Raw genomic sequence first — 60,903 nt, 5'->3', positions numbered from 1 at the left:
GCAAAGTGTAAGACGAAGCGAATGTATCATGCGGTTTATTTACATTTTTGAACAATTGAACTTCTATACTGCGATGTGCTTCTGAATTTCGCGATCGAACATTTAGGTTCGCAAGGCATCTAAATGCGAATATGTATGCGAAACAATACGCGAGCTGTATTGTTTATGTTCAGAAGCTCTATATTGAAGACTGGCACGTGCGCCGGAGTTAACGCCAGAACGGCGTCTTGTTGTTCTAAGAACTGACTTAATTTAAATTCAATCACAAAAATACAAATGAGTATATGTCTGACAATCAACTTAGAATGCTACAATCTATTTCTATAACTTTGTGAAAATCTTATAGTTCATTTCAATTGTTCATAATATGTTCAAAGTTTTCACTTAATACCTTACACATTGTTCACACAACAACAGCAGTGTGCCACAATCTTGCTTTAGACATTTCTGGAAGTTCTTCCCAAGAATACCTTTCAAAGTTTAAACCTTCAACTGACTTTAGCTCTCGTCGCTCACCCCACCCTCCCAGGACTACAATGTTGTTTTCAATAACAACTGCAGTACATCCCCTCCTCTTATATCTCATTGATGGCAGCATGTGACTATGTTCTGTCTTGACATTGTAAATGATAACTGTATCTAATGTCTTGCCATGTTTGTCAATGCCACCAATAACAAGAATGTTGTCTCCCCATCTCACAGTTGCCATATCACTCACTTCATATGGCAGTGGTGACAACTGTTTCAGCTCATTCTTCTTTATATCGTACAGTACGACACTGCTGAGATTGTCTTTGTGTCTGTGAGTTGTACTTCCACCAACTATCAACAAATTATCATCAAATATTTCCATGCTGTGATATTGTCTTGGTTCTGGCATTCTTGATAAGGTCTCCACAGTATAGGGAGGAACAAGCTGGACTGCTCTGATCAAGTCAGATGAAACATTCCCATTATCACCTCCAGAGACTATCAACTGATCATTATACAGCACACTGCTGTGGTAGCTCAACTTCGTATCAGGTAGTTTAGCAGGACAGTCACTCCAGTGTGTTGAGAGATCAGGGTTTGGGTGAATATTCATTCTAATCATATCATCAACCATGCCAGACACACCACACCAACCCCCAGCTATAGTCATATGATTGTTATAAATAAATGAAGTCGCTCCCCAACGATCTATTGGCATTGATTGTAATGGCGACCATGTTCTTTGACGCCAGTTAAACATTTCTGCAGAGTTAGACCAACGACCTCCAGCAACAATTATATTTTCCTTATCACCACTTGGTCTATTTATTACTTTTCTTGTGTTTTCTTCTATTTTTCCCTCCATCGTGATAAGAACGTCCTTCATTTCATCAAAAGCTCTGACCAAAGCTGTTTTCAATCCATCGACTTTGTTGTTAACCGCTTCGAGTTTTCCTTCCATATCTGCTTTTATATCTACTTTTAAATCCGCGGTATTTTTGTCTATTTTTCTCTCTAAATTTGTTATTTTAGTTTCAATTCTTACACTATTCTTCCCCATGTTCTTCTCCATATTCGCCATTCTTTCCTCCATATCTGCCAAAGTTTTCGTTATTTCTCCGCACGAGTGACACTTCAACTTTCGGAATTCACAGACTTCACTTTCATGGTGAATAAGATCACGCTTGTTGACAATTAAACCACAGCCTTGGTTTGTACAAACGGCTGGTGTATATCCACATGTATCTTCATGGCGGTCAAGATGCTGTAATTCTACAACTTCTTGACAACCTCTGCCGATGTAAACGCAACGAATTTTCGATTCGTCCAAAAAATATTTTACCATTCGCGGTGCTTCGGCCAAAGTCTCTACGGTCAGTTCATCAGCACACGTTGGACATGTTTGGGAATTTTCCAGATGTTTCGTAATACAACAACGGCAAAAAGAATGCTGGTTTCTCGAACACATAACCGGCTCTTTCAAGACGTTGAAGCAAATTTGACAATGAAAATTTCGATCGATTTGGTTCACAAACCTTTCTTCATCGTAGCCTTGTATATATGAAGCCATATTTCACGTCGTTCTTGTGTCGTAATAATAAAGCAAGTTCTGTGTTGTTTGTCGCTCTGTAGTATAAACCTCACTGTATAGACTGAATATAGATACAGTGTTCGTTCTTGGAGAAGTCTGTCAGTCTGTGTTGGTATTTTCTCGAAATCTTCTCCCAAATGACCAGTTTATGAAGACAAATAGCTCTTCCTTATAAAGTGTTATAAAATGCATCATTTGCTGTCAGGAATTCTTGGAATTTGCTGCGGTGTTTCCACAAATAAATTAAAAAATATCGCGAGCTGAGAGAGAGAACTGGGACTGGAGTATAACGCACTGAGCTATGTATGCTAAGTGAATGGGTCAAAATGCATGGTCCAGCATTATGAACCTAGATTTTTCCTAAACGTGTCAGATGATTTTACTCATCAGTGGAAGAATACTGTCAGTTAATAAGTTAACAAAACTATCTGTCAGTGTCTCTTGTTAACCCATTAGCTTGCAATGCACCCAGATGTGACCTACTTTAGTATTTTACTCTGTCTAATGTCAGATGATTTTACTCATCAGTGGAAGAGTACTGTCAGTTAATAAGTTAACAAAACTATCTGTCAGTGTCTCTTGTTAACCCATTAGCTTGCAATGCACCCAGATGTGACCTACTTTAGTATTTTACTCTGTCTAAGTCAAGTTGAATATTTTCGCGGTGCAATAATATTTCAATCTAAATGAGTTTTCATCAACACACAAATGGTTCAGGATATCTTGTGGATTGATCTACAGCTGTGGTGAATAAGAAAAACGCAACTTCAAAGTGTTTATGAAATTCACTTTCGTTTTGATCACAAAAGATCGTATAGCGTATCAAAATATTCATGAATATTAAGTGTTGCGTTTTTTAAACATCCTGTATAAGTGCGGTCATTATATCGATGAAAAGCCATTTCAAGCTAGAAGATTAAATTTTAGCAGATCAAAGATGTTTGGAGTTGTTAAGATCGTTGTTATATTCCTAGTCTTTGCAGGTACTGGAATACATATTGTGATATATATCTTTGTTCATAGAATTCTCAAGTATCACTTCGTTATTCTTCATCGTATTTTTCTGTATTTATTTTTCTAGATAATGCGGTTGAATGTTTTAAACTTGGTCAGCTTTGCAGCTCAAATGGTAGAAATTAAATCCGTGAATGTGACAGTCAGGGTTGTGGTGATTTCGGAACACGAAGGTAAGACCAGATGTAACCTTGTAGCAGCACAGCGAATCGATAATATTCTTATAATCTTACAAAACAATTAAATTAACGTGAATTTATCATTATACAGAGGTTCTCGTACACACAATGGTGTCGACATAATTTGCAAACCAGGGAGTTCTGTCATGACACCATTTGCTGCGAAGATCTGACGAAAATCACGTTCTTATTCAAACAACAACAAACCATATAACAATGGATTGTATATTCAAGGAAGCGGAGAAGCCGAAGGTATCATCTCTCTCACATTAACAACCAAATTCATATTAGGCACGGGAAATTCATCTTAGACAGGAAAGTTGATTGTAAAAACCCGTCTTAATATGACTTGGAATGGATATAAAATTTACACGTGTAATGGGTCGGGTAATGCTAAAAACGGTATCGTGATTATTACGATAATAATTTTGTTTATTTTCTCAGTTAAGCGCGCCTCACACGAGAGCTGGTAGCTGAGGTAAAGACCTCGCGAGGCTGTTAGCTCAGGAAGTTACTGTCGTGTGCGGATAGTTTTTCGTGTCGAATTCGCCTCGAGAGGCAACTTTCTATCGTGTGCGGATAGTTTTCAGGCTGAGTTAACTGCCTCGCGAGATCGTTAGCTCAGCTGATAGCTCTCGTGTGCGGTGGGCTTTACCCTTGTTCCGTCCTTGACCGTGTTGATATTTCAGAAACTCGTCTGATTTATCCGTCTAAATGCGAATTTAAGACGAGTTTCTCGTCCAGAAGGGATTCCCGTTCAAATTAACCGTTTGTTTAGACGGGAAAGTTAGGCGGGAAAATTCTGACGAGAAACCCGTCTGTGGCCTGATTCACATCAGACGAGTTTCCCGTCTAAGATGAGTTTCCAAGAGGAGTTTCCCCTGTTAGACGAGTTTCCTGTTTTCCTTGATCTTGTAAGACGAGTTTCCCGCCTCTAATATGAATTCGGCTAAACTAAATTTTGAACTATAATGCATTTCTCGAAACAGAATGAGTAATGAATTTGGTCATTGACTCCCTTCACCCCCCGGGTTAGGTCTAAATGGTAATTTCATGTCGTGCTTTCAAGTAAAGATAAAAATACAATAAAAATAAAAGAAAGTGTAGGCACAGAATACCTATCAGAAGAACAACTCCATAGTTTTTTGCATAAGTGGTTCCGTCACTCAGTAAGTACCGTAAATGGAGGCAATCACCCCCCTGCCAACCGTCCCATTTTCAATAGGCGCAAGGGGGGGTGTGATTGCTCCATTAACGGTACTTGCTGAATGATAAATTTGGAAGAAGTACCCCCCTGCCATCAGCCCATTTTAAGACTTGCAGGGGGTGATTCATAGAGGCCCAGTAAAAAGGAAGTGTTAAAATTGAATGATCAATTTCTTTTTCAGATATAAAATGGATATTTCAGGTGGTCTTGGAAGATCTCCTGGAAAGGTATCCATATTCACAATTTTGTTCTCCATATTCGCAGATATTCCCTGCATAATCGTAAATTTTTTCCCCTGTGAAAAACCTTACATTTTGTGGTGAAATTTTTCAGATATGGCGTGTTGGTCTGATGGGGTTGAACAGTACAAAAGATAATGTAAATCTTGTACTAAAAGCCTTCAAGGACGCGATGGAAAACGTGAAATTACAAAACAATCTGTGAGCAAACTTGAAACAAGAATTTTACTTTAGTTGACAAACCAATTTATATTAGTTAATCAGGGTTTTGTTTTAATAAAGAGTAAAACTATCTCTCCAAATCTTGTTAATTGTTAAATTTTAAAATGTGACTTGGTTTGTGGCCGTCTGACAGACACAGACATCATTTACAGACAGGCTGATATTTAAAATAGGTAACTGAGCTATTTCTTGAGCCAGAGGCTCAGTTAGGATTCTTGGTCTGGGGACCGGGGCAGAAGAACCCAGGTGGGGAGGCATTGGGTTGTGGCTGAAAAAACGTAGTGGTAGGAGGGGTGAAAAAACCTTTGGGAGGGTAGGGGTGAAAAAAACTAGGTGGAGTGGGTGCAGAAAATTTTATTTCAAATGTTTTATTTTGTGTTTCATTTTAAACCTTCTTCAATGAAAATATCTATTTCAGAGATTTGTCATTGTTCTTTAATATATAATTCTAAGAACTGACTCAATTTTAATTCAATCATAAAAAAATATAAATCAGTACATATATGTCTCACAATCAACTTAGAATGCTACAATCTATTTCTATAACTTTTTGAATATCTTATAGTTCATTTCAATTGTTCATAATATGTTAGGAATTTTCACTTAATACCTTACATATTGTTCACACAACAACAGCAGTGTGCCAGCATCTTGCTTGAGACATCTCTGGAAGTTCTTCCCAAGAATACCTTTCAAAGTTGAAACTTTCAACTGACTTCAGCTCTCCTTGTTCACCACGCCCTCCCAGGACTACAATGTTGTTTTCAATAACAACTGCAGTACATCCCCTCCTCTTACATCTCATTGATGGGAGCATGTGACTTTGTCCTGTCTTGACATTGTAAATGATAACTGTATCTAATGTCTTGCCATGTTTGTCAGTGCCACCAATAACAACAACGTTGTCTCCCCATCTCACCGTTGCCATAGCACTCACTTCATACAGCAGTGGTGACAACTGTTTCAGCTCATTCTTCTTTATATCGTACAGTACGACACTGCTGAGGCTGTCTTTGGAGTTGCCAGTTGTTCTTCCACCAACTATCAACAAATTATCATCAAATATTTCCATGCTGTGACCTTGTCTTGGTTCTGGCATTCTTGATAAGTTCTTCACAGTATAGGGAGGAACAAGCTGGACTGCTCTGATCAAGTCAGATGAAACATTTCCATTATCCCCTCCAGAGACTATCAACTGATCATTATACAGCACACTGCTGTGGTTCCACAACTTATCAGGTAGTTTAACAGGACAGTCACTCCAGTGTGTCGAGAGATCAGGGTTTGGGTCAATATTCATTCTAATCATATCATCAACATTTTCAGACAAACTACACCAACCCCCAGCTATAGTCATATGATTGTTATAAATGAATGAAGTCGCTGCCCAACGACCCTTTGGCATTAATTGTAATGGCGACCATGTTCTTTGATGCCAGTTAAACATCTCTACAGAGTTAGTCAAAAAACCTCCAGCAACAATAATATTTTCCTTATCACCACTTGGTCTATTTATTACTTTTCTTGTGTTTTCTTCTTTCTTGCCCTTCATCGTGATAAGAACGTCCTTCATCTCATCAAAAGCTCTGACGAAAGCTGTTTTCAATCCATCGACTTTGTTGTTAACCGCTTCGTGTTTTCCCTCCATATCTGCTTTTATATCTGCCGTGTTTTTGTCTATTTTTCTGTCTAAATTTGTTATTATAATTTCAACTGTTGTATTATTCTTCTCGATATTATTCTCGATTTTCGCTATTCTTTCCTCCATATCTGCCAAAGTTTTGGTCATTTCTCCGCACGAGTGACACTTCAACTTTCGGAATTCACAGACTTCACTTTCATGATGAATAAGATCACGCTTGTTGACAATTAAACCACAGCCTTGGTTTGTACAAACGGCTGGTGTATATCCACATGTATCTTCATGGCGGTCAAGATGCTGTAATTCTACAACTTCTTGACAACCTCTGTCGATGTAAATGCAACGAATTTTTAACTCATTTATAAGATCTTTTACCATTCTATTTGGTTCGGTCAAAGTCTCTACGGTCAGTTCATCAGCACACGTTGGACATGTTTGGGAATTTTCCAGATGTTTCGTAATACAACAACGGCAAAAACAATGTTGGTTTTTCGGACACAGGACAGGCTCTTTCAAGATATTGAAGCAAATCTGACAGAGGAAATTTTTACTGACTTTGGCCTCGAAGCGTTCTTCATCGTAGCCTTGTATATATGAAGCCATATTTCACGTCGTTCTTGTGTCGTAATAATAAAGCAAGTTCTGTGTTGTTTGTCGCTCTGTAGTATAAGCCTCGCTGTATAGACTGAATATAGATACAGTGTTCGTTCTTGGAGAAGTCTGTGTTTGTATTTTCTCGAAATCTTCTCCAAAATGATCAGTTTATGAAGACAAATATCGCTTGCTTAGGTATTTGCATAAGACGCGTCCTTTCCTGTCAGGACTCAGGAATTTCTGGAATTTGCTGCGGTGTTTCCAAAAATTAATTTGGAAATTTTACGAGCTGACGGAGAGAGCTGGAGCCGAATGAAACGTTTTTCTGATATTTTCAGTAGATTTTAGAGAAATGTTATTTTGCAGTAATTAAAGTCGACTCTAAAAGCTTTAACTTGTTCTATTAAAATGCGAATCTACACTTTCAAAAGTGCTGACGATGCTGCGATAGTTTTTAATATAAAACTCCATCTTCACTAAATCCTAAATACACGAATTTAATCTTTGGGATTATTTTAGGAATTAGGTTAAGATTATATTTTAGGTTTGTAGTTTAATACGGTTAAACTTAATTCTTAATTAAACCCTAATCCTAACCTAATCTCAAGGATTAAATGGAATTATATATATTGCCAACATAGAAAACGCTAAACATTCCAGTGTATCCAGAGATCAGTAAACTGTCAGGGAGCGAAATTTCAAGGCAAAAGGAAGTTTGTTTTGGCATTTAATGAGTTAAAAAAAGTATCCGTCAGACTTATTTATTATTTGAGATTATATTACGATTTGGGTTAAGATTAGGTTTTAGGTTTATTGTAAAATAGGGTTAAACATAATCCTAAATTTAACCATAATCCTAACCTAATCTCAAGGATTAAATGGAATTATATTGCCAAGATAGAAAACGCTAAACATTCCAGTGTATCGAGAGTTCAGAAAACTGGCAGGGAGTGAAATTTCAAGGCAAAGAGGAAGTTTGTTTTGGCAGTTAATGAGTTAAAAAAACTATCCGTCAGACTTATTTATTATTTGAGATTATGTTACGATTTGGGTTAAGATTAGGTTTTAGGTTTATTCTTAAATAGGGTTAAACCTAATCCTAAATTTAACCTGAATCTTAACCTAATCTCTGGAATTATATTGATTGCCAAGATAGAAAACGCTGAACATTCCAGTGTTCCAAGAGATCAGAAAACTGCCAGGGAGTGAAGTTTCAAGGAAAAAAGAGGAAGTTTGTTTTGGTAAGTGGAAGCAATCGTCGTTTTAAACTTTCAACTTTCAAACATTTCTTTTCCAAACTTTCGTTTTGAAGCAAAATATTTTGAATTATTTTCTCTCAATTGCAAGGAAATACACGAGCTTTTCTAGCGAAATATGTCGCACGACGTGACCGTAAACTTCAACGGCAAATCATTTAACCTTCGTTTTCAACCATCCTGGACAATCGCTCGACTAAAACACGAAATTGCTCGCAAGAAAAATGTCAAAACTGCTGGAATTAAAATCATTTTTGCCGGTCGAGAATCACCCGATGAATTAACACTCGGGGTGAGTGATTTTTAGGAAAATATCAAGCTTTTAATGTGATTTATATAACAATTTTCAAAGAAATAACGAAAGCTTTACTGTGAAATGTTGAAATGATTTCATAAATGAGGTTTTTTTTAGTTCGGGATTTTGATGTTTAAAGCGACCATCTTCGTTATAGTAAATCTGAGATAGATTATGATACAGCTTGTCTTGCTTGAGTCACTCCATCTCAGAATATCACAGTGTCTGAATCTTGATAAAATGATATTTTAAAACATTTTTCAAAGCCATCTTTCTCCACTAAAACCTGACCCAAACTTATGTGAATTCTCACTCATGGACAATTTCCAGGATTTTTCAGATGATTCTCAAAATTCTCAGTCTTTAAATTGCCATCAGTCGACAATGAGTCTGACATTCAGAGATCTGAAACTTTTTTTCTAGAATGCAGAGATGAACCACAGCGTCATTCATGCTGTTCAGAAATCTGGTCAGATCTCAGTTGACGCAACTTACAATGCGAATGATAGTTTGACGAAAGTGAAACTGACACAGGATGACGAAGATGAAGATGGTGAATCTCAACAATCAGGTGGTGACGAGATCTTTCATAAACCTCTCAATGATGTGACCACTCTCTTTTTAGTGTCCTTCCTGGTTTAATAAACATCCTTAATAAATACCTCCAATCCATCCCCACTGTTGTAACCATTTCTTTATACCTTTCCATAGTATATCCCTCACAAATACACCTCAATCTTCTTTAAAAATCTTCTTCTCCAATTGTCTGACTCTAAACCTTTCTGTACCTCCCTCCCACCCTCTCTCCAACTAACTCTCCATATATAACAATTCCTTCCACATACCCCTGCCTTGTAGGATTCCTCTCTTACCCAATCACCCTCTCTCTCTAATTAACCCCCTAACAACTCCCTCTTCATGCCCCTTCCAATTAATGTGCCCTTACACCTATTCTCTAATACCCTTCTCCAATTAACACTCCAAAATAACCCCCTCTTTATACCTCTCCCTATAATTATACCCCTCTTTAATTTACTTCTCTAATACTCCAGTCTCTAAATAATACTCTAAAATAACCCCCTCTTTATACCCCTACCTAGTAGAATGTCGCTTATGACTGTAATACGTACACCTCTTCTCTACCTAATATCCCCTCTCTAAATAACTCTCTAAAATAACCCCTGCCCCATACTCCCTCCCTAATATAACCTTCCCTTTATACCTCTTCTCTAATAGACCCTCTATCAATTTAACCTTCTGTACTCCCCCCTTTAATTTCCATACACCCCTCCCTACATGACTTTTAATATATCTAACGCTCCTAATCTTATATTATACTCCATCAATACAAAACCCTGCTTTTTCTAACACCAGGGTTCGTTTAATAATCCATATTTTTCATACTCTCTCATCTCAGGCAAGCAAAGTTTCTTCTTTGTTTATTGTAAAACTTGCAAGAAACTAACACAAGGAAAATTGCGATGTCGATGTTCAAATTGCAAGGAAGGAAGCTTTGTTCTATCACAGGTATTTACTGTTTCCTTATAAACAACTTGTAAAAAATCTGCAGCAGATTTATATTTAAACTTTAGAAAATGTTGACATTGTTACAACTTGTTTACAAGCTTGCTGTTAAAGCTTTTGAATGTCAACAAACATCTTGTTTACACAATATTTATGGTTTCTTGCAAGGGTCCAAATGGTTGGGACGATGTATTGATCAAAGGCCGAATGCAGGGACAATGTGAATCCAATACAAACTGTCAGGGAAAAACAGCTGTAAGTTATCCACCTATTAGACCTAAAATACAATAGTGGGTCACATCTAGGTGCATTGCAAGCTAATGGGTTAACAAGAGACACTGACAGATAGTTTTGTTAACTTATTAACTGACAGTACTCTTCCACTGATGAGTAAAATTATCTGACATTATACAGGGTAAAATACTAAAGTAGGTCGATCACAAACTTCTTGTTCTTTCATAGGAATTTTATTTCAAATGTGGGAAACGTCATGGTAGATATGAACAAGCGCCGTTATCAATGTTGAAATCTAACATCAGAAATATCCCCTGCATCACATGCGCTGAAACATCGTAAGTTTACCCTTTCATTTTATGTCTCCTCTCAGAAATATTTATGCTTCTAGGAAAGTTGAATTTTTTAATCCAAACCGCAGTTAATAGAAACTAATAACTTTGATCCAACATGGTCAATATTTAATCAAATTTTTTTCACTCATGCACCTACCTATTGTTTGAACTGTTTTCTTTGGTGTTTCATTTTAAACCTTCCTGAATGGAAATATCTGTTTCATACATTTGTCATTGTTCTTTAATATATATAATTCCAAGAACTGACTCAATTTAAATTCAATCACAAAAATACAAATCAGTATATGTCTGACAATCAACTTAGAATGCTACAATCTATTTCTATAACTTTGTAAAAATCTTATAGTTCATTTCAATTGTTCATAATATGTTAGGAGTTTTCACTTAATACCTTACATATTGTTCACACAACAACAGCAGTGGGCCACAATCTTGCTTTAGACATTTCTGGAAGTTCTTCCCAAGAATACCTTTCAAAGTTGAAACCTTCAACTGAATTCAGGTCTCCTTGCTCACCACACCCTCCCAGGACTACAATGTTGTTTTCAATAACAACTGCAGTACATCCATACCTCTTACAACTCATTGATGGCAGCATGTGACTTTGTTCTGTCTTGACATTGTAAATGATAACTGTATCTAATGGCTTGCCATGTTTGTCTTTCCCACCAATAACAACAATGTTGTCTCCCCATCTCACAGTTGCCATGAGACTCACTTCATACGGCAGTGGTGACAACTGTTTCAGCTCATTCTTCTTTATGTCGTACCGTACAACACTGCTGAGGTTCTCTTTGGGATAACCAGTTCGACTTCCACCAACTATCAACAAATTATCATCAAATATTTCCATGCTGTGATATTGTCCTGGTTCTGGCATTCTTGATAAGGTCTTCACAGTATAGGGAGGAACAACCTGGACTGCTCTGATCAAGTCAGATAAACCATTTCCATCATAACCTCCAGAGACCATCAACTGATCATTATACAGCACACTGCTGTGGTATGACAACTTTTCAGGTAGTTTAGCAGGACAGTCACTCCAGTGTGTTGAGAGATCAGGGTTTGGGTCAATATTCATTGTAATCATATCATCAACAATGCCAGGCCAACCACCACAGTCACCCCCAGCTATAGTCATATGATTGTTATAAATGAATGAAGTCGTTGCCCAACGTTTCTTTGGCATTGATTGTAATGGCGACCATGTTCTTTCACGCCAGTTAAACATCTCTACAGAGTTAGTTCCAAGACCTCCAGCAACAATTATATTTTCCTTATCACCACTTGGTCTATTTATTCCTTTTCTTGTGTTTTCTTCTTTCTTGCCCTCCATCGTGATAAAAACGTCCTTCATTTCATCAAAAGCTCTGACCAAAGCTGTTTGCAATCCTTTCACTTCGTTGTTAACGGCTTCAAATTTTTCCTCCATATTTGCAGTATTTTTGTCTATTTTTCTGTCAAAATTTGTCATTTTAGTTTCAATTTTTACATTATTCTTCTCGATATTCGCCATTCTTTCCTCCATATCTGCCAAAGTTTTCATCATTTCTCCGCACGAGTGACACTTCAACTTTCGGAATTCACAGACTTCACTTTCATGGTGAATAAGATCACGCTTGTTGACAATTGAACCACAGCCTTGGTTTGTACAAACGGCTGGTGTATATCCACATGTATCTTCATGGCGGTCAAGATGCTGTAATTCTACAACTTCTTGACAACCTCTGTCGATGTAAACGCAACGAATTTTTAACTCATTTATAAGATCTTTTACCATTCTATTTGGTTCGGTCAAAGTCTCTACGGTCAGTTCATCAGCACACGTTGGACATGTTTGAGAATTTTCCAGATGTTTCGTAATACAACAACGGCAAAAAGAATGCTGGTTTCTCGAACACATAACCGGCTCTTTCAAGACGTTGAAGCAAATTTGACAATGAAAATTTTGATTGATTTTGTCCACAAACCTTTCTTCATCGTAGCCTTGTATATATGAAGCCATATTTCACGTCGTTCTTGTGTCGTAATAATAAAGCAAGTTCTGTGTTGTTTGTCGCTCTGTAGTATAAACCTCGCTGTATAGACTGAATATAGATACAGTGTTCGTTCTTGAAGAAGTCTGTGTTTGTATTTTCTCGAAATCTTCTCCAAAATGATTAGTTTATGAAGACAAATATCTCTTCCTTATAAAGTGTTTGCATAAAATGCATCATTTGCTGTCAGGAATTCTTGGAATTTGCTGCGGTGTTTGCACAAATAAATTGAAAAATATCGCGAGCTGTGAGAAAGAGAACTGGGACTGGAGTATAACGCACTGAGCTATGTATGCGAAGTGAATGGGTCAAACTGCATGGTCCAGTATTATGAACCTAGATTTTTCCTAATCGTGTCAGATGATTTTACTCATCAGTGGAAGAGTACTGTCAGTTAATAAGTTAACAAAACTATCTGTCAGTGTCTCTTGTTAACCCATTAGCTTGCAATGCACCCAGATGTGACCTACTTTAGTATTTTACTCTGTCTAAGTCAAGTCAGAATATTTTCGCGGTGCAATAATATTCCAATCTAAATGAGTTTTCATCAACACACAAATGGTTCAGGATATCTTGTGGATTGATCTACAGCTGTGGTGAATAAGAAAAACGCATCTTCAAAGTGTTTATAAAATTCACTTTCGTTTTGATCGCAAAAGATCGTATAGCGTATCAAAATATTCATAAATATTAAGTGTTGCGTTTTTTAAACATCCTGTATAAGTGCGGTCATTATATCGATGAAAAGCCATTTCAAGCTAGAAGATTAAATTTTAGCAGATCAAAGATGTTTGAAGTTGTTAAGATCGTTGTTATATTCCTAGTCTTTGCAGGTACTGGAATACATATTGTGATATATATCTTTGTTCATAGAATTCTCAAGTATCACTTCGTTATTCTTCATCGTATTTTTCTGGATTTATTTTTCTAGATAATGCGGTTGAATGTTTTAAACTTGGTCAGCTTTGCAGCTCAAATGGTAGAAATTTAATCCGTGAATGTGACAGTCAGGGTTGTGGTGATTTCGGAACACCAAGGTAAGACCAGATGTAACCTTGTAACAACACAGCGAATCGATAATATTCTTATCTTACAAAACAATTAAATTAACGTGAATTTATCATTATACAGAGTCTCTGGTACACACAATGGTGTCGACATAATTTGCAAACCAGGGAATTCTGTCTTGACACCATTTGCTGCGAAGATCTGACGAAAATCACGTTCTTATTCAAACAACAACAAACCATATAACAATGGATTGTATATTCAAGGAAGCGGAGAAGCCGAAGGTATTATCTCTCTCACATTAATAACCAAATTCATATTAGGCACGAGAAATTCATCTTAGACAGGAAAGTTTATTGTAAAAACTCGTCTTAATATGACTTGGGATGGATATAAAATTTACACGTGTGATGGCTCGGGTAATGCTAAAAAGGGTATCGTGATTATTACGATAATAATTTTGTTTATTTTCTCAGTTAAGCGCGCCTCACACGAGAGCTGGTAGCTGAGGTAAAGACTTTGCGAGGCTGTTAGCTCAGCAAGTTACTCTCGTGTGCGGATAGTTTTTCGTGAGAAATTCGCCTCGAGAGGCAAGTTTCTATCGTGTGCGGATAGTTTTCAGGCTGAGTTAACTGCCTCGCGAGGTCGTTAGCTCAGCTGATAGCTCTCTTGTGCGGCGGGCTTTACCCTTGTTCCGTCCTTGACCGTGTCGATATTTCAGAAACTCGTCTGATTTATCCGTTTAAATGCGAATTTAAGACGAGTTTCTCGTCCAGAAGGGATTCCAGTTCAAATTAACCGTTTGTTTAGACGGGAAAGTTAGGCGGGAAAATTCTGACGAGAAACCCGTCTGTGGCCTGATTCACATCAGACGAGTTTCCCGTCTAAGATGAGTTTCCACGAGGAGTTTCCCCTGTAAGACGAGTTTCCTGTTTTCCTTGACCTTGTAAGACGAGTTTCCCGCCTCTAATATGAATTCGACTAAAGTAAATTTTAAACTATAATGCATTTCTCGAAACAAAATGAGTAATGAGTTTGGTCATTGACTCCTGTCACCCCCCGGGTTAGGTCTAAATGGTAATTTCATGTCGTGCTTTCAAGTAAAGTTAAAAATACAATAAAAATAAAAGAAAATGTAGGCACAGAATACTTAGCAGAAGAACAACTCTACATTTTTTTGCATAAGTGGTTCATTCACTCAGCAAGCACTGTAAATGAAGGCAAACACCCCCCCCCTGCCAACTACGATATTTTTAATGTGGACAGGGGGGTGAATCCTTCCATTTGCGGTACTTGCTGAGTGATAAAATTTGGAATAAGTCACCCCCCTGCCAACAGCTCCATTTTTAATTCTTGCAGGGGGGTGATTCATAGAGGTCCAGTAAAGAGGGAGAGTGTTAAAATTGAATAATCAATTTCTTTTTCAGATATAAAATGGATATTTCAGGTGGTCTTGGAAGATCTGCTGCAAAGGTATCCATATTCACTATTTTCTTCTCCATATTCGCAGATATTGCCTCCATAATCGTAAATTTTTTTCCCTGTGAAAAACCTTACTTTTTGTGGTGAAATTTTTCAGATATGGCGTGTTGGTCTGATGGGGTTGAACAGTACAAAAGATAATGTAAATCTTGTACTAAAAGCCTTCAAGGACTGAAGGACGCGATGGAAAACGTGAAATTACAAAAAAATCTGTGAGCAAACTTAGTTAATCAAGGTTTTCTTTTAATAAAGAGTAAAACTATCTCTCCAAATCTTGTTAATTGTTAAATTTTAAAATATGACTTGGTCTCTGGCAGTCTGACAGACACAAACATCATTTACAGACAGGCTGATATTTAAAATAGGTAACTGAGCTATTTCTTGAGCCAGCATAGGAAGCCCAGACAAATCTATGACGTAACTTACTATATTATTGGGAAAGAAGGAAACTCTTGCCTCATTTTTCAACATATTCGCAAATTAAAACACAAATTACTATAGTAAAACGGCACGTCGGCTGCTAAATGCCTACCGTAGGTTTAAGTTGAATAATCAAACTATAGTTTCATAATAAAAATAATGCTGAGTTCAAAGGAAAGCCCTGGAAAAACGTACACAAACTTTGTAAATTTGACGAAATTTTCGTGAATATATGCGGGATGTAAGTACGTACCCAAATCGGCGACGGCACAAGAATCTGATTGGTCGAGAAACGTAAACAAAGTATGATCAACTAATCTGATTGGTCGTGAAAGGTAAACAAAGTATGAACGACCAATCAGATTCTTCTGCCAGCCACCATTTTGGGTACGTACTTACATCCCGCATGTATTCACGAAAATTTCGTCAAATTTACAAAGTTTGTGTACGTTTTTCTAGCGCTTTCCTTTGAATTCAGCATTATTTTTATTATGAAAGTATAGTTTGATTATTCAACTTAAACCTACGGTAGGCATTTAGCAGTCGACGTGCCGTTTTACTATAGTAATTTGTGTTTTAATTTGTCAACATGTTGAAAAATGAGGCAAGAGTTTTCTTCCTTTCCAATAATATAGTAAGTTACGTCACTAGTTGTATAGTAAATGGCCGACTCATTTGTCTGGGCTTCCTATGGAGCCAGAGGCTCAGTTAGGATTCTTGGTCTAGGGGCTGGGGCAGAAGAACCCAGGTGGGGAGGGGTCAGGTTGTGGCTGAAAAAACCTAGGTGGGAGGGGTGGGGTTGTGGCTAAAAAAACCAGGGTGGTAGGAGGGGTGTGAAAAAACCTGTGGCAGGGAGGGGGTAAAAAACCTAGGAGGGAGGGGGGTGGTGCTGAAAAACCTATGTGGAGGGGGTGCAGAAAACATTATTTCAAATGTTTTATTTGGTGTTTCATTTTAAACCTTCCCCAATGAAAATATCTATTTCATAGATTTGTCATTGTTCTTTAATATATAATTCTAAGAACTGACACAATTTAAATTCATTTACAAAAATACAAATCAGTATATGTCCGACAATCAACTTAGAATGCTACAATCTATTTCTATAACTTTATGAAAATCTTATAGTTCATTTCAATTGTTCATAATATGTTACGAGTTTTCACTTAATACCTTACATATTGTTCACACAACAACAGCAGTGGGCCACAATCTTGCTTTAGACATTTCTGGAAGTTCTTCCCAAGAATACCTTTCAAAGTTGAAACCTTCAACTGACTTCAGGTTTCCTTCCTCACCAGAACCTCCCAGGACTACAATGTTGTTTTCAATAACAACTGCAGTACATTCCACCCTCTCACATCTCATTGATGGCAGCATGTGACTTTGTTCTGTCTTGACATTGTAAATGACAACTGTATTTAATGTCTTGCCATGTTTGTCTTGGCCACCAATAACAACAATGTTGTCTCCCCATCTCACAGTTGCCATCTCACTCACTTCATACGGCAGTGGTGACAACTGTTTCAGCTCATTCTTCTTTATATCGTACAGTACGACACTGCTAAGGTTGTCTTGGCATCCGACAGTTGGAGTCCCACCAACTATCAACAAATTATCGTCAAATATTTCCATGCTGTGACATTGTCTTGGTTCTGGCATTCTTGATAAGGTCTTCACAGTATAGGGAGGAACAAGCTGGACTGATCTGATCAAGTCAGGTGAAACATTTCCATTATAACCTCCAGAGACTATCAACTGATCATTATACAGCACACTGCTGTGGTATCTCAACTTATCAGGTAGTTTAACAGGACAGTCACTCCAGTGTGTTGAGAGATCAGGGTTTGGGTCAATATTCATTCTAATCATATCATCAACAACGGAATACCGAGCACAGCGACCCCCAGCTATAGTCATATGATTGTTATAAATAAATGAAGTCGCTCCCCAACGTTTCTTTGGCATTGATTGTAATGGCGACCATGTTCTTTGACGCCAGTTAAACATCTCTACAGAGTCATTCAATAAACCTCCAGCAACAATTATATTTTCCTTATCACCACTTGGTCTATTTCTTACTTTTCTTGTGTTTTCTTCTTTCTTGCCCTCCATCGTGATAAGAACGTCCTTCATTTCATCAAAAGCTCTGACCAAAGCTGTTTTCAATCCATCGACTTTGTTGTTAACCGCTTCGAGTTTTCCTTCCATATCTGCTTTTATATCTGCTTTTAAATCTGCGTGTTTTTCTCCATATTCCGTGCAACATTTGCTCTAAATTTGTTATTTTAGTTGCAATTGTTACTCATATTCGCATTTTTCCTCCATATCTGCCAAAGTTTTCGTTATTTCTCCGCACGAGTGACACTTCAACTTTCGGAATTCACAGACTTCACTTTCATGGTGAATAAGATCACGCTTGTTGACAATTAAACCACAGCCTTGGTTTGTACAAACGGCTGGTGTATATCCACATGTATCTTCATGGCGGTCAAGATGCTGTAATTCTACAACTTCTTGACAACCTCTGTCGATGTAAACGCAACGAATTTTCGATTCATTCAAAAAATCTTTAACCATTCTATTGGTTCGGCCAAAGTCTCTACGGTCAGTTCAGCACACGTTGGACATGTTTGAGAATTTTCCAGATGTTTCGTAATACAACAACGGCAAAAAGAATGCTGGTTTCTCGAACACATAACCGGCTCTTTCAAGACGTTGAAGCAAATCTGCAATGAAAATTTGATTGATTTGTCACAAACCTTTCTTCATCGTAGCCTTGTATATATGAAGCCATATTTCACGTCGTTCTTGTGTCGTAATAATAAAGCAAGTTCTGTGTTGTTTGTCGCTCTGTAGTATAAACCTCGCTGTATAGACTGAATATAGATACAGTGTTCGTTCTTGGATAAGTCTGTCTTTGTATTTTCTCGAAATCTTCTCCAAAATGATCAGTTTTTAAAGACAAATATCTCTTCCTTGTAAAGTGTTTGCATAAAATGCATCATTTGCTGTCAGGAATTCCTGGAATTTGCTGCGGTGTTTCCACAATAACACAAATATATTTAAAAATATCGAGAGCTGAGAGATAGAACTGGGACTGGAGTATAACGCACTGAGCTATGTATGCTAAGTGAATGGGTCAAACTGCATGGTCCAGCATTATGAACCTAGATTTTTCCTAATCGTGTCAGATGATTTTACTCATCAGTGGAAGAGTATTGTCAGTTAATAAGTTAACAAAACTATCTGTCAGTGTCTCTTGTTAACCCATTAGCTTGCAATGCACCCAGATGTGACCTACTTTAGTATTTTACTCTGTCTAATGTCAGATGATTTTACTCATCAGTGGAAGAGTACTGTCAGTTAATAAGTTAACAAAACTATCTGTCAGTGTCTCTTGTTAACCCATTAGCTTGCAATGCACCCAGATGTGACCTACTTTAGTATTTTACTCTGTCTAAGTCAAGTTGAATATTTTCGCGGTGCAATAATATTCCAATCTAAATGAGTTTTCATCAACACACAAATGGTTCAGGATATCTTGTGGATTGATCTACAGCTGTGGTGAATGAGAAAAACGCAACTTCAAAGTGTTTATGAAATTCACTTTCGTTTTGATCACAAAAGAACGTATAGCGTATCAAAATATTCATAAATATTAAGTGTTGTGTTTTTTTAAACATCCTGTATAAGTGCGGTCATTATATCGATGAAAAGCCATTTCAAGCTAGAAGATTAAATTTTAGCAGATCAAAGATGTTTGGAGTTGTTAAGATCGTTGTTATATTTCTAGTCTTTGCAGGTACTGGAATACATATTGTGATATATATCTTTGTTCATAGAATTCTCAAGTATCACTTCGTTATTCTTCATCGTATTTTTCTGGATTTATTTTTCTAGATAATGCGGTTGAATGTTTTAAACTTGGTGAGCTTTGCAGCTCAAATGGTAGAAATTCAATCCGTGAATGTGACAGTCAGGGTTGTGATGATTTCGGAACACCAAGGTAAGACCAGATGTAACCTTGTAACAACACAGCGAATCGATAATATTCTTATAACCTTACAAAACAATTAAATTAACGTGAATTTATCATTATACAGAGGTTCTCGTACACACAATGGTGTCGACATAATTTGAAAACCAGGGAGTTCTGTCATGACAACATTTGCTGCGAAGATCTGACGAAAATCACGTTCTTATTCAAACAACAACAAACCATATAACAATGGATTGTATATTCAAGGAAGCGGAGAAGCCGAAGGTATCATCTCTCTCACATTAACAACCCAATTCATATTAGGCACGGGAAATTCATCTTAGACAGGAAAGTTGATTGTAAAAACCCGTCTTAATTTGACTTGGAATGGATATAAAATTTACACGTGTGATGGGTCGGGTAATGCTAAAAAGGGTATCGTGATTATTACGATAATAATTTTGTTTATTTTCTCAGTTAAGCCCGCCTCACACGTGAGCTGGTAGCTGAGGTAAAGACCTCGCGAGGCTGTTAGCTCAGCAAGTTACTCTCGTGTGCGGATAGTTTTTCGTGAGGAATTCGCCTCGAGAGGCAAGTTTCTATCGTGTGCGGATAGTTTTCAGGCTGAGTTAACTGCCTCGCGAGGTCGTTAGCTCAGCTGATAGCTCTCTTGTGCGGCGGGCTTTACCCTTGTTCCGTCCTTGACCGTGTTGATATTTCAGAAAGTCGTCTGATTTATCCGTCTCAATGCGAATTTAAGACGAGTTTCTCGTCCAGAAGGGATTCCCGTTCAAATTAACCATTTGTTTAGACGGGAAAGTCAGGCGGGAAAATTCTGACCAGAAACCCGTCTGTGGCCTGATTCACATCAGACGAGTTTCCCGTCTAAGATGAGTTTCCAAGAGGAGTTTCCCCTTATGACGAGTTTCCTGTTTTCCTTGACCTTGTAAGACGAGTTTCCCGCCTCTAATATGAATTCGGCTAAACTAAATTTTAAACTATAATGCATTTCTCGAAACAAAATGAGTAATGAATTTGGTCATTGACTCCCGTCACCCCCCGGGTTAAGTCTAAATGGTAGTTTCATGTCGTGCTTTCAAGTAAAGATGCAAATACAATAAAAATAAAAGAAAGTGTAGGCACAGAATACCTATCAGAAGAACAACTCCATTGTTTTTTGCATAAGTGGTTCCGTCACTCAGCAAGTACTGTAAATGGAGGTAATCACCCCCCTGCCAACTGCGCCATTTTTAATATAGGCAGGGGGGTGAATGCATCCATTTACGATAATTGCTGAGTGATGAATCTTGGGAAGGACTACCCCCCTGCCAAAAAGCCCATTTTTAATACTTGCAGGGGGTGAATCATAGAGGTCAACTAAAGAGGGAGCGTGTTAAATTGAATAATCAATTTCTTTTTCAGATATAAAATGGATATTTTAGGTGGTCTTGGAAGATTTGCTGGAAAGGTATCCATATTCATAATTTTCTTCTCCATATTCGCAGATATTCCCTCCATAATCGTAAACTTTTTTCCCTGTGAAAAACCATACTTTTTGTGGTGAAATTTTTCAGATATGGCGTGTTGGTCTGATGGGGTTGAACAGTACAAAAAATAATGTAAATCTTGTACTAAAAGCCTTCAAGGACGCGATGGAAAACGTGAAATTACAAAACAATCTGTGAGCAAACTTGAAACAAGAATTTTATTTTAGTTGACAAACCAATTTATATTAGTTATTCAGGGTTTTGTTTTAATAAAGAGTAAAACTATCTCTCCAAATCTTGTTAATTGTTAAATTTTAAAATATGACTTGGTCTGTGGCAGTCTGACAGACACAAACATCATTTACAGACAGGCTGATATTTCAAATAGGTAACTGAGCTATTTCTTGAAGCAGAGGCTCAGTTAGGATTCTTGGTTTGGGAGACCAGGCAGAAAGAACCCAGGTAGGGGGGGCGTTGTGGCTAAAAAACTAGGTGGGAGGGTGGGGGGTGAAAAAACCTAGAGGTGAGTGCAGAAAAGCTTATTTCAAATTTTTTATTTCATGTTTCATTTTAAACCTTCCTCAATGAAAATATCTTTTTCATAGATTTATTATTGTTCTAAGAACTGACTCAATTTAAATTAATCACAAAAATACAAATCAGTATATGTCTGACAATCAACTTAGAATGCTACAATCTTTTTCTATAACTTTGGGAAAATCTTATAGTTCATTTTAATTTTTGTTCATAATATGTTAAGAGTTTCCACTTAATACCTTACATATTGTTCACACAACAACAGCAGTGTGCCACCATCTTGCTTTAGACATTTCTGGAAGTTCTTCCCAAGAATACCTTTCAAAATTGAAAGCTTCAACTGAGTTCAGCTCTCCTCGCTCACCCAACCCTCCCAAGACTACAATGTTGTTTTCAATAACAACTGCAGTACATCCCCACCTCTTACATCTCATTGATGGCAGCATGTGACTTTGTTCTGTCTGGACATTGTAAATGATTATTACTTTGTCAACTGGCTGCCATCCTTTGTCAATGCCACCAATAACAACAATGTTGTCTCCCCATCTTACAGTTGCCATGCGACTCACTTCATACGGCAGTGGTGACAACTGTTTCAGCTCATTCTTCTTTATATCGTACAGTATGAGACTACTAAGGTTATGATTGGGACTGCCAATTGTACTTCCGCCAACTATGAACAATTTATCATCAAATATTTCCATGCTGTGATGTTGTCTTGCTTCTGGCATTCTTGATAAGGTCTTCACAGTATAGAGAGGAACAAGCTGGAATGCTCTGACGAAGTCAGATGAAACATTTCCCTTTTCGCCTCCAGAGAATATCAAATGATCATTATACAGCACACTGCTGTGGCATCTCAACTTATCAGGTAGTTTAACAGGACAGTCACTCCAGTGTGTTGAGAGATCAGGGTTTGGGTCAATATCCATTCTAATCATATCATCAACAATGCCAGATTCAGCACAGTCACCCCCAGCTATAGTCATATGATTGTTATAAATAAATGAAGTCGCTCCCCAACGAACCTTTGGCATTGATCGTAATGGCGACCATGTTCTTTGACGCCAGTTAAATATCTCTACAGAGTTAGTTCCATAACCTCCAGCGACAATAATATTTTCCCTATCACCACTTGGTCTATTTCTTACTTTTCTTGTGTTTTCTATTTTCTTGCTCTCCATCGTGATAAGAACGTCCTTCATTTCATCAAAAGCTCTGACCAAAGCTGTTTTCAATCCTTTGACTTCGTTGTTAACCTCTTCGTGTTTTCCTTCCATATCTGCTTTTATATGGGAGATCATGGGAGGTCGGATCAATATGGCGGTCGGAACATGGCTATTGACAAAAGCTTTATTTTATTCAATTTTACTGATTCTGGTTGACACGAAAGCATATAACAATCAACCTATGCAATCGAACAACCTAAGGGGCAAATTTCGAGTTGCTAGCGAATTGTCTCGTCCAGTATTCAACGACATTTGCCATCCTAAACGTCGACGAACATCTCTACTCACGTACTCCACAGCAAATTATAAAGCGATCAAAGCTATTCGTCTTACGAGGGATGTGCTGCTTATAACGTTACTACAACTCTGTGGAGATGTTGCTTTAAATCCTGGCCCTGCACAACTTAATTTACAGTCGCCAATATCAAAAGGATTAAAGATTTGCCACTGGAATATACAACGGCTTACATCATCTAAGCATGACGAAGTTAAAATCAGCCTTGCGAAGAACTCACACAACTCCAATAAGATAGATATCCTGTTTTTATCCGAAACGTTTTGCACAGACAAAACTCCAGATTATCTATATACTATCCCGGACTACCATTTGTTCCGAAAGGACAGAACAGGCAAACTCGGAGGAGGGGTTATGGCGTTTGTACATAAAGATCTGATTGTTAAACGGCGAAACGATATGGAGGACGATAATGTAGAGGCATTGTGGCTAGAAGTTAACCCGCATAAATCTAAAAGATCTTTGTTTGTTGCTGGGGTATATCGTCCGCCTTCATCGAATTTAGATATGGATAAGCAACTTGGTAGAAATATCGAGAACGCGAAATTGCGCAACAAAGAGCTTATAATCATGGGTGACCTTAACGTTGATTTCATGACATCGGGAAAGTTTTGTAAACAAAAACTAATGAAGAACCTATTGAATCTCAATCTGTCTCAGATGGTAAATCAAATCACAAGACCTTTGTCGCAATCTTGTCTTGATCATATATGGTGCAGCCATCCTGAACGAATCAGACAGATCGAAGTGTTGTCATCAGGTATGTCTGATCATTTGCCTATTGTTGCTGTACGTGTATACAAACCTCTGAAAGACAATAAAGGTGAGCATCATAACATTACGTACAGGGACTTAAAGAAATTGAATCAACAAGCATTTTGTGAGTCTTTGTTGTCTGCCCCGTGGGATTGTGCATTTATCTTTGAAGATTCTGATGACATTGTCATTGCATGGTATAACATTTTTAACGATATTGTTGATCAACATGCGCCCTTAAAACAAAAGCGAGTTAAAAGAAAGTCTCAGCCTGATTGGTTTAATAAAATTATTGAAGATGAGATAAAGAAAAGAGACCAGCTACTCCATAAGGCTAGACAAACACAATCCGATTCTGACTGGTCAAATTTTAAAAGGGCGAAAAATAAAGTCACTAATTTACTCCGGAAAACTAAACAAATGTTCTTCAAGAATAAAGTTGCGGAAAATAGAAACGATCCTAAAAAACTATGGCGCTTAATACGAGAGCTCGACGGTGACAATGCCCGCAAAGATAAATTCAAATGGCATTTGATTGACGGTGACAAGTCGATAACAGACAAACACCAAATTGCCGAAATGTTCAATTCATATTTTATCGAACAGCCGAAATCACTTTTAACAGAATTGATTAATACCACTGGAAATTATATTTTCCCAGAGCAACAAGTTCATTCTCAGTTCGAAATTCCGCATATAACATCTGAGCAAATCAATGATTTTATAGACCAAATTCCTGTAGATAAAGCAACTGGTCCTGATGGTCTGGGAATACGGCTTCTCAAGATAGCTTCTCCCGTGATATCGGAATCGCTTAGTAGAATAATAAATCACTGCATAGCAACAGGCAAATTTCCAACAAAATGGAAGGAGGCGAGTGTCACACCTATCTATAAAGGCAAAGGCTGTAAAAGTGAGGTCTCAAACTTCAGACCTATATCAGTGTTACCAGTCCTATCTAAGTTGTTTGAAAGGCACATTGCTATATCATTACGTGCACATTTGAAGGAGAATGTCTTGCTATATGGATTACAGTCTGGCTTTCGGAAGTCATTTTCCACTGAAACCGCTCTAATAAGACTTCTAGATCAGTTGCTCTTTAATCTCGATGCAAACCGCGTCAGCGGCCTAGTCTTCGTTGATTATAAAAAAGCATTTGATCTTATAGACCGTAACATTTTGATAAAAAAGCTCTATTCATTTGGTATTCATGACAAACCTTTGGAATTGTTTGAAAGTTATCTTTCTGACCGATCTCAGTATGTCAATGTGGAAGGTGCAAAGTCATCGACCAGACTTATAGAATGCGGTGTGCCCCAGGGATCAATCCTTGGGCCCCTTTTATTCATTATATTCATCAACGATCTTCCTGGTCAGATTGAACATTCTGTTGCAGATATTTACGCTGATGATACGACACTCAGCTATGCACATGATTATTCAACTGCTCCTCAGTCAATTACGGTGGAACTGCAGAAGGACATTTTAAGTCTTGCAAACTGGTCAAAGATTAATCATCTGGTTATGAATGAAGAGAAGACAAAAACTATGCTAGTCGCAGGAAGACGCCTGAAGAAGAAACTTGATACATTAGATATTGATCTTAGTTTGAATGGGGAAAAACTTGAGCAGGTTTCCTCCTTTAAACTGCTTGGAGTTACCTTCGATGATGAACTGAGTTTTGATGTTCACGTCGACAATCTATGCAAGAAATTATCACAAAGAATTGCGGTACTCAGTAAAATAAAGCGCTGTCTTCCATATAGAGAGCGCATTCTTTATTATAATGCTATGATAAAACCGGTGATACTATATGGATCAGCTGTTTGGACAACTACATCAAAGGAAAACTTAAAAAGAGTACTGAAGTTACAAAAGAGAGCAGCTCGGGTGATTTTAGATCTGGACACATCAGTTCGTTCAGTTAATATGTTCAAGCAACTTAACTGGATACCATACTACGATGAAGTGAAGATATAAAAGCAACAACAGCCTATAAACGCATTATCAGTGAATCTCCCGATTATTTAGCGAATATTTAAAACTAAATTCTAGTGTAAATAGTAGGGCTACCAGATATAGTAACATCAACTTCCTATGCCCTAAATACAAGCGAGAGACTGAAGGTGGTCGTACATTTGCTGTCACGACCATAAAACAATGGAACCAGTTACCTAAAACACTGCGCGAAAAGGATTCCGCAGCATCGTTTAAACACAACCTGAAACTGCTCTTTAAGGAGAGCTATGAAAACATTGATCACTTTACCATATAAACTTATATATATTATACATGTAATACCATATAATAGTTTTTTATCCTGAGTTTAGATATATGTACATATATGAATATAGTGTAATACATGAATATAGTGTAATATAGGTATATAAATATAGGTCATAGGTTCATAGTATTTTAAACTAGTTTGAGAGCCACTAATTTATCAGTGTAAACTGGCATGTGTATAACTCTCGTTAAATAAAGTCTTCATCATATCTGCCGTGTTTTTCTCTAAATTTGTTATTTTAGTTTCAATTGTTTGATTATTCTTCGCCATTCTTTCCTCGATATCTGCCAAAGTTTTCGTTATTTCTCCGCACGAGTGACACTTCAACTTTCGGAATTCACAGACTTCACTTTCATGGTGAATAAGATCACGCTTGTTGACAATTAAACCACAGCCTTGGTTTGTACAAACGGCTGGTGTATATCCACATGTATCTTCATGGCGGTCAAGATGCTGTAATTCTACAACTTCTTGACAACCTCTGTCGATGTAAACGCAACGAATTTTTGATTCATTTAAAAAATCTTTTACCATTCGCGGTGCTTCGGCCAAAGTCTCTACGGTCAATTCATCAGCACACGTTGGACATGTTTGAGAATTTTCCAGATGTTTCGTAATACAACAACGGCAAAAAGAATGCTGGTTTCTCGAACACATAACCGGCTCTTTCAAGACGTTGAAGCAAATTTGACAATGAAAATTTTGATTGATTTTGTCCACAAACCTTTCTTCATCGTAGCCTTGTATATATGAAGCCATATTTCACGTCGTTCTTGTGTCGTAATAATAAAGCAAGTTCTGTGTTGTTTGTCGCTCTGTAGTATAAACCTCGCTGTATAGACTGAATATAGATACAGTGTTCGTTCTTGGAGAAGTCTGTGTTTGTATTTTCTCAAATCGCTACGGCAAAATTATCTTTTTAGAACAGCAGAAAAATATCTTTTCCGTAAGTGTTTAAAGAGTGTTTTGTGCACAGGAATTTGTGGTATAAAAAAAATTATTATTATTATTGTCTCCTGACAAAAGCTCAGCATCTCCTAATCAAATCCTGACTGGCAATTGGTTGTGTTTATGTTGGTAGGAATTTCTTGTTTCATTATATGGAAATGAGTTCAAAGAAAATGATACTCTATAATTATACCAAGAAAAATCAATCATAACAAATAGTTTATAGACAGAATATATGACTAGACGGTGTGGATATCAAGATTCAGTTAGGATAACCTCGTTGTTAACCGCTTCAAGTTTTTTTATCATATCTTCCAGATTGTTCTTGTGTCGTAATAATAAAGCAAGTTCTGTGTTGTTTGTCGCTCTGTGGTATAAACCTCGCTGTATAGACTGAATATAGATACAGTGTTCGTTCTTGGAGATTTCTGTGTTTGTATTTTCTCGAAATCTTCTCCAAGGTGATCAGTTTATGAAGACAAATTACAAATATCTCATTATCTCTTCCTTATAAAGTGTTTGCATAAAATGCATCATTTGCTGTTAGAAATTCCTGAAATTTGCTGCGTATTTCCACAAATAAATTAAAAAATATCGCGACCTGAGAGAGAGAACTGGGACTGGAGTATAACGCACTGAGCTATGTATGCTAAGTGAATGGGTCAAACAGCAGGGTCCAGCATTATGAACCTAGATTTTTCCAAATCGTGTCAAATGATTTTACTCATCAGTGGAAGAGTACTGTCAGTTAACGAGTTAACAAAACTATTTGTCAGTGTCTCTTGTTAACCCATTAGCTTGCAATGCACCCAGATGTGACCTACTTTAGTATTTTACTCTGTCTAAATCAAGTTGAATAATTTCGCGGTGCAATAATATTCCAATCTAAATGAGTTTTCACCAACACACAAATGGTTCAGGATATCTTGTGGATTGATCTACAGCTGTGGTGAATAAGAAAAACGCAACTTCAAAGTGTTTATAAAATTCACTTTCGTTTTGATCACAAAAGATCGTATAGCGTATCAAAATATTCATTAATATTAAGTGTTGTGTTTTTTAAACATCCTGTATAAGTGCGGTCATTATATCGATGAAAAGCCATTTCAAGCTAGAAGATTAAATTTTAGCAGATCAAAGATGTTTGGAGTTGTTAAGATCGTTGTTATATTCCTAGTCTTTGCAGGTACTGGATTACATATTGTGATATATATCTTTGTTCATAGAATTCTCAAGTGTCACTTCGTTATTCTTCATCGTATTTTTCTGGATTTATTTTCCTAGTTAATGCGGTTGAATGTTTTAAACTTGGTCAGCTTTGCAGCTCAAATGGTAGAAATTCAATTCGTGGATGTGACAGTCAGGGTTGTGGTGATTTCGGAACACCAAGGTAAGACCAGATGTAACCTTGTAGCAACACAGCGAATCGATAATATTCTTATAATCTTACAAAACAATTAAATTAACGTGAATTTATCATTATACAGAGGTTCTCGTACACACAATGGTGTCGACATAGTTTGCAAACTAGGGAGTTCTGTCATGACACCATTTGCTGCGAAGATCTGACGAAAATCACGTTCTTATTCAAACAACAACAAACCATATAACAATGGATTGTATATTCAAGGAAGCGGAGAAGCCGAAGGTATCATCTCTCTCACATTAATAACCAAATTCATATTAGGCACGGGAAATTCATCTTAGACAGGAAAGTTGATTGTAAAAACCCGTCTTAATATGACTTGGAATGGATATAAAATTTACACGTGTGATTGGTCGGGTAATGCTAAAAAGGGTATATCGTGATTATTACGATAATAATTTTGTTTATTTTCTCAGTTAAGCTCGTTTCACACGAGAGCTGGTAGCTGAGGTAAAGACCTCGCGAGGTTGTTAGCTCAGCAAGTTACTCTCGTGAGCGGATAGTTTTTCGTGAGGAATTCGCCTCGAGAGGCAAGTTTCTATCGTGTGCGGATAGTTTTCAGGCTGAGTTAACTGCTTCGCGAGGTCGTTAGCTCAGCTGATAGCTCTCTTGCGCCGGGCGGGCTTTACCCTTGTTCCGTCCTTGACCGTGTTGATATTTCAGAAACTCATCTGATTTATCCGTCTAAATGCGAATTTAAGACGAGTTTCTCGTCCAGAAGGGATTCCCGTTCAAATTAACCGTTTGTTTAGACGGGAAAGTTAGGCGGGAAAATTCTGACGAGAAACCCGTCTGTGGCTTGATTCACATCAGACGAGTTTCCCGTCTAAGATGAGTTTCCAAGAGGAGTTTCCCCTGTAAGACGAGTTTCCTGTTTTCCTTGACCTTGTAAGACGAGTTTCCCGCCTCTAATATGAATTCGGCTAAACTAAATTTTAAACTATAATGCATTTCTCGAAACAGAATGAGTAATGAATTTGGTCATTGACTTCTGTCACCCCCCGGGTTAGGTCTAAATGGTAATTTCATGTCGTGCTTTCAAGTAAAGATAAAAATACAATAAAAATAAAAGAAAGTGTAGGCACAGAATACCTATCAGAAGAACAACTCCATTGTTTTTTGCATAAGTGGTCCCGTTACTCAGCAAGTACATGTAAATGGAGGAAATCACCCCCCTGCCAACTGCCCCATTTTAATATGGGCAGGGGGTGTTCCTTATTACGGTACTTGCTGAGTGATGAATCTTGAAGAAGGATACCCCCCTGCCAGCACGCCATTTTCAAGACTTGCAGGGGGGTGATTCATGAAGGTCCACTAAAGAGGGAGAGTGTTAAAATTGAATAATCAATTTCTTTTTCAGATATAAAATGGATATTTCAGGTGGTCTTGGAAGATCTGCTGGAAAGGTATCCATATTCACAATTTTCTTCTCCATATTCACAGATATTCACTCCATAATCGTAAATTTTTTCCCAGTGAAAAACCGTACTTTTTGTCGTGAAATTTTTCAGATATGGCGTGTTGGTCTGATGGGGTTGAACAGTACAAAAGATAATGTAAATCTTGTACTAAAAGCCTTCAAGGACGCGATGGAAAACGTGAAATTACAAAAGAATCTGTGAGCAAACTTGAAACAAGAATTTTATTTTAGTTGACAAACCAATTTATATTAGTTATTCAGGGTTTTGTTTTAATAAAGAGTAAAACTATCTCTCCAAATCTTGTTAATTGTTAAATTTTAAAATATGACTTGGTCTGTGGCAGTCTGACAGACACAGACATCATTTACAGACAGGCTGATATTTAAAATAGGTAACTGAGCTATTTCTGAGGCAGAGGCTCAGTTAGGATTCTTGGTCTGGGGGACTGGGGCAGAAGAACCCAGATGGGGAGGGGTGGGGTTGTGGCTGAAAAACCTAGGTGGGAGGGGGGGAGTGAAAAACCTAGGTGAGGGGGTGAAGAAAAGTTATTTCAAATTTTTATTTTGTTTCATTTTAAACCTTCCTCAACGAAAAATCTTTTTCAAAGATTTGTTATTGTTCTTTAATATATAATTCTAGAACTGACTCAATTTAAATTCAATTACAAAAATACAAATCAGTATATGTCTGACAATCAACTTAGAATGCTGCAATCTATTTCTATAACTTTGTGAAAATCTTATAGTTCATTTCAATTGTTCATAATATGTTACGAGTTTTCACTTAATACCTTACATATTGTTCACACAACAACAGCAGTGGGCCACAATCTTGCTTTAGACATTTCTGGAAGTTCTTCCCAAGAATACCTTTCAAAGTTGAAACCTTCAACTGACTTCAGGTTTCCTTCCTCACCTGAACCTCCCAGGACTACAATGTTGTTTTCAATAACAACTGCAGTACATTCCACCCTCTCACATCTCATTGATGGCAGCATGTGACTTTGTTCTGTCTTGACATTGTAAATGACAACTGTATTTAATGTCTTGCCATGTTTGTCTTGGCCACCAATAACAACAATGTTGTCTCCCCATCTCACAGTTGCCATAGCACTCACTTCATACGGCAGTGGTGACAACTGTTTCAGCTCATTCTTCTTTATGTCGTACAGTACAACACTGCTGAGGCTGTCTTTGTGATGGCCAGTTGGACTTCCACCAACTATCAACAAATTATCATCAAATATTTCCATGCTGTGATATTGTCTTGGTTCTGGCATTCTTGATAAGGTCTTCACAGTATAGGGAGGAACAAGCTGGACTGATCTGATCAAGTCAGTGAACATTTCCATTATCACCTCCAGAGACTATCAACTGATCATTATACAGCACACTGCTGTGGTATCTCAACTTATCAGGTAGTTTAACAGGACAGTCACTCCAGTGTGTTGAGAGATCAGGGTTTGGGTCAATATTCATTCTAATCATATCATCAACAACGGAATACCGAGCACAGCGACCCCCAGCTATAGTCATATGATTGTTATAAATAAATGAAGTCGCTCCCCAACGTTTCTTTGGCATTGATTGTAATGGCGACCATGTTCTTTGACGCCAGTTAAACATCTCTACAGAGTCATTCAATAAACCTCCAGCAACAATTATATTTTCCTTATCACCACTTGGTCTATTTCTTACTTTTCTTGTGTTTTCTTCTTTCTTGCCCTCCATCGTGATAAGAACGTCCTTCATTTCATCAAAAGCTCTGACCAAAGCTGTTTTCAATCCATCGACTTTGTTGTTAACCGCTTCGAGTTTTCCTTCCATATCTGCTTTTATATCTGCTTTTAAATCTGCTGTGTTTTTCTCCATATTCCGTGCAACATTTTGCTCTAAATTTGTTATTTTAGTTGCAATTGTTACGTCGATATTCGCTATTTTTTCCTCCATATCTGCCAAAGTTTTCGTTATTTCTCCGCACGAGTGACACTTCAACTTTCGGAATTCACAGACTTCACTTTCATGGTGAATAAGATCACGCTTGTTGACAATTAAACCACAGCCTTGGTTTGTACAAACGGCTGGTGTATATCCACATGTATCTTCATGGCGGTCAAGATGCTGTAATTCTACAACTTCTTGACAACCTCTGTCGATGTAAACGCAACGAATTTTCGATTCATTCAAAAAATCTTTAACCATTCTATTTGGTTCGGCCAAAGTCTCTACGGTCAGTTTATCAGCACACGTTGGACATGTTTGAGAATTTTCCAGATGTTTCGTAATACAACAACGGCAAAAAGAATGCTGGTTTCTCGAACACATAACCGGCTCTTTCAAGACGTTGAAGCAAATCTGGCAATGAAAATTTTGATTGATTTTGTCCACAAACCTTTCTTCATCGTAGCCTTGTATATATGAAGCCATATTTCACGTCGTTCTTGTGTCGTAATAATAAAGCAAGTTCTGTGTTGTTTGTCGCTCTGTAGTATAAACCTCGCTGTATAGACTGAATATAGATACAGTGTTCGTTCTTGGATAAGTCTGTCTTTGTATTTTCTCGAAATCTTCTCCAAAATGATCAGTTTTTAAAGACAAATATCTCTTCCTTGTAAAGTGTTTGCATAAAATGCATCATTTGCTGTCAGGAATTCCTGGAATTTGCTGCGGTGTTTCCACAATAACACAAATATATTTAAAAATATCGAGAGCTGAGAGATAGAACTGGGACTGGAGTATAACGCACTGAGCTATGTATGCTGAGTGAATGGGTCAAACTGCATGGTCCAGCATTATGAACCTAGATTTTTCTTAATCGTGTCAGATGATTTTACTCATCAGTGGAAGAGTATTGTCAGTTAATAAGTTAACAAAACTATCTGTCAGTGTCTCTTGTTAACCCATTAGCTTGCAATGCATCCAGATGTGACCTACTTTAGTATTTTACTCTGTCTAATGTCAGATGATTTTACTCATCAGTGGAAGAGTACTGTCAGTTAATAAGTTAACAAAACTATCTGTCAGTGTCTCTTGTCCAGATGTGACCTACTTTAGTATTTTACTCTGTCTAAGTCGAGTTGAATATTTTCGCGGTGCAATAATATTCCAATCTAAATGAGTTTTCATCAACACACAAATGGTTCAGGATATCTTGTTGATTGATCTACAGCTGTGGTGAATAAGAAAAACGCAACTTCAAAGACAAAGTGTTCATGAAATTCACTTTCGTTTTGATCACAAAAGATCGTATAGCGTATCAAAATATTCATAAATATTAAGTGTTGCGTTTTTTAAACATCCTGTATAAGTGCGGTCATTATATCGATGAAAAGCCATTTCAAGCTAGAAGATTAAATTTTAGCAGATCAAAGATGTTTGGAGTTGTTAAGATCGTTGTTATATTCCTAGTCTTTGCAGGTACTGGAATACATATTGTGATATATATCTTTGTTCATAGAATTCTCAAGTATCACTTCGTTATTCTTCATCGTATTTTTCTGGATTTATTTTTCTAGATAATGCTGTTGAATGTTTTAAACTTGGTCAGCTTTAAATGCAGCTCAAATGGTACAAATTTAATCCGTGAATGTGACAGTCAGGGTTGTGGTGATTTCGGAGCACCAAGGTAAGACCAGATGTAACCTTGTAGCGACACAGCGAATCGATAATATTCTTATAATCTTACAAAACAATTAAATTAACGTGAATTTATCATTGTACAGAGGTTCTCGTACACACAATGGTGTCCACATAATTTGCAAACCAGCGAGTTCTGTCATGACACCATTTGCTGCGAAGATCTGACGAAAATCACGTTTTTATTCAAACAACAACAAACCATATAACAATGGATTGTATATTCAAGGAAGCGGAGAAGCCGAAGGTATCATCTCTCTCACATTAAGAACCAAATTCATATTAGGCACGGGAAATTCATCTTAGACAGGAAAGTTGATTGTAAAAACCCGTTTTAATATGACTTGGAATGGATATAAAATTTACACGTGTGATGGGTCTGGTAATGCTACAAAGGGTATCGTGATTATTACCATGATAATTTTGTTTATTTTCTCAGTTAAGCGCGCCTCACACGAGAGCTGGTAGCTGAGGTAAAGACCTCGCGAGGCTGTTAGCTCAGCAAGTTACTCTCGTGTGCGGATAGTTTTTCGTGAGGAATTCGCCTCGAGAGGCAAGTTTCTATCGTGTGCGGATAGTTTTCAGGCTGAGTTAACTGCTTCGCGAGGTCGTTAGCTCAGCTGATAGCTCTCTTGTGTGGCGGGCTTTACCCTTGTTCCGTCTTTGACCGTGTTGATATTTCAGAAACTCGTCTGATTTATCCGTCTAAATGCGAATTTAAGACGAGTTTCTCGTCCAGAATGGATTCCCGTTCAAATTAACCGTTTGTTTAGACGGGAAATTTAGGCGGGAAAATTCTGACGAGAAACCCGTCTGTGGCCTGATTCACATCAGACGAGTTTCCCGTCTAAGATGAGTTTCCAAGAGGAGTTTCCCCTGTAAGACGAGTTTCCTGTTTTCCTTGACCTTGTAAGACGAGTTTCCCGCCTCTAATATGAATTCGGCTAAACTAAATTTTAAACTATAATGCATTTCTCGAAACAGAATGAGTAATGAATTTGGTCATTGACTCCCCGGTCACCCCCCGGGTTAGGTCTAAATGGTAATTTCATGTCGTGCTTTCAAGTAAAGATAAAAATACAATAAAAATAAAAGAAAGTGTAGGCACAGAATACCTATCAGAAGAACAACTCCATAGTTTTTTGCATAAGTGGTTCGTCACTCAGCAAGTACCCGTAAATAAAGGCAGTCACCCCCCTGCCAACAGCGCTATTTTCAATATGTGCAGGGGGTTGTTTCGTCCCATTGACGGTACTTGCTGAGTGACAAACCTTGGAAAGGTCTACCCCCCTGCTATAAGCAGCATTTTAAATACTTGCAGGGGGGTGATCCATAGAAATCCACTAAAGAGGGAGAGTGTTAAAATTGAATTTTTTTTTCAGATATAAAATGGATATTTCAGGTGGTCTTGGAAGATCTGCTGGAAAGGTATCCATATTCACAATTTTCTTCTCCATATTCGCAGATATTCGCTCCATAATCGTAAATTTTTTTCCCTGTGAAAAACCTTACTTTTTGTCGTGAAATTTTTCAGATATGGCGTGTTGGTCTGATGGGGTTGAACAGTACAAAAGATAATGTAAATCTTGTACTAAAAGCCTTCAAGGACGCGATGGAAAACATGAAATTACAAAACAATTTGTGAGCAAAATTGAAATCAGAATTTTATTTTAGTTGACAAACCAATTTATTAGTTAATCAGGGTTCTGTTTTAATAAAGAGTAAAACTATCTCTCCAAATCTTGTTAATTGTTAAATTTTAAAATATGACTTGGTCTGTGGCAGTCTGACAGACACAGACATCATTTACAGACAGGCTGATATTTAAAATAGGTAACTGAGCTATTTCTTGAGGCAGAGGCTCAGTTAGGATTCTTGGTCTGGGGGACCAGGGCAGAAGAACCCAGGTGGGGAGGGGTGGGGTTGTGGTCCAAAACATAGGTGGGAGGGGAGGGGTTTGAAAGACCTAGGTGGAGTGGGAGCAGGAAGCTTATTTCAAATGTTTTATTTTGTGTTTCATTTTAAAGATTCCTCAATGAAAATATCTATTTCATACATTTATTATTGTTCTAAGAACTGACTCAATTTAGATTCGATCACAAAAATACAAATCAGTATATGTCTGACAATCAACTTAGAATGCTATTTCTATAACTTTGTGAAAATCTTATAGTTCATTTTAATTGTTCATAATATGTTAGGAGTTTTCACTTAATACCTTACATATTGTTTACACAACAACAGCAGTGTGCCACCATCTTGCTTCAGACATTTCTGGAAGTTCTTCCCAAGAATACCTTTCAAAGTTGAAACCTTCAACTGACTTTAGCTCTCCTTGCTCACCACACCCTCCCAGGACTACAATGTTGTTTTCAATAACAGCAGCAGTACATCCCCTCCTCTTACATCTCATTGATGGCAACATGTGACTTTGTTCTGTCTTGACATTGTAAATGATAACTGTATCTAATCTCTTCCTATGTTTGTCAGCGCCACCAATAACAACAATGTTGTCTCCCCATCTCACAGTTGCCATCTCACTCACTTCATATGGCAGTGGTGACAACTGTTTCAACTCATTCTTCTTTATATCGTACAGTACGACACTTCTGAGGTTGTCTTTGCAATCACCAGTTGAACTTCCACCAACTATCAACAAATTATCATCAAATATTTCCATACTGTGACCTTGTCTTGGTTCTGGCATTCTTGATAAGGTCTTCACAGTATAGGGAGGAACAAGCTGGACTGCTCTGATCAATTTAGATGAACCATTTCTCTTTGCACCTCCAGAGACCATCAACTGATCATTATACAGCACACTGCTGTGGTATCTCAACTTATCAGGTAGTTTAACAGGACAGTCACTCCAGTGTGTTGAGAGATCAGGGTTTGGGTCAATATTCATTCTAATCATATCATCAACAATGCCAGACCCACCACAGAAACCCCCAGCTATAGTCATATGATTGTTATAAATAAATGAAGTTGCTCCATAACGATCCTTTGGCATTGATTGTAATGGCGACCATGTTCTTTGACGCCAGTTAAACATCTCTACAGAGCTAGTCAATAAACCTCCAGCAACAATTATATCTTCCTTATCACCACTTAATCTATTTATTACTTTTCTTGTGTTTTCTTCTTTCTTGCCCTCCATCGTGATAAGAACGTCCTTCATTTCATCAAAAGCTCTGACCAAAGCTGTTTTTAATCCTTTGACTTCGTTGTTAACCGCTTCGTGTTTTCCTTCCATATCTGCTTTTATATCTGCCGTGTTTTTGTCTATTTTTCTGTCAAAATTTGTTATTTTAGTTTCAATCGTTACATTATTCTTCTCGATATTCGCCATTCTTTCCTCCATATCTGCCAAAGTTTTCGTTATTTCTCCGCACGAGTGACACTTCAACTTTCGGAATTCACAAACTTCACTTTCATGGTGAATAATATCACGCTTGTTGACAATTAAACCACAGCCTTGGTTTGTACAAACGGCTGGTGTATATCCACATGTATCTTCGTGGCGGTCAAGATGCTGTAATTCTACAACTTCTTGACAACCTCTGTCGATGTAAACGCAACGAATTTTCGATTCATTCAAAAAATCTTTAACCATTCGCGGTGCTTCGGCCAAAGTCTCTACGGTCAGTTCATCAGCACACGTTGGGCATGTTTGGGAATTTTCCAGATGTTTCGTGATACAACAACGGCAAAAAGAATGCTGGTTTCTCGAACACATAACCGGCTCTTTCAAGACGTTGAAGCAAATCTGACAATGAAAATTTTGATTGATTTTGTCCACAAACCTTTCTTCATCGTAGCCTTGTATATATGAAGCCATATTTCAAGTCGTTCTTGTGTCGTAATAATAAAGCAAGTTCTGTGTTGTTTGTCGCTCTGTAGTATAAACCTTGCTGTATAGACTGAATATAGATACAATGTTCGTTCTTGGAGAAGTCTGTGTTTGTATTTTCTGGAAATCTTCTCCAAAATGATCAGTTTATGAAGACAAATATCTCTTCATTATAAAGTGTTTGCATAAGACGCGTCCTTTCCTGTCTGGACTGGTCAGGACTCAGGAATTCCTGGAATTTGGTGCTGTTTTTGCAGAAATGAATTTGAAAATGTTACGAGCTGACGGAGAGAACGGAGAGAGCTGGAGCTGAATGAAACATTTTTCTGATATTTTCAGTAGATTTTAGAGAAATGTTATTTTGCAGTAATTTAAGTGGACTGTAAAAGCTTTAAGTCTTTAACTTGTTCTATTAAAATGCGAATTTACAATTTCAAAAGTGCTGACGATGCTGCGATAGTTTTTAATATAAAACTCCATGTTCACTAAATCCTAAATACACGAATTTAATATTTTGGATTACGTTAGGAATTGGGTTAAGATTATGTTTTAGGTTTATAGTTTAATAGGGTTAAAACTTATCCTAAATTTAACCCTAATCCTAATCTAATCTTAAAGATTGAATGGAATAATACTGCCAACATAGAAAACGCTAAACATTCCAGTGTATCGAGAGATCAGTAAACTGTCAGGGAGCGAAATTTCAAGGCAAAAGGAAGTTTGTTTTGGCAGTTAATGAGTTAAAAAAACTATCCGTCAGACTTATTTTTTATTTGAGATTATGTTACGATTTGGGTTAAGATTAGGTCTTAGGTTTATTGTTAAATAGGGTAAACCTAATCCTAAATTTAACCCTAATCCTAACCTAATCTCTGGAATTATATTGATTACCAACATAGAAAACGCTAAACATTCCAGTGTATCAAGAGATCAGAAAACTGCAGGGGAGTGAAATTTCAAGGGGAAAAGAGGAAATTTGTTTTGGTAAGTGGAAGCAACCGTCGTTTTAAACTTTCAATTTTCAAACATTTCTTTTCCAAACTTTCGTTTTGAAGCAAAATATTTTCAATTATTTTCTCTCAATTGCAAGGAAATACACGAGCTTTTCTAGCGAAATATGTCGCACGACGTGACCGTAAACTTCAACGGCAAATCATTTAACCTTCGTTTTCAACCATCCTGGACAATCGCTCAACTAAAACACGAAATTGCTCGCAAGAGAAATGTCAAAACTGCTGGAATTAAAATCATTTTTGCCGGTCGAGAATTACCCGATGAATTAACACTCGGGGTGAGTGATTTTTAGGAAAATATCAAGCTTTTAATGTGATTTATATAACAATTTTCAAAGAAATAACGAAAGCTTTACTGTGAAATGTTGAAATGATTTCATAAATGAGGTTTTTTTTAGTTCGGGATTTTGATGTTTAAAGCGACCATCTTCGTTATAGTAAATCTGAGATAGATTATGATACAGCTTGTCTTGCTTGAGTCAGTCCATTTCAGAATATCACAGTGTCTGAATCTTGATAAAATGATATTTTAAGACATTTTTCAAAGCCATCTTTCTCCATTAAAACTTAACCCAAACTTAAGTGAATTCTCACTCATGGACAGTTTCCAGGATTTTTCAGATGATTCTCAGAATTCTCAGTCTTTAAATTGCCATCAGTCGACAATGAGTCTGGCATTCAGAGATCGGAAACTTTTTTTATAGAATGCAGAGATGAACCACAGCGTCATTCATGCTGTTCAGAAATCTGGTCAGATCTCAGTTGATGCAACTTACAATGCGAATGATGGTTTGACGAAAGTGAAACTGACACAGGATGACGAAGATGAAGATGGTGAATCTCAACAATCAGGTGGTGACGAGATCTTTCATAAACCTCTCAATGGTGTGACCCCACCCTGTTTAATCCCCTTCCTAATTTTACACCCTCAATAAATACCTCCAATATGTTCCTTCTATGTTCACCCTCGTTCCTCTCCCTCTCTGATATGACCTGATTTAATAAACCTCTTTCCTGATAAACCCCTCTCTAGTTAATCCACTATAATAACCTCTTTTTCATGTCTGTTCCTTGTATTTTATCCCTGTCTAATACACCTCTTTTTAAATAACCCTTTCTCTAGTTTGTCCTCTATAAAATATCCTTCTCAATATCCATCTCTAATTAACCCTCAAATCACTTTCTATTCCCCTCTCTCATAATGCCCTTCCCTAGCTATTGTACCTCTTCTCTAATATTCCTCTGTAATTAACCCTCAAATTATTCTCTATTCTCTTCCCTAATAGTATGCACCTCCCTAATGTACCTCTTGGAACTCTTATATCCCTCTCTAATTAACCCTCTATAGCCAATCCCCGTCAGTCATCCAACTGTAAACGTCAGGTTGTGACAAGATCTTTCATAAATTTCTAGATAAATAATGTGACCCCACCCTGTTTATTCCCCCTCCTAATTTTACACCCTCAATAAATACCTCCAATATGTTCCCGCTATGTTCACCCTCGTTCCTCTCCCTCTCTGATATGACCTGATTTAATAAACCTCTTTCCTGATAAACCTCTCTCTAGTTAATCCACTATAATAACCTCTTTTTCATGTCTGTTCCTTGTATTGTATTTCTGTCTAATACACCTTTTTTCCAATAACCCTTTCTCTAGTTTGTCCTCTATAAAATATCCTTTTCAATAGCTATCTCTAAATAACCCTCAAATCAGTTTCTATTCCCCTCTCTCATAATTATGCCCTTCCCTAATATACCTCTTCTCCATTATCCCTCTCTAATTAACCCTCAAATCACTCTATTCCCCTCTGTCATAATTATGCCCTTCCCTAATATACCTCTTCTCTAATATTCCTCTCTAATTAACCCTCAAATCATTCTCTATTCCCTTCCCTAATAGTATGCCTCTCCCTAATGTATACGTACCTCTTAGAACTCTTATATCCCTCTCTAATTAACCTTGTATAGCCAATCCCCTATACCCTTCCCTACTAGCATGCGCCTTTCTAATATGCCTCTTCTCTAAAAACCCTTTTCCCAATTAACCCACCCCACCCTTGCCCATACCCCCTTACCTGGATGTCCTCTAATACAGTACTGTACCACTTTTCTAATTGTCTGTCTCCAATAAACCCCTATCCCCAGCTTGATACCCTTGCATTTTTCTCATGGAAAAAGCTGCATGGGTAGGGGTTTCTCTACCCTGCCTTTCCCCCCAATCTTATTATACTTTATCCATTAAGCCCCACCCTCTCTTTCTAATAATCTCGTCTCTAACGTACACCAGGGTTTGTTTAATAATCAATATTTTTCATACTCTCTCATCTCAGGCAAGCAAAGTTTCTTCTTTGTTTATTGTAAAACTTGCAAGAAACTAACACGAGGAAAATTGCGATGTCGATGTTCAAATTGCAAGGAAGGAAGCTTTGTTCTATCACAGGTATTTACTGTTTCCTTATAAACAACTTTTAAAAAATCTGCAGCGGATTTATATTTAAACTTTATAAAATGTTGACATTGTTACAACTTGTTTACAAGCTTGCTGTGAAAGCTTTTGAATGTCAACAAACATCTTGTTTACACAATATTTATGGTTTCTTGCAAGGGTCCAAATGGTTGGGATGATGTATTGATCAAAGGCCGCATGCAAGGACAATGTGAATCCAATACAAACTGTCAGGGAAAAACAGCTGTAAGTTATTCACCTATCATACCTAAAATACAATAGTGGGCCACATCTGGGTGCATTACAAGCTAATGGGTTAACAAGAGACACTGACAGATAGTTTTGTTAACTTATTAACTGACAGCTAGTACTCTTCCACTGATGAGTAAAATCATCTGACATTAGACAGATTAAAATACTAAAGTAGGTCACATCTGGGTGCATTGCAAGCTAATGGGTTAACAAGAGACACTGACAGATAGTTTTGTTAACTTATTAACTGACAGCTAGTACTCTTCCAGTGATGAGTAAAATCAACTGACATTAGGCAGAGTAAAATACTAAAGTAGGTCACATCTGGGTGCATTGCAAGCTAATGGGTTAACAAGAGACACTGACAGACAGTTTTTTCAACTCATTAACTGACAGTACTCTTCCACTGATGAGTAAATTCATCTGACATTAGACAGAGTAAAATACTAAAGTAGGTCACAAACTTCTTGTTCTTTCATAGGAATTTTATTTGAAATGTGGGGAACATCATGGTAGAGATGAACAAGCGCCATTATCAATGTTGAAATCTAACATCAGAAATATTCCCTGCATCACATGCTCTGAAACATTGTAAGTTTACCCTTTCATTTTATGTCTCCTCTCAGAAATATTTATCCTACTAGGAAAGTTGAATTTTTTAAATCCAAACCGCAGTTAATAGAAACTAATAACTCTGATCAAACATGATCAATATTTAATCAAATTTTTTTCTCTCATGCACCTACCTATTGTTTGAACTGTTTTATTTGATGTTTCATTTTAAACCTTCCTCAATGAAAATATCTATTTTAAGGATTTGTTATTGTTCTTTAATATATAATTCCAGGAACTGACTCAATTTAAATTCAGTCACAAAAATACAAATCAGTATATATGTCTGACAATCAACTTAGAATGCTGCAATCTATTTCTATAACTTTGTGAAAATCCTATAGTTCATTTCAATTGTTCATAATATGTTAGGAGTTTTCACTTAATACCTTACATATTGTTCACACAACAACAGCAGTGGGCCACCATCTTGCTTTAGACATTTCTGGAAGTTCTTCCCAAGAATATCTTTCAAAGTTGAAACATTCAACTGACTTCAGCTCTCCTTGCTCACCGTACCCTCCCAGGACTACAATGTTGTTTTCAATAACAACTGCAGCACATCCCCACCTCTTACATCTCATTGATGGCAGCATGTGACTTTGTTCTGTCTTGACATTGTAAATGATAACTGTATCTAATGTCTGCCATTGTTTGTCAGCGCCACCAATAATAACAATGTTGTCTCCCCATCTCACAGTTGCCATAGCACTCACTTCATACGGCAGTGGTGACAACTGTTTCAGCTCATTCTTCTTTATATCGTACAGTACGACACTGCTGAGGTTGTCTTTGTAATCACTAGTTGTTCTTCCACCAACTATCAACAAATTATCATCAAATATTTCCATGCTGTGACATTGTCTTGGTTCTGGCATTCTTGATAAGGTCTTCACAGTATAGGGAGGAACAAGCTGGACGGCTCTGATCAAGTCAGATAAAATATTTCCATTACCACCTCCAGAGACTATCAACTGATCATTATACAGCACACTGCTGTGGTTCCACAACTTATTAGGTAGTTTAAAAGGACAGTCACTCCAGTGTGTTGAGAGATCAGGGTTTGGGTCAATATTCATTCTAATCATATCATCAACAATGCCAGACCTATCACACCAACCCCCAGCTATAGTCATATGATTGTTATAAATAGATGAAGTCGCTCCACAACGATTCTCTGGCATTGATTGTAATGGCGACCATGTTCTTTGACGCCAGTTAAACATCTCTACAGAGTTCGTTCCTACACCTCCAGCAACAATTATATTTTCCTGATTACCACTTGGTCTATTTATTACTTTTCTTGTGTTTTCTTTTATCTTGCCCTCCATCGTGATAAGAACGTCCTTCATTTCATCAAAAGCTCTGACCAAAGCTGTTTTCAATCCATCGACTTTGTTGTTAACCACTTCGAGTTTTCCTTCCATATCTGCTTTTATATCTGCCGTGTTTTTCTCGATATTATTCGCAACAGTGGCAACATTTTTTTCCAAATTTGTCATTTTAGTTTCAAATTTTCCATTATTCTTCTCGATATTCGCCATTCTTTCCTCCATATCTGCTAAAGTTTTCGTCATTTCCCCGCACGAGTGACACTTCAACTTTCGGAATTCACATACTTCACTTTCATGGTGAATAAGATCACGCTTGTTGACAATTAAACCACAGCCTTGGTTTGTACAAACGGCTGGTGTATATCCACATGTATCTTCATGGCGGTCAAGATGCTGTAATTCTACAACTTCTTGACAACCTCTGTCGATGTGAACGCAACGAATTTTTGATTCATTCAAATAATCTTTTATCATTCTTTGTGGTTCGGCCAAAGTCTCTACGCTCAGTTCATCAGCACACGTTGGGCATGTTTGAGAATTTTCCAGATGTTTCGTAATACAACAACGGCAAAAAGAATGCTGGTTTCTCGAACACATAACCGGCTCTTTCAACACGTTGAAGCAAATCTGACAGAGGAAATTTTGATTGATTTTGTCCACAAACCTTTCTTCATCATAGCCTTGTATATATGAAGCCATATTACACGTCGTTCTTGTGTCGTAATAATAAAGCAAGTTCTGTGTTGTTTGTCACTCTGTAGTATAAACCTCGCTGTATAGACTGAATATAGATACAGTGCTCGTTCTTGGAGAAGTCTGTGTTTGTATTTTCTTAAATCGCTACGGCAAAATTATCTGTTTAGAACAGCAGAGAAAGATCTCTTCCTAAGTGTTTAAGGAGTGTTTTGTAGAGAGGAATTTGTGGTATAAAAAATTATGTTAATATTATTGTCTTGTGACAAAAGCTGAGCATCTCCTATTCAAATACTGGCTTGCAATTGGTTGTGCTTATGTTGATAGGAATTTCGTGTTTCATATGGAAATGAGTTCGAAGAAAATGATACTTTATACCAAGAAAAATCAATCATAACAAATAGTTTATGGACAGAGCGTATGGCTACACGGTGTGGATATCATGGTTCAGTAAGGATAACCTCGTTGTTAACCGCTTCAAGTTTTTCTTAGATATCTTCCAGGTTGTTCTTGTGTCGTAATAATAAAGCAAGTTCTGTGTTGTTTGTCGCTCTGTAGTATAAACCTCGCTGTATAGACTGAATATAGATACAGGGTTCGTTCTTGAAGAAGTCTGTGTTTGTATTTTATCGAAATCTTCTCCAAAATGATCAGTTTATGAAGACAAATATTTCTTCCTAATAAAGTGAAGTGTTTTCATAAAATGCATCATTTGCTGTCAGGAATTCTTGGAATTTGTTGCGATGCTTCCACAAATAAATTTAAAAATATCGCGAGCTGAGAGAGAGAACTGGGACTGGAGTATAACGCACTGAGCTATGTATGCTAAGTGAATGGGTCAAACTGCATGGTCCAGCATTATGAACCTAGATTTTTCCTAATCGTGTCAGATGATTTTACTCATCAGTGGAAGAGTACTGTCAGTTAATAAGTTAACAAAACTATCTGTCAGTGTTTCTTGTTAACCCATTAGCTTGCAATGCACCCAGTTGTGACCTACTTTAGTATTTTACTCTGTCTAATGTGAAATGATTTTACTCATCAGTGGAAGAGTACTGTCAGTTAATAAGTTAACAAAACTATCTGTCAGTGTCTCTTGTTAACCCATTAGCTTGCAATGCACCCAGATGTGACCTACTTTATATTTTTTTGTCTAAGTCTTGAATATTTTCGCGGTGCAATAATATTCCAATCTAAATGAATTTTCATCAACACACAAATGGTTCAGGATATCTTGTGGATTGATCTACAGCTGTGGTGAATAAGAAAAACGCAACTTCAAAGTGTTTATGAAATTCACTTTCGCTTTGATCACAAAAGATCGTATAGCGTATCAAAATATTCATAAATATTAAGTGTTGTGTTTTTTTAAACATCCTGTATAAGTGCGGTCATTATATCGATGAAAAGCCATTTCAAGCTAGAAGATTAAATTTTAGCAGATCAAAGATGTTTGGAGTTGTTAAGATCGTTGTTATATTCCTAGTCTTTGCAGGTACTGGAATACATATTGTGATATATATCTTTGTTCATAGAATTCTCAAGTATCACTTCGTTATTCTTCATCGTATTTTTCTGTATTTATTTTTCTAGATAATGCGGTTGAATGTTTTAAACTTGGTCAGCTTTGCAGCTCAAATGGTAGAAATTCAATCCGTGAATTTGACAGTCAGGGTTGTGTTGATTTCGGAACACCAAGGTAAGACCAGATGTAAGCTTGTAACAACACAGCGAATCGATAATATTCTTATAATCTTACAAAACAATTAAATTAACGTGAATTTATCATTATACAGAGGTTCTCGTACACACAATGGTGTCGACATAGTTTGCAAACTAGGGAGTTCTGTCATGACACCATTTGCTGCGAAGATCTGACGAAAATCACGTTCTTATTCAAACAACAACAAACCATATAACAATGGATTTTATATTCAAGGAAGCGGAGAAGCCGAAGGTATCATCTCTCTCACATTAACAACCAAATTCATATTAGGCACGGGAAATTCATCTTAGACAGCAAAGTTGATTGTAAAAACCCGTCTTAATATGACTTGGAATGGATATAAAATTTACGCGTGTAATGGGTCGGGTAATGCTAAAAAGGGTATCGTGATTATTACGATAATAATTTTGTTTATTTTCTCAGTTAAGCGCGCCTCACAGGAGAGCTGGTAGCTGAGGTAAAGACCTCGCGAGGCTGTTAGCTCAGCAAGTTACTCTCGTGTGCGGATAGTTTTTCGTGAGGAATTCGCCTCGAGAGGCAAGTTTCTATCGTGTGCAGATAGTTTTCAGGCTGAGTTAACTGCCTCGCGAGGTCGTTAGCTCAGCTGATAGCTCTCTTGTGCGGCGGGCTTTACCCTTGTTCCGTCCTTGACCGTGTTGATATTTCAGAAACTCGTCTGATTTATCCGTCTAAATGCGAATTTAACGAGTTTCTCGTCCAGAAGGGATTCCCGGTCAAATTAACCGTTTGTTTAGACGGGAAAGTTAGGCGGGAAAATTCTGACGAGAAACCCGTCTGTGGCCTGATTCACATCAGACGAGTTTCCCGTCTAAGATGAGTTTCCAAGAGGAGTTTCCCCTGTAAGACGAGTTTCCTGTTTTCCTTGACCTTGTAAGACGAGTTTCCCGCCTCTAATATGAATTCGGCTAAACTAAATTTTAAACTATAATGCATTTCTCGAAACAGAATGAGTAATGAATTTGTCATTGACTCCCGTCACCCCCCGGGTTAGGTCTAAATGGTAATTTCATGTCGTGCTTTCAAGTAAAGATAAAAATACAATAAAAATAAAAGAAAGTGTAGGCACAGAATACCTATCAGAAGAACAACTCCATTGTTTTTTGCATAAGTGGTTCATTCACTCAGCAAGTACCGGTAAATGAAGGCAATCACCCCCCTGCGAACTGCCCCATTTTGAATATGAACAGGGGGGTGATTCCATCCATTTACGATAATTGCTGAGTGATGAATCTTGGGAAGAAATACCCCCTGCTATCAACTGCAATTTTAATATTTGCAGGGTGGTGATTCATAGAAGTCCAATAAAGAGGGAGAGTGTTAAAATTGAATAATCAATTTCTTTTTCAGATATAAAATGGATATTTCAGGTGGTCTTGGAAGATCTGCTGGAAAGGTATCCATATTCACAATTTTCTTCTCCATATTTGAAGATATTCCCTCCATAATCATAAATTTTTTCCCTGTGAAAAACCTTACTTTTTGTCGTGAAATTTTTCAGATATGGCGACTGGCGTGTTGGTCTGATGGGGTTGAACAGTACAAAAGATAATGTAAATCTTGTACTAAAAGCCTTCAAGGATGCGATGGAAAACGTGAAATTACAAAACAATCTGTGAGCAAACTTGAAACATCAATTTTATTTTAGTTGACAAACCAATTTATATTATTTAATCAGGGTTCTGTTTTAATAAAGAGTAAAACTATCTCTCCAAATCTTGTTAATTGTTAAATTTTAAAATATGACTTGGTTTGTGGCAGTCTGACAGACACAGACATCATTTACAGACAGGCTGATATTTAAAATAGGTAACTGAACTATTTCTTGAGGCAGAGGCTCAGTTAGGATTCTTGGTCTGGGGGACTGGGGCAGAAGAACCTAGGTGGGGAGGGGTGGGGTTTTAGCTGAAAAACGTAGGTGGGGAGGAGGGGTGTGAAAAAATCTGTGGGAGGGAGGGGGTGAAAAACCTAGGTGGAGGGGGTGCAGAAAAGCTTATTTCAAATGTTTTATTTGGTGTTTCATTTTTAACCTTCCTCAATGAAAATATCTATTTCAAAGATTTATTATTGTTCTAAGAACTGACTCAATTTAAATTCAATCACAAAAATATAAATCAGTATATGTCTGACAATCAACTTAGAATGCTACAATCTATTTCTATAACTTTGTGAAAATCTTATAGTTCATTTCAATTGTTCATAATATGTTAGGAGTTTTCACTTAATACCTTACATATTGTTCACACAACAACAGCAGTGTGCCCCCTTCTTGCTTTAGACATTTTTGGAAGTTCGTCCCAAGAATACCTTTCAAAGTTGAAACCTTCCACTGACTTCCAGTGGAATTGTTCACCCCCCCTCCCAGGACTACAATGTTGTTTTCAATAACAACTGCAGTACATCCACTCCTCTTCCATCTCATTGATGGCAGCATGTGACTTTGTTCTGTCTTGACATTGTAAATGATAACTGTATAAAATGTCTTTCTATGTTTGTTAATGCCACCAATAACAACAATGTTGTCTCCCCATCTCACAGTTGCCATATCACTCACTTCATACGGCAGTGGTGACAACTGTTTCAGCTCATTCTTCTTTATATCGTACAGTACGACACTGCTGAGGTTGTCTTTGTAATTACCAGTTGTTCTTCCACCAACTATCAACAAATTATCATCAAATATTTCCATGCTGTGACCTTGTCTTGGTTCTGGCATTCTTGATAAGGTCTTCACAGTATAGGGAGGAACAAGATCGACTGATCTGATCAAGTCAGATGACACATTTCGCAATCACCTCCAGAGACTATCAACTGATCATTATACAGCACACTGCTCTGGTATCTCAACTCATCAGGTAGTTTAACAGGACAGTCGCTCCAGTGTGTCAAGAGATCAGGGTTTGGGTCAATATTCATTCTAATCATATCAAACAATGTCAGACAAACCACACCAACCCCCAGCTATAGTCATATGATTGTTATAAATAAATGAAGTCGCTGCCCAACGTTTCTTTGGCATTGATTGTAATGGCGACCATGTTCTTTGACGCCAGTTAAACATCTCTACAGAATTAGTCAAAAAACCTCCAGCAACAATAATATTTTCCTTATCACCACTTGGTCTATTTCTTACTTTTCTTGTGTTTTCTTCTATCTTTCCCTCCATCGTAATAAGAACGTCCTTAATTTCATCAAAAGCTCTGACCAAAGCTGTTTTCAATCCTTTGACTTCGTTGTTAACCGCTTCGTGTTTTCCTTCCATATCTGCTTTTAAATCTGCGACTGCGACTGTGGTATTTCTCGCCATATTTTTCTCTAAATTTGTTATTTCAATTGTTACATTATTCTTCTCGATATTCGCCATTCTTTCCTCCATATCTGCCAAAGTTTTCGTCATTTCTCCGCACGAGTGACACTTCAACTTTCGGAATTCACAGACTTCACTTTCATGGTGAATAAGATCACGCTTGTTGACAATTAAACCACAGCCTTGGTTTGTACAAACGGCTGGTGTATATCCACATGTATCTTCATGGCGGTCAAGATGCCTACAACTTCTTGACAACCTCTGTCGATGTAAACGCAACGAATTTTTAACTCATTTATAAAATCTTTTACCATTTTATTTGGTTCGCCCAAAGTCTCTACGGTCAGTTCATCAGCACACGTTGGACGTTGTGTCGTAATAATAACAAGTTCTGCGTTGTTTGTCGCTCTGTAGTATAAACCTCGCTGTATAGACTGGATATAGATACAGTGTTCGTTCTTGGTGAAGTCTGTGTTTGTATTTTCTCGAAATCTTCTCCAAAATGATCAGTTTATGAAGACAAATACTCTTCCTTATAAAGTATTTGCATAAGACGCGTCCTTTCCTGTCAGGACTTAGGAATTCCTGGAATTTGCTGCGGTGTTTCCAAAAATGAATTTGAAAATGTTGCGATCTGACGGAGAGAGAGCTGGAGCAGAATGAAACATTTTTCTGATATTTTCAGTAGATTTTAGAGAAATGTTATTTTGCAGTAATTTAAGTCGACTCTAAAAGCTTTAACTTGTTCTATTTAAAATGCGAATTTACACTTTCAAAAGTGCTGACGATGCTGCGATAGTTTTTAATATAGCTCTTCATTTTAACCAAATCCTGAATATCTTTCGGATTATGTTAGGAATTTGGTTAAGATTATGTTTTAGGTTTATTGTTTATTCGCGTTAAACCTGATCCTAAACTGAACCTTAATCCTAACCTAATCTCAAGGATTAAATGGAATTATATTGTCAACATAGAAAACGGTAAACATTCCAGTTTATTGAAAGATCAGTAAACTGTCAGGGAGTGAAATTTCAAGGCAAAGAGGAAGTTTGTTTTGGCAGTAAATGAGTTAAAAAAACTATCCCTGAGACATACTTATTATTTGAGATTATGTTACGATTTGGGTTAAGATTAGGTCCTAGGTTTATTGTTAAATAGGGTTAAACCTAATCCTAAATTTAACCCTAATCTTAACCTAATCTCACGGATTAAATGGAACTATTGCCAACATAGAAAACGCTGAACATTCCAGTGTCCCAAGAGATCAGAAAACTGCCAGGGAGTGAAACTCACTGAGCTATATAATAATTCCTGGAGGACCGGCTCGCTGCCAAATCGTGTCGCCAAAAACATGGCGGATTTTGAGCTTTGCTGACGCCACATGGTTCCTTTTGCTCGTGGTGGTTACCACTGACATACCGCGATACAAGGTGAAAAACTGTGTCCATCTCCCTCCTGGTTTTTATGAAAATATTTTCAGCTTTGCAAATATGACTCATGGTTGAAACTATACTCTTGCACTTAGTCAGCTGCCAAGCATCTTGCCCCTGAGCTTTGGCCTCTGTTTCTTTGGATTATACCTAGATATATTGTCCTGAAGACATTCAAGAAAACATTATTAATTGCATACTTTCAGTAATTCTGCAGTTCATGCAGGGTATAAAAAAGTCTAATTGATGTCCATAAATATCCAATTGTCCCCAAAATGTCCGACAATAGTGCCAAAAAGTTCAAGCATTTGTTATAGGAATGTATAAATAATGAAAATATAAAAAAAAACACCTGTCAGTTCGTGTCAGAATTAAAATCTTCAATTTTGTCCACAATTTTTTACGTTTTAATATACAATTGTTCTTGAGTTGGCAATAACAGCATCTACGACTTGTATTCATCTTAAAAAAACGCTTTATATTTCAAAAAAATCCAATTAATGATGTTTTCATGACTTTATATTTCAGAAAAACAAACTGAAGTTTTCACGGGAATTTTTTTTATAAAGGCCAGGGGGGAGAATCTGTTGTTTAATAAATCCAGGGGGGAGGACACCCTTGTAGCGGGCTCATATTTGAGCCTGGTCAGTGGTAACTACCATGGCCAAAAGGAAACCATGTGGCGTCAGCAGAGCTTCTGCGGTTGCGCAGAAGGGCGAAGTCCGCCATGTTTTTGGCGACAAAAAGATGGCGGCTAAGTTACCGAAAAATGACGAGCCGGTCCTCGAGGTATTATTTCAGACAAAATTTGTTCAAAAACCAACAAGTTTAACCACGGCCAGGTTACTAAGTTCAAAAACAAAATCCAAGATGGCCGCACGTCAGGCAAGTATGAATATGCATGAGGTCGATTTGGATGTAAATATTGACGATGTCGATGAATTCGAACTGTGCGATGATAAAAGTACTAACGAGGTAAGATATTCGTCGAAGACATGTCTTCAATCCCACTTCTAGGGATTTAAAGGTTGTTCTGGGGTAGTCAATAGTGTATAATTTGTACGGATAATAATGCATGGGGAATGTATATATTGTACAAAACAGTACATTGTAACATTTTAGTGTGTGATAATAGCAATCTGATCAATGGATTTGGCTTGGGTCAAACGTCAAACTTTTCATGCACCAAACATAATGCAAATAAAATGAAACAAAAACTTAGCTTGTTATCATTAGGTTTGATGCATGAAAAGTTTGACGTTTGACCTGGCCTTATGCATTTGAAATAATTACTACAGCATAATGAAGGCCATAACCTAAATTCTGTAGTTATACAAAACGTCTAAAACCTAAATGTCTAAAAGCAGCTTATAAACTGCGATAACTGCACAATTTCAAGCTGAAATAAATTATATCTTCGGTAAGATTGCAATTACCAACATTCAAAACCATCTTGTTGGGTGCATGTTAATGTGGCTATGTTCCATCACTAGGTTCCTTTACTGTTTGGCTATGTAGCCACATCAATATAATGCTGCAAACTTAAGGCTAAATTCAATGTCAAAGTGTTTATATGTAGGTCAGTAGGTGCAGTGTATGGTGGATAGCCAGTGGCCATGTATTTCAATAGTTTCAGGGCTGGTATTCTATGGTTGTACTAAATATGTGTTGCATAAAGTGTCCCCTTTAAATAGTAAACACGTATTGCACAGTTGCGCTTACAAGGGCATTCTATTATCATGTTGAAACATGGTCACATTACAGACAACTGCAATTATTTTAAAATGCCTTAAATATAAATGTCAAAGGTATTAATTTGTATCTTTGAAAATTTAAGTGTTTTAGAATTCTACCAGTACCAAGCTTGCCACACAGACTTGTTCTGCATATGAAAAGTGTTGCTGTTTATGGCCGAAATGTCAGATCTAGAAAGTTTGTGGTGGGATGAATAATAATTCTTTGAAAAGAATTTGGTCTGCTTGATCAACAATCACAGTGGAATATAGGTGAAAGAAATCAGTTCCATCCATATCAAATCTCCTCCTTGAATCATATCCACTCCTCGAATCATATCCACACATGGCATTTTCAAAACCCTATGACCATTACCTTACATCTGGTTCAGTCACGAAGTAATTACCGGTACGGCTAAAACTGGAAAAGGAAGAGAATAGTCCAATTACAAAGATAGACAAAGACATTTTATATTGAGAAAATGTGGCCTAAGTTAGGATAGACTTTTCTAGGATAGACAAAATTTTTCAATTTGATAACTGGACCCCTTCCTGGCCACCGTTTTTACTTCATAGCCCTGATCACTTTTCAAGTAGTCTGTCACTTACCTAGTGTTAATAATATATAAAAAAATAATAAATGAATAATATTTATTAACGCACCAACAAACACGTACTGTAACAGTTTATCAGTGATGTACGATATGAATAATCAGGTACATGGAGTTATGCTCCAAAACAATGTTATTTTAAAAAAATAATTATAATTTTTTTAAATTTTTTATTAAGCGTGTAGTGGACTTAATTCGTACACAGAAATGTTATAAGTTCGTCATTGCAGGAATATGCTAAAACACCAAGTACATTTATTATTCCGTTCAGGTATATGAAACGATAATGTGAATACATGCGTAATATAAAAACAATGTGGTTATATGACTTTCGTTTGCATCACGGTATGCATGCTCGCTTTGACGATAAAACATATACCTTTAAAGAGACGTTGGATGTTGAGAAAATCCCAGATACCAGCTGAGCTGAAGTCGACGGCCCACAAAAAAACGGCGCGGTGTTCTTTCCAATCAAAAATTTATTTTGAAACGGGACAAATTTATTTATTTTGAAATGGTACGAATTTTTTGTTTCTTTTTGGCGAAACCCGGGTGCAATGTGGATATGTGTGAAATACCATGGATGAATGCCTGTTATTGCCATTCTATTCAAGTCCCGTTCGCTTGTTTTTCGTTTAAAACTGTAGTTATGTTTTATCACAGATAATAAAATATACATGGTTTGGAGACGAAATAAAAGTACAATTCAGCTCATTAATTATGTTATTGTCCAGGTTTATTCAAAAAACGGTTCCTTTCTCGTCACGTGTCGATTGTATTTTAGCCAAACTTAACAATGGTATTCGTCTTGCTAAGCTCCTCAACCTTGACTTGAAAATTAAATTCTATTAACTGTGGTTTTATCAGACTCCAAGCATAACTTGGGAAAGCACGTCCATACTTAACCATGCATGACATATAAGTGAAAAAGAGATCCCCAATCCAGAAAACAGAATTTTTACGTTAAAAATTATTTCCCAAAAGCTATTAAACGAAGCTGGTTTAATTTGAACAAAATTTGTCCATATTTAACCATGCATGATATATAAGTAAAAAGAAGTGCCGCAATGCAGAAAACAGTATTTTTACTTTAAAAATTCTCTCCCGAAAGCTATTCTACGAAGCTGGTTATATTTGAACAAAATTTGTCCATATATTTAACCATGCATGATATGTAAGTAAAAAAGAGTTCCCCAATCATAAAAACTATATTGTTTTATAAAAAATGCTTCCCCAAACCCTACTAAACGAAGCTGGTTAAATTTGAACAAAATTTGTCCATATTTAACCATGCATGATATATAAGTAAAAAAGAGATCCCCAATCATGAAAACAATATTGTTTTATAAAAGAGGCTTCTCCAAACCCTACTAAACGAAGCTGGTTAAATTTGAACAAAATTTGTCCATATTTAACCATGCATGATTTATAGGTAAAAAAGAGTTCCCCAATCATGAAAACTATATTGTTTTATAAAAAATGCTTCCCCAAACCCTACTAAATGAAGCTGGTTAAATTTGAACAAAATTTGTCCATATTTAACCATGCATGATATATAAGTAAAAAAGAGATCCCCAATGATGAAAACAATATTGTTTTATAAAAAAGGCTTCTCCAAACCCTACTAAACGAAGCTGGTTAAATTTGGACAAAATTTGTCCATATTTAACCATGCATGATATATAAGTAAAAAAGAGATCCCCAATCATAAAACTATATTGTTTTATAAAAAATGCTTCCCCAAACCCTACTAAACGAAGCTGGTTAAATTTGAACAAAATTTGTCCATATTTAACCATGCATGATATATAAGTAAAAAAGAGATCCCCAATCATAAAAACTATATTGTTTTATAAAAAATGCTTCCCCAAACCCTACTAAACGAAGCTGGTTAAATTTGAACAAAATTTGTCCATATTTAACCATTCATCATATATAAGTAAAAAACAGATCCCCAATCATGAAAACAATATTGTTTTATTAAAAAGGCTTCTCCAAACCCTACTAAACGAAGCTGGTTAAATTTGAACAAAATTTGTCCATATTTAACCATGCATGATATATAAGTAAAAAAGAGATCCCCAATGATGAAAACAATATTGTTTTATAAAAAAGGCTTCTCTAAACCCTACTAAACGAAGCTGGTTAAATTTGAACAAAATTTGTCCATATTTAACCATGCATGATATATAAGTAAAAAAGAGATCCCCAATGATGAAAACAATATTGTTTTATAAAAAAGGCTTCTCCAAACCCTACTAAACGAAGCTGGTTAAATTTGGACAAAATTTGTCCATATTTAACCATGCATGATATATAAGTAAAAAAGAGATCCCCAATCCCTAATCCATTATATAGCTCAGTGGTGAAACTTCAAGGAAAAAAGAGGAAGTTTGTTTTGGTAAGTGGAAGCAATCGTCGTTTTAAACTTTCAATTTTCAAACATTTCTTTTCCAAACTTTCGTTTTGAAGCAAAATATTTTGAATTATTTTCTCTCAATTGCAAGGAAATACACGAGCTTTTCTAGCGAAATATGTCGCACGACGTGACCGTAAACTTCAACGGCAAATCATTTAACCTTCGTTTTCAACCATCCTGGACAATCGCTCAACTAAAACGGGAAATTGCTCGCAAGAAAAATGTCAAAACTGCTGGAATTAAAATCATTTTTGCCGGTCGAGAATTACCCGATAAAAATTAACACTCGGGGTGAGTGATTTTTAGGAAAATATCAAGCTTTTAATGTGATTTATATAACAATTTTCAAAGAAATAACGAAAGATTTACTGTGAAATGTTGAAATGATTTCATAAATGAGGTTTTTTTAGTTCGGGATTTTGATGTTTAAAGCGACCATCTTCGTTATAGTAAATCTGAGATAGATTATGATACAGCTTGTCTTGCTTGAGTCAGTCCATCTCAGAATATCACAGTGTCTGAATTTTGATAAAATGATTTTTTAAGACATTTTTCAAAGCCATCTTTTTCCACTAAAACCTGACCCAAACTTATGTGAATTCTCACTCATGGACAGTTTCCAGGATTTTTCAGATGATTCTCAGAATTCTCAGTCTTTCAATTACCATCAGTCGTCGACAATGAGTCTGACATTCAGAGATCTGAAACTGTGTTTTTTTGTAGAATGCAGAGATGAACCACAGCGTCATTCATGCTGTTCAGAAATCTGGTCAGATCTCAGTTGATGCAACTTACAATGCGAATGATGGTTTGACGAAAGTAAAACTGACACAGGATGACGAGGATGAAGACGGTGAATCTGAACAATCAGGTTGTGACGAGATCTTTCATAAACCTCTAGATAAATAATGTGACCCCACCCTGTTTAATCCCCCTCCTAATTTTACACCCTCAATAAATACCTCCAATATGTTCCCGCTATGTTCACCCTCGTTCCTCTCCCTCTCTGATATGACCTGATTTGATAAACCTCTTTCCTGATAAACCTCTCTCTAGTTAATCCACTATAATAATTTCTGTTCCTTGTATTGCAATCCTGTCTAATACACCTCTTTTCCAATAACCCTTTCTCTGGTTTGTTCTCTATAAAATATCCTTTCAATAGCCATCTCTAAATAACCCTCAAATCACTCTATTCCCCTCTGTCATGATTATGCCCTTCCCTAATGTACCTCTTCTCCAATATTCCTCTCTAATTAACCCTCAAATTATTCTCTATTCTCTTCCCTAATAGTATGCCCCTCCCTAATGTACCTCTTTCCTTATTTCCCTCTCTAATTAACCCTCTCTAGCCAATCCCCTATACCCTTCCCTACTAGCATGCCCCTTTCTAATATGCCTCCTCTCTAAAACCCCTTTTTCCAATTAACCCAACCCACCCTTGCCCATACCCCCTTACCTGGATGTCCTCTAACACAGTACTGTACCACTTCTCTAATTGTCTATCTCCAATAAACTCCTATCCCCAGCTTGATACCCTTGCATTTTCCTCATGGAGAAACCCTGGGTAGAGGGTTCTCTACCCTGCCTTCCCCCCTAATCATATTATACTTCATCCATGAAGACCCACCCTCTCTCCCTAATAAACCACTCTCTCTCAAATAAGCCCCTCTCTCTTTAATAAGCCCCTCTCTCTCTAAAAAGCCCCTCTCTCTCTAATAAGCCCCTCTCTCTCTAAAAAGCCCCTCTCTCTCTAATAAGCCCCTCTCTCTAATAAGCCCCTCTCTCTCTAATATTAGGCCTCTCTCTTTCTAATAAGCTCATCTCTCTAACACCAGGGCTCCTTTAATAATCCAAACTTTTTGTACTCTTTCATCTCAGGCAAGCAAAGTTTCTTCTTTGTTTATTGTAAAACTTGCAAGAAACTAACACAAGGAAAATTGCGATGTCGATGTTCAAATTGCAAGGAAGGAAGCTTTGTTCTATCACAGGTATTTACTGTTTCCTTATAAACAACTTGTAAAAAATCTGCAGCAGATTTATATTTAGACTTTTATAAAATGTCGACATTGTTACAACTTGTTTACAAGCTTGCTGTGAAAGCTTTTGAATGTCAACAAACATCTTGTTTACACAATATTTATGGTTTCTTGCAAGGGTCCAAATGGTTGGGACGATGTATTGATCAAAGGCCGAATGCAGGGACAATGTGAATCCAATACAAACTGTCAGGGAAAAACAGCTGTAAGTTATCCACCTATTAGACCTAAAATACAATAGTGGGTCACATCTAGGTGCATTGCAACTAATGGGTTAACAAGAGACACTGACAGATATTAGTTTGTTAACTTATTAACTGACAGTACTCTTCCACTGATGAGTAAAATTACCTGACATTATACAGAGTAAAATACTAAAGTAGGTCACAAACTTCTTGTTCTTTCAAAGGAATTTTATTTCAAATGTGGGGAACATCATGGTAGAGATGAACAGGCGCCATTATCAATGTTGAAATCTAACATCAGAAATATTCCCTGCATCACATGCTCTGAAATATCGTAAGTTTACCCTTTCATTTTATGTCTCCTCCCAGAAACATTTATCCTACTAGGAAAGTTGAATTTTTTAATCCAAACTGCAGTTAATAGAAACTAATAACTCTGATCCAACATGGTCAATATTTAATCAATTTTTTTCACTCATGCTGTCATGCACCTACCTATTGTTTTAACTGTTTTATTTTATGTTTATTTGAAACCATCCTCAATGAAAATATCTATTTCATAGATTTGTTATTGTTCTTTAATATATAATTCTATAAGAACTGGCTCAATCACAAAAATACAAATCAGTATATGTCTGACAATCAACTTAGAATGCTACAATCTATTTCTATAACTTTGTGAAAATCTTATAGTTCATTTCAAATGTTCATAATATGTTAGGAGTTTTCACTTAATACCGTACATATTGTTCACACAACAACAGCAGTGTGCCACCATCTTGCTTTAGACATTTCTGGAAGTTCTTCCCAAGAATACCTTTCAAAGTTGAAACCTTCAACTGACTTCAGTTCTCCTGCACCAGATCCTCCCAGGACTACAATGTTGTTTTCAATAACAACTGCAGTGCATCCTCTCCTCTTATATCTCATTGATGGCAGCATGTGACTTTGTTTTGTCTTGACATTGTAAATGATAACTGTATCTAATGTCTTGCCATGTTTGTCAACGCCACCAATAACAACGATGTTGTCTCCCCATCTCACAGTTGCCATAGCACTCACTTCATACGGCAGTGGTGACAACTGTTTTAGCTCATTCTTCTTTATATCGTACAGTACGACACTGCTGAGGTTGTCTGTGTAACTGTCAGTTTTACTTCCACCAACTGTCAACAAATTATCATCAAATATTTCCATGCTGTGACCTTGTCTCGGTTCTGGCATTCTTGATAAGGTCTTCACAGTATAGGGAGGAACAAGCTGGACTGATCTGATCAAGTCAGATGAAACATTTCCATTATCACCTCCAGAGAGTATCAACTGATCATTATACAGCACACTGCTGTGGTATCTCAACTTATCAGGTAGTTTAACAGGACAGTCACTCCAGTGTGTTGAGAGATCAGGGTTTGGGTCAATATTCATTCTAATTATATCATCAACAATGCCAGGCCAACCACAGCCACCCCCAGCTATATTCATATGATTGTTATAAATAAATGAAGTCGCTCCATAACGATTCTCTGGCATTGATTGTAATGGCGACCATGATTTTTGACGCCAGTTAAACATCTCTACAGAGTTTGTTCCTACACCTCCAGCAACAATTATATTTTCCTTATCACCACTTGGTCTATTTCTTACTTTTCTTGTGTTTTCTTCTATCTTGCCCTCCATCGTGATATGAACATCCTTCATTTCATCAAAAGCTCTGACCAAAGCTGTTTTCAATCCATCGACTTTGTTGTTAACCGCTTCGAGTTTTCGTTCCATATCTGCTTTTATATCTGCGGTATTTTTTGCCATATTCTTTTCTAAATTTGTTATTTTTGTTTCAATTGTTACATTATTCTTCGCCATTCTTTCCTCCATATCTGCCAAAGTTTTCGTCATTTCTCCGCACGAGTGACACTTCAACTTTCGGAATTCACAGACTTCACTTTCATGGTGAATAAGATCACGCTTGTTGACAATTAAACCACAGCCTTGGTTTGTACAAACGGCTGGTGTATATCCACATGTATCTTCATGGCGGTCAAGATGCTGTAATTCTACAACTTCTTGACAACCTCTGTCGATGTAAACGCAACGAATTTTTGATTCATTCAAGAAATCTTTTACAATTCTATTTGGTTCGGCCAAAGTCTCTACGGTCAGTTCATCAGCACACGTTGGACATGTTTGAGAATTTTCCAGATGTTTCGTAATACAACAACGGCAAAAAGAATGCTGGTTTCTCGAACACATAACCGGCTCTTTCAAGACATTGAAGCAAATCTGGCAATGAAAATTTTGATTGATTTTGTCCACAAACCTTTCTTCATCGTAGCCTTGTATATATGTAGCCATATTTCACGTCGTTCTTGTGTCGTAATAAAGCAAGTTCTGTGTTGCTTGTCGCTCTGTAGTATAAACCTCGCTGTATAGACTGAATATAGATACAGTGTTCGTTCTTGAAGATGTCTGTGTTTGTATTTTCTCGAAATCTTATCCAAAATGATCAGTTTTTGAGGACAAATATCTCTTCGTTATAAAGTATTTGCATAAGACGCGTCCTTTCCTGTCAGGACTTAGGAATTCCTGGAATTTGCTGCCGTGTTTCCAAAAATGAATTTGAAAATGTCGCGATCTGACTGAGAGAGCTGGAGCAAAATTAAACATTTTTCTGATTTTTTCAGTAGATTTTTGAGAAATGTTATTTTACAGTAATTTAAGGTGGCTCCCTACAGTTCTATGGTTGTATCGCGGTAATTTTGTCGCGCGCGAAATAGGACACGCAACACGCGTGGCTGATGTTGCATGCAGGGCGGGCTTTTTAAAACTTGTCATTGTGAACGTTTGATAAACACGCGCGGGCCTTCGCGGGATGTCGACTGGTCGCGCGAGGAAATTGAAATCCTGATTTTTGTGACGTCATAAACATAAAAATAAATGTATTTTTCTCGTTTTTCCTTCGGTAAATTCTTTTCAAACTTTACACAGTTTTCTGTAATCTTGAAATGCGTAAAATGTGCAAGTTTTAAGAAAATCGTACGAGCCGAATTTTTTTTAATTAAAAAACAGGATTTTTTGAGGATTTAAAAAAAAGTGCTCGTACGATTTTTTTTAAATGCTAACATTAGAAAGAATTATGGATAAGATTACTGTGTGGAAAAAATTAGAAAGTTTTACCGAAGAAAATTTGAAAAAATTATCTCAGAATCTGTAAATTGGCCCTTTTTAAAATCGTTATGTTACCATGGCAACGAGGAAATTTTATGAAATTTTATATATTTCGTAATTTGCGATATTATAGCAGTTATGTGGCCAAGTTTCGTGATCATACTTTGTAAGATGATAAAATAATGGTCTTTCCAACATAATTGCGCATTACACAATCAAAACTGTAGGGAGCCACCTTAAGTCGACTCTAAAAGCTTTAACTTGTTCTATTTAAATGCGAATTTACACTTTCAAAA

General features: G+C 37.0%; 1 protein-coding gene and 4 long non-coding RNA genes across 10 annotated transcripts; all 5 read left to right on the top strand.

Moving 5' to 3' along the window:
* The first annotated feature begins 8,322 nt into the window (after positions 1 to 8,322).
* LOC114541870 lies at positions 8,323 to 10,742 on the top strand. The gene is made up of 5 exons (XR_003689385.1): positions 8,323 to 8,400; positions 9,134 to 9,281; positions 10,128 to 10,237; positions 10,403 to 10,489; positions 10,697 to 10,742. It is a non-coding gene; the product is annotated as an uncharacterized LOC114541870 (long non-coding RNA).
* A 2,626-nt stretch (positions 10,743 to 13,368) lies between these two features.
* On the top strand, positions 13,369 to 21,191 carry LOC114541871. Its single transcript, XR_003689386.1, has 4 exons — positions 13,369 to 13,693; positions 13,792 to 13,897; positions 19,877 to 20,037; positions 21,175 to 21,191. It is a non-coding gene; the product is annotated as an uncharacterized LOC114541871 (long non-coding RNA).
* A 7,415-nt stretch (positions 21,192 to 28,606) lies between these two features.
* LOC114541867 lies at positions 28,607 to 30,323 on the top strand. Of its 2 annotated transcripts, XR_003689381.1 has the most exons (4): positions 28,607 to 28,681; positions 28,779 to 28,939; positions 30,078 to 30,123; positions 30,229 to 30,323. It is a non-coding gene; the product is annotated as an uncharacterized LOC114541867 (long non-coding RNA). The 2 variants fall into 2 exon arrangements; XR_003689380.1 differs by lacking the exon at positions 28,607 to 28,681 and having other exon boundaries at positions 28,727 to 28,939.
* Positions 30,324 to 33,926: 3,603 nt separating this feature from the next.
* Positions 33,927 to 35,394, top strand: LOC114541868. Its single transcript, XR_003689383.1, has 3 exons — positions 33,927 to 34,020; positions 35,156 to 35,201; positions 35,308 to 35,394. It is a non-coding gene; the product is annotated as an uncharacterized LOC114541868 (long non-coding RNA).
* A 3,274-nt stretch (positions 35,395 to 38,668) lies between these two features.
* Positions 38,669 to 60,079, top strand: LOC114541860 (E3 ubiquitin-protein ligase parkin-like). 5 transcript variants are annotated; one of them, XM_028561668.1, is made up of 8 exons: positions 38,669 to 38,917; positions 39,344 to 39,491; positions 40,971 to 41,080; positions 41,246 to 41,332; positions 41,820 to 41,929; positions 57,103 to 57,212; positions 57,379 to 57,465; positions 57,670 to 57,988. In XM_028561668.1, the coding sequence occupies exons 1-6, from the start codon at positions 38,744 to 38,746 to the stop codon at positions 57,131 to 57,133; spliced, it is 660 nt and encodes a 219-aa protein (XP_028417469.1). In that variant the 5' UTR covers positions 38,669 to 38,743; the 3' UTR covers positions 57,134 to 57,212; positions 57,379 to 57,465; positions 57,670 to 57,988. The 5 variants fall into 5 exon arrangements, with proteins under 5 accessions (XP_028417469.1, XP_028417470.1, XP_028417471.1 ...); XM_028561670.1 differs by lacking the exons at positions 57,103 to 57,212; positions 57,379 to 57,465; positions 57,670 to 57,988 and adding exons at positions 45,571 to 45,934; positions 47,072 to 47,117; positions 47,223 to 47,347 and having other exon boundaries at positions 38,670 to 38,917; XM_028561671.1 differs by lacking the exons at positions 57,103 to 57,212; positions 57,379 to 57,465; positions 57,670 to 57,988 and adding exons at positions 45,571 to 45,676; positions 45,774 to 45,934; positions 47,072 to 47,109 and having other exon boundaries at positions 38,670 to 38,917.
* Positions 60,080 to 60,903: the final 824 nt, after the last annotated feature.

This window comes from Dendronephthya gigantea, unplaced genomic scaffold, assembly GCF_004324835.1.
Source record: "Dendronephthya gigantea isolate DGI-Jeju-01 unplaced genomic scaffold, DenGig_1.0 000313F, whole genome shotgun sequence".
NCBI lineage: Eukaryota > Metazoa > Cnidaria > Anthozoa > Malacalcyonacea > Nephtheidae > Dendronephthya > Dendronephthya gigantea.
The sequence above is the reverse complement of the archived record's forward strand: the minus strand, read 5'-3'. Positions and strand labels throughout refer to the sequence as shown.

Coding starts and splice junctions, on each gene's coding strand:
- LOC114541860 (XM_028561669.1), top strand. CDS start 38,744: ATGTCGCACGACGTGACCGTAAACTTCAACGGCAAATCATTTAACCTT. Junction 41,333..41,819: donor ACTGTCAGGGAAAAACAGCT/GTAAGTTATTCA, acceptor GTTCTTTCATAG/GAATTTTATTTGAAATGTGG. Junction 41,930..57,102: donor ATCACATGCTCTGAAACATT/GTAAGTTTACCC, acceptor CTTTCATCTCAG/GCAAGCAAAGTTTCTTCTTT.